Below are 58988 nucleotides of genomic sequence, written 5' to 3'. Positions count from 1 at the left end.
TCAAGGCATTGGGACAAATCGATTAATAAAGTTTGGTAGCATTCAGTCGTCATCGATGGTGGACGACGGGCGGTATCGACCATCAGTGTAGACTACAAGGACTAGTTAAATTTCTAGAGAGAGATCAGAGATTAAAACTTTTGAAACTTGTAAATGTTAATTGATAATTTAGAAATGAGCTTTCAAATTTTAAGCAACGAGACAATTTTTTTAAACTTTGAAGTTATTTGATAATCAAATAAATGAAATGCTCTCTTTTAGAACCAGAGTTATAAAATTTTTGACATATTACAAGATTACATTCCACCTGAAGCCAAAACGTGAAATCCTAGATACGGAAAGACCTAAATAGTGTGTAGTAATCTAACATAAATGAACCGATTTGTTCATACATACGCCAAAAGCCATAAAAAGAACAAAAGGAGACCAATATTTTAATGGAGGTCCATAAGAAACAAAACAAGATAAATTCAACAATTCGGTACACATGATTTCAGAAACAAAATTAACCAAATCTCACAACCAATTTGGAGGTTACATAAAGATTTCAAATCCCAAGGGTAAAGGCATTGAATCTGTATTCTTTTGCTGCTTCAATTAGAGAGCCCTTCTAACAGCATCTGCAAATTGAAGCTTTCCATGCAGCCCTGCAGAATATCACAAGGGTACCAAAAAAGAACAAAAACAAAGAAACACAGAACAAAGCAATGCTCCCCATATAACATGTTTAAGATGCCTAGCCGTGTTGACTCATAAAAGAATGTTTAAAATGTTCCTCTGGATGTTTTTGCAGGAAAGAAACAAGGAGAATGCAACAAAATTTAGGCTCCGAGGGAATCTATAACCTCTTTTGCCGCAAGATAATGTGCATGGTACAAGTTCAACTATACACGTACAAGGTTTTGGCATGTAGCCAAGCTACTACATGGACCAGCATTAACATAAAACCTAGAAAAAGCATACCACTAACATGAAACTCAAACCAAGTTATACAAGCTTAGACGCCAATCTACTAAGATTAACTCCGCAATCTTTTTCTTTGAGTATTGTCCTCAGGATTTCCCTGCAAGTAACGAGAAGAAAAATATAAGACAAAATGAACTAGATATATATATTTACATAACTCAGACCGTCAAGGCATCCTCCCAGCAGCATTTAGAAAAGCAAAGAATACGATGATCAAAACATGTCTATAATTGCAGGAAACAAGAAGCCCTACGTGCAATTATAGTCTTGAGGTATAACTCAAGGTAAATTTTTGTATTCCTGAAAACAAATAAGCCAGATAAAATCTTGTCTCACTTCACCCTACCGATCAAGCTCCCACAATGTAATGCTAAAATATATAAACTATAAGTATCCCACCCATGTTCACTTCTAAAAATGATCATTATTCAATTCCACAACAAATCTTCTTTCCAAGATATACACAAAAATCGCATTTCAGCCTGAACATTGAATATAATGAAATAACAGAAATGATATACTAAAAGATAATATTAGCGAAAGGGAAATAAATATGGCAATGCAATTTAGATGTAAAAATAAAAATACATACCCCATCATATCCTACAAAATCTTCAGGAGGAACCACACTAGATTCTGACCTGCATTTAGCATGCACTATGGGACCTAACTGTGATCTATCAATGCCTTCCACTGATCCATTGGGTGCATTCATGTAGACAGCCCCCCTATACATCCACTCCTCTGTTTCATCACTATAAAAATCATCAAAAGGCTCACCACATAAAGCACATATGCTCTGATCTTCATCAGCAGGAACTGCCAATTCTTCATCATCCTTCTTTTCTACAATGTCCTCAGTAGGGAAAAACCCAGGAACTGAATTAGTTCCCAACGCTTCCGCACCACTAAGCCACATACTACCACTCACAAACCACTTCCGGGAAGGTTTCTGCTTCTGGTTCTTAGACATCCGATTTCTTGTCACATGCCAATCCATATGAGTGCTATGCTCCTCTTGGAACTTGAACCGAAGGCCACATGTTGTGCACTGCCTTGGAAGATCAGCATATAAAGAACTTATAGAAGACTCATGTCGCACCTTGAGGAGGTCTGCATCAAACTCAAGGCCCACAGAATCCTACAAAATAAATTGCTTCACTGAGATTCATTTCATTGACAGGAAAAATATACACCACAGAAGAACCTCATCTAAACAAGTACCTGTACGGGAGTTGGATTCGTCAATGAAATCAAACCTTGAGCCATGAGGGAACTAATCAAACCAGTAAATGCACCACCCTGAGGTTGGTTAGGAAGCAGTGGACCTGCATTTTGAGAGGCAGGCATCATTTGAGATGCCGGAGGACGACCACGAGGGAGAGGTGGCATGGCTCCCCCCTGAAAATGTAACGAGCCAGGGGGCATATTTGGGATCGATAAAGGAGGCTGAGCAACAAGCATTGGGTTAGATGGGACCATACTGATAACAGCACCACGCATTTGGGGAGCGTGACCATGATTCAAGGATGGTGCCAATAAGCGAGGAGGTAAAGGTCCAGTTGCAGATGAAAGGAAACCATCACGAACATCACGAGGAAAGTGTGGGTGCAAAGTACCATGCAATGAGTTTCGTTGTTGTTGCAATGCAGAACGTTGTCCAGGAACTTGTGTTGCCGTTATCAAGCTTTGATCTTTGCTTTCAAGACCATCAAACTGTTCAGGCATATATGGATGTTTGTTTTGACCCTGATTCATGACAGGATTGATAGGATTCGGTGAATCAAAATGACTCCTACCATGCTGCTGCAATGAAGAGTTAGAGTGCACAGTCGGTGGCTGAGATTTATGAACATCTACTGGAGGCCAAACCCCAGTTGTCATTGGTAAAATGGTCGGCTGGGCTCCAACAGTAACAGTGTCAAGGCTAGAAGAAGCAGATCTTGGCACAAGAGCAGGAGAGACAATGCTGTCCCCACGTAAGGAGGATATACCACGAGCTGAAAAGGGCATTTGGAAATCCCTTCCTCTTCCTTTGGCATGAAGGGGATGTGATGACTGGGAAAAAGAGTACGAGGAACTCCAAGCATCCTGAGGACAACGCGAATATTGAATCTGATTTAATCCACGACCAGACTGCAAAAAACATATTAAAATGTGTAAATGTAAAATGGAGTATATCAACCGACTGCATAAGTGTCAAATACATAAGAAAGACACCGCAAATCTATAAATTGATAAAAGAAAACAGTGTCTGGAAATCCAGAATGGACTAAACAACAGAAATGGAAAGCATAGAACACCAAACAGGCTGCACCAGGACACAAATCCTCATGATTTTATTTTCGAATCAACTACAAAAAAAAATTAAGTTAGAGGTCGGTGATAGAAAATATCACCTGCGATGAAAACCAGAATATCCACCAGTCTACATAAGTAGAAAAGAGAGGGAGAGGAAGCAAGCTTTTCTGAGTACATATATATCTTGAGTTGTATTAATACTAAACGAGGATGCTTAACAACAAAAGGAACAGATAAAAGTTGAACTAGCATACACTCAGGGAAGAAACTGCATCTTCAGGAATTGCTGAAGAATCATCAACAAGGGTGCGACTGCTCCTACTATTAGATTCTACTCCGGCAGGTCTTGCTCCAATGCTTCCAAAAGCTGGAACAGATGACACTGAAAATTCATTGCTCCTTCGATCTGCTAATGTTGGGCTCATATCTTCCCAATCAAATTCTTCATCTTCAGTATTCTGCCATGATCTTGGAGCCACCTTATTTCCCAATCCATTTACATCCAGCCGCTCAACCTGTACAGGCTTCTTGTTAGACCTTCCTTGTCCTCTATCATTACCATATGCATCTATTAAAGCCCTGAGTGTTTGGCGCTCATTTCCATTACTAAGCTTGTATGCATTCAAAGAACTTTCGGAAGAATTACGGTAATCTCCATACATGTGCTTCTTCTGCCACTCTCTTGTTTCATCATCTCTGATGGTTCCTCTTCTACATCCAAAATCAAAGCCAGGCCGAGATGGAGATGCTATCTCAGCAAACCTTCTAGGAGAATCATCTGATGGCAGATCATCAACTTCTGATGATATAAGTCTATCAGATCCAGTCGTCGATGATGAGAAGGGTCTTGAAACTCTGGAAGCTGAAGAAAGTTGTGGCTTGTTAGCGCCTATTGCAACAGAAGTACGCCCAACATTTCCAGTTGAGCTCAATCTTTGCACACCAATATGTGAGGATGGAACCTCGGTATGATCAGAATCAAATTCATCGTATCCAATGTTATGTTTTTGACCATACAATTTTTGACTGGAAGACATGCCTCTTACATGCTGAGTATTCTGCGATGATTGAGAACATCACACTTCAGATGCTATTCTGTACAAAGCAAGCACATAAAAATGCATGTACAGTGACAGGACAAACATATTTCCAAAAAGATTTCCCAACATGCTTATCAGTCAAAGCTAACAATCCTAATCAATAGCAAAAAAGCATATAATTCGTGTCAAAAGAAAGATATTTTAAACAAAATTTAACAAGGAAAAGAAGCACAATGCTCAACACAAAGTTGGAAAGGAACAGGAAGGGAAAAGGAAAATTTAATCACCAAAACCATATAAGCACAATGGAAAAGACAATAAACCTTTCCCACCGCATTCCCTCAAAATAAGAATAATAAGTTAATGGCCCAGTTGTTCCAATAGATCTAGATTTTAGATTTGCAAGTTTCTTAAAGTAATTGGACTTATAGATTGCTTGCTCTTCATCTCCATTGTTCTCTTGAAGTTCTAGAACTAAAAAACCTGATATCATGCTACTTACCAACACTGATAATAAAAGGTGTATTTTCACTTGCTGAAGGCATATGTCAAGACTCTCATCTCATAACGATGTTCCAACTAATTCTCAGCAAATAACTTAACAGAAAGAAATTTTAATATATCGATTTCCCTTAACATCCCCGCAACTCTAACCCTCATTCCAGCAGATCCCCAGTGATCAAAATATAATTCATCTTTTACCACTTTCCTTAAGTACCAAAAGCAGTTCTGTCAAGAAGGATCTATAACTGCAAGAAGCATCTAATTCAAAGAAATTTTCAAAAGAAAACATGATTTGCAGTAATATCCTAAATAGTGCATGTGCATACAACTACAGAATAGAGCAATGTGTAAGAATCTAGTCATCTACTAATAAAACAGAGGATAAAAAGAATGGAGTTTTTCATCGCTTACACTATCTGCACCTGACTGTTGTTCCAACTGCCGCAAGTACTTAGGATTAACATGTATGCCATGTGTTGGACGAGGCGATTCGGAAGTCTGCAGGGAAGTTACAGTAGACGATTTTTGGCCTGCCAGTTGAGAAAATTGTAACTGCGTCTCGATTTCACGGAGGACAGAAGGCGGAAACACTGTACACCACGTGCCAAATAAATGACGCATTGCAGGATGCATGTTAGGATTAACTTGCCTGTATGCCTCACAAAATACCTAAGAAAATGAAAACCGAAATAACTAACTAAACATATACTCGACATCAAACTAATGGTAAAGAAATGAACTTTATAAAAAATATTGCCATTGACTCACCTCTGGCAAACGGGAAGAGAAATACCTAACATATTCTCGGCCAATGTTTTTCACAATGCTATCTAATAGATATAAAGAAGGAAGTTTCTGCTCTACTGGAACCTGAAAGCAATAAACTTGAAAATAATTTTTAAATGTCCAAATCACTAAGCAGCTACAACGTAAAACCTAATTTTAACTAACCTCAATAATTCGGGCGCAAATAGCATCGGCAATGCCTTCGCCGTGCTCTCGCTGTTCACCAGCAATGATCGTGAGATCAGTAATTATCGGCTTTGAATTAAAAGTAAGTTCCGATAACACAATCTCGTAAAGCTGAACAATCTCCTCCGTAGTCAGCGTTGCCCCTAAATCGTCATCAGCAACACATCCGGAAACCCTGAGTTCATCTTCCCGTTGCTTCAATAAAGCCTTGAACCGTTCCGATATTGACGGCAGTTGCTTTTGCGCTAGTTCATTGGATATGGCCATGCCGTTTTTGCTACTGTTGTTATTGGTTTAGAGGGAAATGATGAGAAAATTCTAGGGTTTTCTTCGGGAAAGTACGATTTTCTCCGATTCCACACATGCATCAGAGAAAAGATTAGCCGGAATGGCGAAGGGATCAGGAGTTGCGGCACATCGTGAATCGATGAGGATTAAATTAGGGTTTTTGTTGCCAGCATCGAACGAGAAACGGATGCTGTTTTAGGGTGTTACAAATATGAGTCTGGTACTTCTCGTTTTCCTATTCTTTTACTTTTTCTTTTCCTGAGATGAGAGAAGATAATAATATTAATTATTATTATGTAAGAAAAAAAACATCTCTAGATTTGGTTTAATCCACGGTTGAAACAAAAGGAAGTTTCTGGGGAAAAATATGGGGTCCACAAGATATCCTGTGACGTGGAGGTTATTAATTGGCATACAACTGATTTTTTGTGGAGCATGGGTACAGAGAATAATCATAAATCAAAGGGCCCAGAAAACTTGTAATAAGATTACGTAGAAATTAGTTTATAAGTTGACATTTGATAATAAAATTTTTCATAATACTTAGACCGATATAGAATTTTACGTACAAGAGTATGAATTTAAAAATTATAAAATTTATTAAAATAATAATCGAAAATTTTGGGAGAATGATATAGACATTAGGATGAAATGGATAATTTTTTTTATGATCTTGATTTTTTATTTATTTTATTGGTCTGAAATGATTATAAGATAATATCTTATTTAATTTTTTTTAAACAATTCACAACACGTTCAAAACAACATAGTGTTGTGAAACCCGAAACACAAAATGAAAATGAGGATACAACAAAAGTGTTTAATTTGTTTGAGTGCACCCGAGAAAAATGCAAGACCAATACTGCATATCCAATTGAGAGGGTTGCTGCGAATGGGACAGTAAACCATAAGAGCACCATTATCCGATTGAGAGAATTGGTTCAAGTGTGCCCATGGAGGATGCACCATTACCTTGATCGTATCGAACTGCATAGCACAGCGAAGGGAAAATCAACTGCAAACATCACATCATATCCAACTCCTCAAGCAGAAAGGCAACTACGTCCAGCCCATGGTCACGACCCCTTCTAAATCACTCGTGTATGGTAAGAACACCACCAGTAAACTGACATACCAGAGCCATAAAACAACAAATTATAACCCTATACATGTCAAAACAGTTCAAGTTACAGTGCTGCAAATGAAAACCATGACAACATCGAGCATTATTAATGAGAAATTTGTGGTTGCGATGATCATATAAGATTAACCCCTCCTTCTAATTTGAGTAGAGAATCACAGTTAATGATTCGTGAGATGAAGAAAATGATGAAGAGTAAAATAAACTAAATGAACCATCGGAAAGAGAGAGAGATTAGAATCATCAAACATAACATTGTCGAGCAAAAAGCGAGCCCCATCTATGTCGCGAAGCAAATATGGCAATCGTGGAGGACGTGGAGTATGCAAGAACTTAAGGAGGGAGGGCAGCTGAAGGGCAACCCTAAACCAAATATGGAAATCATCAAACTCATTTTCTCCTGATAATCAGGAGAAATCAATGATCATCGTGTGAATCAACCAGACTCACTGTTGCACGGCTTGCAACATGTCCAAAATTATTCACTTAAATGTTAAACAGTGATCCTGTAATGCTTCTGTCTCATCAAATGCTCTAAGAAAATATACTTTAGAGGGGGAAAAACTATTTTCACCTACTATAAATATAACTGGATTGTTTAATAGTGACAACCATCGAAAGAATGTCATACGGTCATAACATTAATGTTTCGAGCATTATTTAGTGATGAAGAAGATGAATAGTGTTGAAATATATTCACCTGTCACATTAACTTTTTTCGACGACAGTAACAGCAAGTAAAGTGATTTAAAAATTTAGTGATGGTGTTATACGTTAAATTATTTAAATTATTAAATCTCCTTCATTTAATTTCATTAATTTATTTTTAAAATTATCATGATGATAATTAATAAAAGAAACTTGCAAGTTTCTCTTTTCTTCTCTTAGAGTCTCTCTTTCCCTCTCCTCTAGGTAAGATTAAGATTAAATTTAGAATTTATCAAAAAAAAGTGTTAATAAAGAACACATCAAACGACCTAAATGGTTAAATGGAGTGTTCCTTAGTGTTATTCTCTCGTGAATAGTAACAGAATAAAAAACTTATTTCTTATTTTTTGGATATAAAATAATCAAATATTAATATTAATTATTATGAGTAAATAAAATAAATATAAATGTTTTTAAGTATATTTTACAAGAATAATATTAACTTTAATAAATGATCTTATAAATAAACTAATAAACGAGGTTGTTTGTGAACATAAACAAACCAAACGCATATTTCTTTTTAAACCTGTTCATTTAATTAAGCAAACATAAAATTTATGTGAGTAAAACTATCTAATTCTGACTCTTAAATGGTTTGAAAAGTAATTAATCATTCAATTGTAATGTAATTTCATTTTTTAATAATTATTTTTTAATAGAAACAACTAATTTTATTAAAAATAGAAAATATCCCTATCAAAATAAAAATTTACAGTCACTCGTAAACTAAACACATAATAATCATATTTTCCTATAATCAATAACACAAGAAACTAGCCACTTAAGATCACACAATGCCTATACAAGAAAAAAAGTTACAAAACCTAACCAAATAAACTTTAGCAAGAGATAGATACGAACAAATCTGAACGCATTAATAAATGAACCATAAAATGAGATCAAGCTATTAAAAGATAATTGACAAACCACAAATCAAAGTCGATTGACGTGAAAAAATTATTTACGAACGTAAACCGCATATCCAAATCTAGTCAGTTAGTCTAAAGAAAGGAATATCAATATAAAAACAAATAAACATCATCTTAATAAATCATGACGATATCAAATCAACTCTAATAAAATAAATAAATGAAAACAACAACCAAACGATTGTAAATGAATCATAAAGACATAAAAAAACATGTCATAAATACATAGTTATTAAAAATTAAAAAATAATTATTTGTCATAATAAAATAAAAATAATAATAAATATCGACGATTGGCGATCATCGTAGATCACAAAGATAAAAAAACAATGGTCAAGGAAAAATAGCAAAACTAAAACTTTTTAATAATTATTATATAATGTCCGAAAATAAAAATTATTTCAAATATCATATTAATTTTTTTAATAATATGTGACAATTGTAAGAGTAGTATTAATTCAAATAGTATTAATTCAAAATCTCTTTTAACTATTTACAATACACACGAACTTATAAATACAATTATATGAATTCATAACTTCAAAAAATAATAACAAATTTTAACAAGACCTCCTCTTCTTATAAAAAAAATAAGAGAAAATAATTTCAGTGACAAAAAATGATTTATAATATACGATTTTAACCAACTTTTTTTGGATTTGCCAAAATGACCAACTAAATCGCAATGCGATCGATAATTCGCAACGCGATCTCCGGTATCGCAAATCAGTTTCCAGATTCGCAACGCGATTCTGACTATCGCATTGCGATTTTCCTAATTCGCAATGCGAATACGTAAATCGCAATGCGAATATGTAAATCGCAATGCGAATACGTAAATCACAATGCGAATACGTAAATCGCAATGCGAATACTGCTAAACTGTTTAGTCTTTAACCCTGTGAAGTTAGTATTTGTCTTTGTTTTGTCTTTTGGTTGAAGTGATGCAATCCATTCAAGTTTCTTTCAATTTTAGTATTTGAAACCGAGAATGACTATCGCAATGTGATTCTGTCGTTGCGATTTTCATTTCGCGTTGCGATTCTTGCATTGCGATAGTCAAATTCGCGTTGCGATAGTCATTTTCGTGTTGCGATTTTCATTTTCGTGTTGCGATTTTAAATTTCAGAAACTATTCTTCTTCTGCAAATTAAAACTTGAATGAATTGCATTACTTCAACAAAAAAACAAAGACAAATACTAAATTCACAGTGTTACAAATTTAAGTTTGAAGAATAAACTACTACTCTTTATGTTTATTGTTCTTGTTATATCTTCACAGTGTAGTTTTTGGTATATCTAACTTGGTATGTTTATTGTTTTTGCAGAACTTTTATTCGGCTCAACTGACCTTAAGAAATAAAGTAAGCCTGGCCAAACAATTGCATCGAAGCTTTCACCTGCACAAAGAAAAATATTTAAGGATACTTGCTTCGGGCCATGGCTGAAAGTACAACATCCGGGTGGAGATGCTATGTTGACCCATCTGTTTCTTCAAACCATGACTAGCGATCTACCAGAGACAACGTCGTGATGAAGAGATATGGTTTGATTTTCCACCGGCGTATACGTGTTTTGGGTGGGAGGAGTTTTGCTTAATCACCGGTCTACGCTTCAGACACGATGATGTAGATCGGTACACTAGACATATTACCCACCTATCATGGTTTTCCCGGGTTTTTCCTGAGCTGTCAACGGAGAAGCCGAATTTACACGTGGAAGACTTGACGAGATTATTGAATAAGATGGTTTTACTCGGATGGATGACGTCGATGTTGTCCGAGTATGCCTTTTAATACTTTTGCAAGCCGGCTTTTTAGGCAGAGAGGCCCGACAACCTATTCCTAATGATCTAATTAAATTGTTAGAGGACCTAAATGCATGAAACCTATTTCCGTGGGGTTCGTATCTATGGAAAGCTACATGGAATAAGTTGTCGTCTGCCTTTGATGATAGAAAAAGTTTGCGTGGCGATGGTTCCAAATACACTTTGTCAGGCTTTATTTGGGCCTTTAAGGTAATAATTTTTATATAATGTTTCCAAAATTATAATTAATTCTTTAACAATTACTAATGTTTGTTATTATATTGTTTGTAGATTTGGATATTTGAGGCCTTTCCCACCATGCAGACATATGCATTAAAAACTTCTAATGATATTCCTAGGGCTATTTCCTGGAAGAGGAAACGGTCCTTGCAGCAATGGGAAGATTTACTACCGTATACTACAATAAATAATGTATGTTAACACAAATACTACCATATGTTTATAAACAAGTTATTACTAGTACACGTTTAACTTTGTTTGAGCTTTTATATTGTTAGGAGGCCAACACTCCATTACAGAGGCTGACACCCACGGAAGCTGAGCTTACCACTGATTGGTGGCAAGCTAGTAAGCGTTTTTTTGATAGCACGGATGATGAGCAGCCACCACTTCGAGAGCCATCACCTGATCGACCCGAATATACACCTCCACAACGAGATTCACCACCTATTCTGTCACATCATCGAGCCTATTCTCCACCATCACCTCATGATAGGCGACCGGCAAAGATGCCACGACGTTTATCTCCCTGTTCTTCACCTCCACCTCCACGGGATGAGTTAGGGGAGTTACGTAATGAGGTCAATGCCTTGCGTGAGGAGGTCGGTACTTTACGCGATGACAATGGTGCATGGCGTGTTGAGGTGTCTACTTTACGTGGTGAGGTAGCAGCTCTACGTGAGATTGTAGCATCGTTGCAGAACGAGGTTCATACTCTACGCAACGAGGTAAGTTTAATATTTTTCATATTTAACTTGATGATAAATTTACTCGTAATTTCACTTAGATTGCTTAGTAAATTCATTCGGTTGCTGCCAATACTGTTTAACTGTTTAACTGTTTATTCTTTAACCATGTGAAGTTAGTATTTGTTTTTGGTTGTCTTTTGGTTGAAGTAATGCAATCCATTCATGTTGCAGAAGAAGAATAGTTTACTATCGCAATGCGAAAATGACTATCGCAACGCGAAAATGACTATCGCAACGAGAGAATCGCAATGCGAAATGAAAATCGCAACAACAAAATCGCAACGCGAAAATGACTATCGCAATGCGAAAATGACTATCGCAATGTGAATTTGACTATCGCAACGAAAGAATCGCAATGCGAAATGAAAATCGCATTGCGATTCTCTCGTTGCAATAGTCAAATTCGCATTGCGATAGTCATTTTCGCATTGCGATAGTCATTTTCGCGTTGCGGTAGTCATTTTCGCGTTGCGATTTTAAGTTTCATATTCTATTCTTCTTCTGCAAATTGAAACTTGAATGAATTTCATTACTTCAACCAAAAGACAAATACTAACTTAACAGTGTTAAAAATTTAAGTTTCAAGAATAAACTACTACTCTTTATGTTGTCATTGAACCTGCACTAAACCTATATGTTGTCCTTTTAAATGTTTATATAAGTGCTTACTTCTGGAATGTTATCTGATGCATTTTGTGAACAATGATATAATAATGACTTGGGTGAATACCGTGCAAGTTTGAAATATATTTGTCTTTGTTTTCACTGTTTAATATCATGTCTGTTTTTTTACTAATTTATATATTAATTTATTTTTAGTGGCCTGCTAAGGTGGATGCTCTACGTCGGATTTTTCTTGTAAGATGGAGTTCACGCATCAGACAGCATGCGCGTGCCATTACGTCTCCGTTCACCCCAATAGTATGAAGAATCCGTAAGAAAAAGCCCGACTCACCTGTCATCATTCAAGAGGCCTCCCCTATCGTTCAAGAGGCCCCTATCATCCCTCAAGAGTCCCCTCCCACCGTTCAAGAGGCCACTGTCATCGTTGAAGAGGTCCCTCCCAACATTCTAGAGCCCGATTCACACGGCGTAATATATCGAATTATTGAGAAGCCCCCTCACGTGCCGGACATGATGGATGAATGTTGGTTTTCGTATAAGTTACCGGCCAGTACCATTCCGGCAGATGAAGTGGAGAGGAAACAACTACCGGAAACAATTCTGGATAATACCCTTTGGGCTAAGACCGCAGTTGATTTTTATCTACATGAGCGGAGCCAAGGGTGTTACGCTGACATATACAAACTCAACGATGATATGCATTTGTTGATTGAACGGTCTTGGTGGGGTGTATTATTAGGGGTTGAAGATAACGGCTATTTCGATGGGGGGTAAGTCTTATATTTCTTCTTATATTTCAGTTTGATTATTTTTTTTTTAAAATTTATGTAATTCACTAATATATGTCTTTTTTTTTGTAAAACAGCATATTGATGCATGGGTGACACGTCTTCTAATTGTAAGGAAATTGAAGAAAAATATTAAAAAAAAACACGATATACAATTATGCCGACGTCTTTTCACGTAGTTCACTTGAAGAATCAACGACATGAATCATATGTGTTGGCTAATGGACAAGCTAAACTTTATCCTGCATGGTGGGAGGTCGATAAGGTTAGTATTTATTTGTTTAAATATTTTAAAGGTGTTCATAAATAAGTGCACAATTTGAATTATTACATTTTGATGCAGGTGTTTATCCCTGTTTTGGAACGTACTCATTGGCTTCTCGTCGAGCTTCAGCTCCCATCCCTAAAGACAATAGTATATGACAGCATGATAAATTACATATCATTATCTGATTTGAGATATATTATTAAGGGATGGAGCTCTCATTTGGCTAAATTCTTGGATACAATTAATTATTGGACTAATTCTGGAAACAAGAAGCCAAAGAAGTTCAATGTTACAGTTATCAGAGACGAGACCGCGCCACAACAAACGAAGGAAGCCAGAGGGGATTGTGGTCCTCTCGTATGCATGTGCTTGGAGCGTTTGACGACAGGAAGTACACAGTTTCTACCTCCCACCGATAGAGATAGAGGTACAGTAGGCTTGTGGTTTCGGCATTTTATGGCTAGAACGATATATGCGAGACGCTGCCTACCTGCATCCGCGTTATGAAAGTGTCCATAAACAATTTGTAAGTCAAATGCAAGTGTTGTTAAACATATACTCTTTTTGGTTTGAAAATGTTTGGTTAAGTAGCTAGAATTCAATAATTTGTTGTTTGTAGGTTTTAGATGTGTAGAAAGTGTTGTTGATTCAATGTTTGGTTTCTGCAGGTTAATCCTGAAGTGAGCTGCGTGAAATGAATGTATGGGTGCAAAAGTTGATTCAATAATTGATGAGGAAATAATTCTTATTATTATTTTTTGATTGTTTAATTGATTTGTAAAAGATGATTTGTAAATGTTGATTTGTTTAATTGATGTGTACATAATTATTATTTGTGCTTGTTTAATTGATTGAAATGTAATAGTTGATTTGTTGATTTTAATCTGCATTATGTTGAATGGAAAACAGACTATCGCAACGCGGAAATGACTATCGCAAAAAGAGAATCGTAATGCGAAATGAAAATCGCAACGAGAGAATCGCAATGCGAAAATGAAAATCGCAACGCGAAACTAAATTCGCGTTACGATTTTCATTTTCGCATTGCGATTCTCTCGTTGCGATTTTCATTTCGCATTGCGATTCTCTCGTTGCGATAGTCATTTTCGCGTTGCGATAGTCATTTCCATGTTGCGATAGTCATATTTGCGTTGCGATTTCCGCGTTGCGATAGTCAAATGAATGTCTAATAAGTGATAATAATTGAACATATCATAGCAATGTTCAAACTCAAGTTACTAATACATGCCTAACTGAAAATGTTAAAAGTTCACACATAATATACACATAATACAACGTTTGCATTTAAAAATCACCTAAGTTAACAGTCACAAAAGGTGAAGCCGATTGTGATTGGGATTTTGATGAGGATCCATATTTTGGTAGAGGAAAAGATGATTGTGATGGCACTGGTGATCCACATGTCAACCTTGTATGACCACTTTCCTTGCAATGACTACATGTCGATCTCTTCTTCTCTTCACCCTTAGGCGGTATACGATCGTGACTTTTTGGTCGGCCAGGTAGCCTTCTGTCCATGGCTGGTGCAAAACTGTTTGTAAGTCATCTGGTATGTCCCACTCAGAAGGATGTGGAATAGGGTAGATAATCTCGACATAAGTCTGTGGATATACTTCTGTAGTGTAGCAATCCATAGCGTATGCGCTTAAATCATCTTGGTTTAGATGAAGATCAACTTTTATAACATGGCCACACGGATAACCCGATGTTTGCCATTTCATACAACTAAACGTTTTTGCATTTAGATCGACAAGCCCATTTAAGTTATTATCCAGTACTTCAAACAAAGTGTTTGAACATGGTTCAACTCTCCATGACGTTGACTTCACAACACGTTTCGTTATCTTTTTTTCAGTCCATGGTGTAACACGATGTTCCAATGTTCCTGTAAATTTAAATAAATAATACTTAGTAAAATATATGATAAGTTACAAATTTAAAGAAATAATACCTGCATGGTTTCTTTTCTTGTAGTACCACTGTTGAATAGAAGGCTAGAAAAAACTCCATTAACATAGTAATGGGTAATTTCCGGGAATGACGACTTAGAGCGTTTATTGATTCTGCACTATTAGATGTCATGAAACCATATCTTTCTCCAAGTTGATGTACTCTTGACCATCTTTCAAACCCGACATCTTCTAGTGTTTGAGCACACTGAGGCAAAACACGTCTTAAACAATTTATATGCTTATTAAAATCCACTTCCCGATAAGCTTTTTACAGCCTTCCAGTATGTCTATTTGTGATTTTTTTATACCAGCAGACCTTGATTTTAGATTTCTATACAAATGAACACCACAAAGTACATGAAAAGCATCTGGGAAACACCTTCTAACAGCGTTGTCAATTGAGTTTGCCCTATCGGATATGATTGTCAGATTGCTAATAGGGCCTATGCAATCCTTAAGATGCCCCATAAACCATGTCCATGAATCAGAGGTTTCAGATTTGCCAACCCCGTAAGCTATTGGCAGTATCTCATTGTTAGCATCCATGGCTACTGCTAATAAGTTTACTCCAAGGTATCGACCTTTTAAATGTGCTCCGTCAACTATAATAACTGGGCGCATGCAAGTAATAAACGAACGAATCTACAAAATTATATATACAAGAAATATAATCATTTAAATGTGAAATGCATGTAACTAACAAAAATGAGTCAACAAAATTATATTGATTTACTAACCGCAGCACCAATGGCGATAAACATCAACTCAAAGCGTCCATCTCTATCTGTTTTGATATGAGTTACCGACCCAGGATTTTTCAGCTTTAAATTGTGACAATAAGCCAGCAGTTGGGCAAACGATGCTTTTGGCGACCCCCTCAACAATTCCAAGGAATAACATTTGGCTCTCCAAGCTTGAGAATATGAGATACTAATCTTGAACCGAGCATTCATGTCAGTCATAATTTCATGTTCCCGATATACCCTGCCATTCAAAAACATTAACTCAGCCAGAAAACCACCCAACACCTTTTTTGTTTGCCTGTCTATGGTGAGGAAAAACTTGGGTTCTTGAACATGTATGTTTATCAATAAAAGTCCTAACTTGAAACATTTCGCAATCTTTTATTCTCTTTGCAATCATATGCCATGTACAGATTTTGTCAATCATACACCTTGTTTCGAAACGATCTTTGCTTGATTTGTTAACTTTTAGTTGATAGCCATCTTCTACACATTTCGTATACAAAGCTATCTTCAAATCTTCCTTTGTATCAAAACAATCATCTTTCTTGATACGAATAATTTTTGTGTAACAATCAACTGCTATCTTTACCAACTCTTCTTCCGGTATCTGAAGTAATTCTGGCATATTCCAATTATACTCTCGTGGCATTTTCTTCGGGGACTTTTCTTTGGGGATTTCTTCTTCTTCTTTTTCTTCTTTAAGGTTATATGAATTACAGAATGGATGTTCAACATGTTTATTTACAGTCCTAACTTCCTCCTCATTATCATCAACAACATCTTCCTCGGCAAAGGTTGTTTCATCATCAAAATTCGGGTATTGACCAACATCAAAATCATTACATGCAGGGTCGGTTTCTTCTTCTGAAAAATCATCAAAATCCGAGTATTGACCAAGATCAAAGTCCGGGTATTGACCAAGATCAAATTTCGAATACTGACTAGTACTCACAATTTTTTCTGTTGGCTCATCATCGTCTAACTAGTCAATACGAAAATCGGAATTTGGTGCTGAAAGTTGATTGGGATTTGAATTAGGGAAAGGTTGTGGGTTTTAAGATTGTGTTTGGTATTGGAAATGTGGTGAAACAATATTTGCTTGGTGATGAAATTGTGGTGGAACCATTAAATTTTGAGCACAATAAACTGGGGTTGAAAAACTTAGTTGATTACTACCTGCTACTGACCAAACTTCACTACTTCTAGGTTCAACAACATACAATGTAACATCATCACTTGAAACACTAATGTAAGCAATGAATCGTTCAACATCTTTATTGTCGGTTAACAAATAAACTTTATCATTTCTTTGATATAATAGCCTAAATCTACTTAGGGGCTCTAAATTCAATTTATTTGCAACACGTAACATTAGAGTTTCATAAGTTAACTTTTTTAATGACAGTTTTAGTTGAAGATTCATGGGTAAAGGCATATATTGTAAAACACCATGAACATTCTCCCATGACCCTCCAAAACACAAATCTATCCAAACATGATCAACATTAGATGATTTCATTATTGTAAATTAATTTACTAAACAAACGAGCTGCGAAACTAAAACCTGTTGCCGGATGGGGAAGGATGTCGTTGGATATAGGAACGGATGTCGCCGGAGAGAGTGATAGATAGAGATGGAATGAGTTGCGATTTAGGGATTTAGGTTATGAGTTACTGCTGCTGCGTAGTTATATACCCAAAACATTTATGTTGCGAAACTAAAACCTGTTGCGAATTCAGAAATCGAGTTACGAATTTGAAATTCAGTATTGCGATAGTCAGAATCTCGTTGCGATAGTCAGAATCTCGTTGCGATAGTCAGAATCGCGTTGCGATAGTCAGATTCACGTTGCGATTTACATATTCGCGTTGCGATTTACGTATTCGCATTGCGATTTACGTATTCGCATTGCGATTTACGTATTCGCATTGCGAATTAGGAAAATCGCAACGTGAATTTGGAAAATCGCAATGCGATAGTCAGAATCGCGTTGCGAATCTGGAAACTGATTTGCGATATCGGATATCGCGTTGCGAATTATCGATCGCATTGCGATTTAGTTGGTCATTTTGGCAAATCCAAAAAAAGTTGGTTAAAATCGTATATTATAAGACATTTTTGGTCACTGAGGTTATTTTCTTAAAAAATAATAACAGTCTCTTCTACCTACAGATTTTCTATTGAAGTAGTTGGCCATGCCTGAGGGTCAAATTTACCATCCCAAAGGACACTGATATGGCTACTTGCAGCCATGAGGGGTTGGTGAATTGTTTTCAGTATCACACGGCCAAAGACCATAAGACATTTCATTGGCTGTTGGGATCGTTTGTCAGCCACAATTATACTGAAACAATCCCACCCTCCCATGGGGTCCAAACGACAACATGTTGAGCCTCACGTGACCATTCCCATGTCAATTTCACACTACACTATTCAATGTTCTCCCAACTGGAACACCATATTTTACATCTTGCACCAGCCGTCTATTTTTTCCACTATTTTAATCTAGTCCCTTAATTATATTCAATTATCATTTTAGTATCCAATTCTTTTTAGATTTTTTTGGGTACCTAAACTATCATTCCTTTCCATTTTACACAAAAAAAAATTAACAACCCTAATGTGAGAATGCTGTCATGGAGGCTGAGAGTGATGAAAGCTAGTGGACCGAGATAACAAATGAAGAATGAGGAAACTTAAAGATAGAGAGATGACAGAATGAAGCTGTTATTGAACATTGAAGAAATACTCTGCATACAACCTAATACAAATATGACTTATATAGCCCAAGTAGCCAACAACCATAACAAACTAATAACACTCTAACATTCACTCTACTTTTCAACCTTTTATTTTTCTTCAAAATGAACTTGCTATCAAAGAGTTGATCAAACAAAGAATTCAAACTTAATAAGCTAGAATTCAACCGTCTTGTAGTCTCGATGAACAATTTACCGAACAAATTCTCTTTCGCCTAAAAACATATTCTTTCTTTAACTTTCCTCAACTTTTCTTCTTCTTCTTCTTCTTTTCAAGAGCTGTTTTTCATCTTCACTGCTCTTCCTCTTCACTTATTGGGACTTTCTTTTTGTTGGAAGCAAGGCGGTTAAGCTACGAGCTCCAAGGTGCAATCTGAAGCCTCTCTTGGGGAAGAAAACATCCTAATTTGTCTGGTTAAGGAAGACAAGGTTGTTAAACTCTTAATCATCCCCAGAGATTTTCTTCTATGGTAACTTATCTGTTAAGCCTCAAAGTTCCATGTCAAAGTTTGGAGAAGAAGTAACAAGTGATGAAAGATACTCTATGAACACCTTAAAGTTGTTGTATGATTGGAGAACCGAACAGAAAAATGCATAACCAGCAAAACAGTAGATGCACCAACTGAACCACTCAATGGTCACCTTAGAATCAAACCATCAACAATTTGTAGCAGAAAAATCACAATACGAACGAATAACACGAGCAATAATGAACCAAAGCACCAAATATTAACTAAAACAACATCTAAAACAAAATAAAAATTGACATCAGCAACAAACTCTATTAAAGCATCCACACCCGACATAGATGAGCTAGAAATTGCACGAGCCAAATGTTGCTTAAACAACAAGAGTGCTGGCGGTTGTAGATTCAAATTTCCAGACAGAAGGAAACTTCTTTGTTTTCTTGTAGTAGCAGGCGAGCCTATGAATCATACTCTCAACAAGGATCAACCTAAACTTGGAATCCTTGTCCTTCTTGTTTCTCTCCAGATATTTGCGGATGACAACGACCCTCTTGATGAAGTGATATAAATCCTCAAGAATTTCAGGGGTAAGACCGTAGGCCTTAAGGATACGCAAGATCTTGCTTCCAATAATGCTCTTAACATAGGCAATACCATGAGAATCACGAAGAATTATACCAATTTAAGATGGGGTCAAGCCCTTCTTTGCGAACTTGCAAATGTTTTCCTCAACATCTTGAGAAGAGATCTTGAGCCAGCTTGGTGGGGTTCTCTTATAAGGCAGAGTTGAGGCAAAAATACCCTTACCGCGACTGTGCGTATGACCCATGGTAACAAAGGATTTTCGATGAAGAAAACAAAAACAATCGGACGGTGAATAACGACGGACGGTGGTTGAGGACTCGTTACTGATCGGTGTTTAGAAAGAGAACAACAACAAACGCAAGCAAAATAAAGATGGCCGCAGGATTATCGGTGAATGATACCATGTGCGAAAGCAGCCATGGAATCAACAAACGTGAAAGGAGGAAATGTAAAGAGATAGAGATGACATAAATTTTCTATTGAATATTGAATAAAACTCTGCTTCAACCTCATACAAAGGTATGGCTTATGTAGCCCAAGTAAGCAACAAATCATAACAAACTAATAACAAACTAAGTCCTAACTAATAACAAATACTAACTAATCTTTATTAACATTCTAATATTCTAATATTCTCCCGATTTCTTCAACCTTCTTGATGAAAAGACGAACACTTGAAACGAAAGTGTGATACAAAATGTTAGAGTGTTATTAGTTTGTTATGGTTTATTATTAGCTTGTTATTAGTTGTTATTAGTTTGTTATGGTTGTTGGTTACTTGGGCTATATAAGTCATACTTGTATTAGGTTGTATGCAGAGTATTTCTTCAATGTTCAATAAAATCTTCATTTTGTCATCTCTCTATCTTTAAGTTTCCTACTTCTTCATTTGTTATCTCAGTCCACCAGCTTTCATCACTCTCAGCCTCCATGGCAGCATTCTCACATGGTATCATTCGCTAAAAGATCCTGGCGTCGTTTTTTCTTCCGCCGTTGCACCGACGATTGAGTTCATTTTCTCATGATCCAAACAACATTCTACCCCTCCAATCCATTCTAATTCCTCGTCGTCTTTCAAAAGAAAAAGGGATCCAACATTCGAACCAAAAGCAGTTTTCAGCCGAAGCAAAAGTTACAACAACATTGCCTCCACCATTAACCACATCAATGTTAACAACAACAATAATGGCATCGACCATAGCCATAAAAGCAAGCTCGCAAGAACCGTTCACAAAGTCATAAACCTAAAGTCCTCGACAAAATTCTCTTCAAACAATAGTATTGGAATCTGCATTTTCCCATCACATAACAAATTCAAGTATTACAATTCAAATCCAGATCAGAAAATTTCTTCTCGTGGAAATCCCAAACAGAAAGTTGTGTTGGAAGCTTTGGTTGCGAAGATTTTCGCTAGTGTTACAACCATCAAAGTTGCTTATGCAGAGCTTCAAATGGCGCAAAACCCGTACAACAATAGCACTGTCCAGGATGCTAATGAAGCCATCGTTGAAGAACTGAGAACACTCTCGGAGCTAAAGCGAAAGTTCTTGAAGAGAGAGCTTGATCTTTCACCTCAAATCACTTTAATGCTTGCAGAAATTCAAGAACAACAAAGCTTGAAGAAGACTTACGAGATCATAATCAAGAAACTAGAATCCGACGTTGAAGTAGAAGGTTCAGAGGTTGATTCACTCCATAAACAGTTCAAAGATCGCCTTGCTTTCAACAAGTCCCTGTAGAAGAAATTAAACACTAGCGGGCCGTTATCGATGTTCGATAATATCAACAAGATTTCAATGCTGAATCCGAGTCATTTTATTCAAGTTTTGCATAAAGTTTTGCGATCGATTCATAGCTTCGTGAAATTGATTATCAAGGAAATGGAGTTAGCGAATTGGGATCTCGATGCAGCGGCTAAAGCCATTGAATCGGGTGTTGTTTTCGTTAAACAAAATCACAGGTGCTTCGCATTTGAATCTTTTTCGTGTAGAACAATGCTTGAAGGCTTCAATCTCCATGATTTTTGCCTCGGCAAAGAACTTAAACCCAGAAAACAGACCCGGGGAAGCATTTCAATGAATTCAAGGCCCTGAGATTAGCAAATTCAAAGCTGTTTTTAGCTCGAAATCCAAATTCTTCTTTCGAGAAATTCATTAGGGCCAAGTATCTCAACCTCGTATAAGAGGATGAAGAAGAAATAAATAAAGGTGAATAAGAAGAACGAAAGAAAACATCAGCACTTCCGATTCAAGTCAAACGGAAGGAAGCATCGACACTTCCGATTCAAGTCGAACGGAATGAGGCATCGACACTTCCGATTCAAGTCGAACGGAATGAGGCATCGACACTTCCGATTCAAGTCGAACGGAATGAGGCATCGACACTTTCGATTCAAGTCGAACGGAAGGAGGCATCAGCACTTTCGATTCAAGTCGAACGGAAGGAGGCATCAGCACTTTCGATTCAAGTCGAACGGAAGGAGGCATCGACACTTCCGATTCAAGTCGAACGGAAAGATGTATCGCACTTTTGTTTCAAGTGTTTGTCTTTTCATCAAGAAGGTTGAAGAAGTCGAGAGAATATTATAATAGTAATAAAGATTAGTTAGTATTTGTTATTAGTTAGGACTTAGTTTGTTATTAGTTTGTTATGATTTGCTGCTTACTTGGGCTATATAAGCCATACCTTTATATGAGGTTGAAGCAGAGTTTTATTCAATATTCAATATAAAATTTCTTTCATCTCTCTCTTTATATTTCCTCCTTTTACGTTTGTTGATTCCATGGCTTCTTTCTCACATTAAACAACAATATCAACCAAATAACAACATGCTCAAGGATGGAGTCATTAAGAAGTAGAAGGGAGTAATATTTTAGGTCATTTTTAATTTAAATATCAGTTAAACAAGATATTTATACATCTTAATTTTTAGATTTAAACACTCAATAGACCATTATTCTTTTAATGTACAGTGATTTAGTTCATTCTAATAATTGATCATAATTACGTCTCTAAAAGTGTTGTGTTTATTTTATGCATGTCATAATATAATGATATGACTTACAATATATTATGTTCTCATTGGTTCAAATTGCCATTTTTTCCCAATATCATTAATTTTTTTGAATAAATTGAGACGAAATAATAGCTCAAATACTAAAGGATGTTAAAAAAATTTAAATACCGAATTAAAAATTGGTTATTATCTCGTAGATTGACGGTGAAAAATATTCCATAAATGAGATTGTACCAATGTCACATGTTCTAGCTAGAATTTAGAGTTTAGAATCATTTAAATAGATGTAAAAATTTGTGGAGTTTAATTTTCAAATCAAATAATTTTATATTAATTCATTTGTTTTAAGAGTGGGGAAATTCTGATCCGTCCAAATGATATAGCATGAAAAATGTTAGAGAAAAAGAAAAACGTGGAGCATAAATATTAACGAACATATGACCAAAACAACGATGAGAAAAGATGCAATTTGACAGGTGCTGATGAGGGTTGTGTCTGTCTTGTTCATTGAGATATTTTCCATTGCTTGGGCACTTGTCTCGACATGTCCAATAATGGGGGAGCTACAACAAAAATTAGCGGTGAGGAATTGAGAGACCTGTTACGTCAACTTCGATGATGGCAGGAACTGCAGTAATTAGTTATTTGGCATGGCCACAGGCAGGAATGGATCTGAGCTGAGTAGTGTAATTATCTCTCTTGAAGTTTCTAAATTTATTTATATTTTAATTTTTTATGTATCTTTATTGATAATTTATTTTTGTTTTTTTTTTAATTTTTAATTTTATTTTTTTATTTTATAATAAATTTATCACTTATAATATAAAATATTAGTAAGAAAAAAAATACATGCACATAGCATATGAAATTGCTCTGATTTTGCAGAAATGGAAATACAAACACGGCCTGCTATGATATTTGTTAGATGAATGATTGTCCTGGTCACGTTGTATGTGCATGGATGAAGAAAAATCAAGAAGGTTCCAGTTAGATTCGTGTGCAAAGGATGCACAGTGCTGCAGAGGATTACAATCCCAGACTGTTAGAGAAGGTTGTTAGGAATAACTCAAGTTGTTAGGAGCAGTTTCATTTGTAATTATGTTGAAGGTTCAACAACTTTAGCAATATAAGCACTGTAAATCGTATCAAGCTGAATGAATGAAAATAATTTAGTTTCCTGAATTACTCCTTTACTGTAAGTTCTTAACATGGTATCTCTCGCTAAGGATCCTGGGGACTTCATTTTCGTTGCTGCTTAGTGTCTTTCTTCTTCAGCATCATGTTTACCAATAAAAAGGTCAATGTGGTGTTGGATGAATCGAATTACCTGCTTTGGAAACAACATGTTCTTCTCACAGTGCGCAGTCTCTTAATGGAACCATGCCTATTCCGCCAGAATTTGTTGTTAATACTGAATGTGCATCTGTTGTTAACGAGGCGTATGAAGATTTCTTGGCACAAGATAATGCCCTTGCTTCATGGCTTCTATCAACGATCAGTGCATCACTGCTGCCTCAATTCGTTGGTGCTGAGTCTGCCTCGGCTGTCTGGAGCACGATTATTCAGTTTTTTGCAAACAAATCAACTACTACAGTGATGAACCTGCACTATAAGCTACAATCGATAAGGAAGGGTGATGATTCCAAGCATGTGTACCTCACTCGCATCAAAGAGGTTTGTGATGCTCTTGCATCCTGTGGAAGTCCGGTTTCGCAAGTTGAACACGTCGTAAGTATTCTCAAAGGGCTGCCAAGAGAATATCAGTCCTTCATGGCCGTTATTACATCAAGTTCTGAGACTCTATCACTCGATCGGGTTTACTCAATGCTGGTTGACGCAGAAACACAGCTGGCTGGTTTTGATGCACAACCTGAGAACCTTCCCATGAGTGCAAGTGTAGCCCAAGGACAGTTACATGGCGGATCTACTAGATTTGTAGATACTCATGACTTCAAACAACAATCCTCAACAATGCGTGGTGGTCGAACTGGTGCTAGAGGTCGCGCACGCCTTCAATTTCAATTGTGTGGTAAAAATGGTCATTCGGTTGATCAGTGCTGGTATAGATCCGATCGTGATTTTGTAGGAGTCCTTGCCACTAGTACTTGATCACAGTATAAGGATGGATTGAGCAGCGTTAATTATGTTAATCTTGATAACGTTGCTTGTACGTGTTGTGCCAACAAGAATGGAGCTGGTGTTGTGTCTACGCAAACGACTGTGGCTCCTGTTGCAGCTCTTAATTCATCTCGTACTCAATGGATTATGAACTCAGGTGCGACGCATCATGTCACTCCTGATGCTACTCATATCAATCATTCAACCGACCTTGATGGACCAAGTAATCTTGTGGTTGGAAATGGCACCTCTCTTGCAGTTAAATCAGTAGGTCAATCTTTTTTAAGGTCATCTTGTCAAACTTTACGCCTTAATGATCTATTGCATGTCCCTAAAATTACTAAACATTTGCTCTCGGTTTCGAAGCTTGCAAGGGATAATCACGTCTATTTTGAATTTCATGCTGATAAATGGAATTACAAACTGATTTTAAAGTGGCAAAAGTTGGATGACCTAATCTCTTATGCCAAAGTTCAAATGAACTACAAGTGTCATGTACTGCATAAGCTTCTGCCTTATTACAACCATTCGACTGACTATCCAAAGTAAATGAGTAAAGACCTCCTGTCTGCCTCCCTCGAAGAATGACTTTTTTTTATATTTATTTTATCACTTCTAATATAAAATATTTGTAAGAAAAAAAATACATGCACATAGCATATGAAATTGCTCTGATTTTGCAGAAATGGAAAACAAACACGGCCTGCTATGATATTAGTGCTGGTGGGGTAGAAGAGATGGAAAACAATATTTTCTGGTTGTTGCATGCTTACACCTGTCCAAGAATTAGGTCAAGATCGAGAAAAAAATTATTTTGATTTAAATTTTATTACGAATAAATCTTGTTTGAAATGTATTTCGGGTTTTAGTCTACAATATAAGGCAATGCCAAATTAATCCATAATATTAAATTTATATAAAATTTATTATCAATTAGTCTAATAATATATTTACAATTCATATTCTTACATTTTAAATAAATTAAATTAAAAAAATAACATTGATAATATTTTTTTAAATAAATCCAAATTAATCAATCATTAAAAATATCAAATGGATATAAAACTTCATACGAAAATAAATAATTCATATAAAATTAGGATTCACTTATATCTAATATAAAACTTTTAGTTTCACATTTTTTTAAAGATCGTTAAATGAATGAAAATAGACGACTGATATTATCTTTTTATTTTTCAGTGAATATATTTTTATTTTTTATTATTAATCTTAATTATTTATTCCACTCATCCAATAATACTATTAATTAAAAAATTAAAAAATTCACACTAGATATAACTATATAAGTAGATCCTGTCCCATTTACATATTTGCTATTGTAGGCATTAAGAACTAGATTTACTCTTTTTTTAATTTAAATACATAATACGTTAGTAAATATAAAACAAAATGTCAATATTAACTATCATAAATAATAAATAAATAAATAAATAAAATGATATAATGAATAATGGCGATAATGGATTTGTTTCAAATATAAATACATTCTTTAAAATGTTGTATTCTCGAAAAAAGAAAATAAAGCTCAATTGGTATTGAATAATGTCGAGTTAAGTTTGATTTTTTTTATTTTAAAAAATCTTACAAAACTAACTACTGAAACTCAAATGGATAAATTAGAATTTTAAAGATTAGAGATATTTAAAAAGGAGAGAGGAAGCCGATTATTATGGAGATTGTCTCATATGGTAAAAATAGTGCTGAATCGGTCGATTAATATGTTACAACAATATTCTATCATCTCTAATAACAATTGTTAACGTTGAGACCTATTTATTATATATTAATAATATTAGTGATCAAATTATTAATTTTAAAATATTTGTGGGAAAAAAAGAAATTTATCCAAACATGACTAACCGAGTAAGAAAAGGTGAAAAAATCTAACCGATTAACCGTGGGGATCAACTCCACAGCCTCACCTTGGAGCCGTCTTCTCCTTCCCTCTGCTCTTCGCCTCCTCCCTCTCTCTTTCCTATAAATTCCCTCTCTTCTTCCCCATTCTTTCCTCCCTAACCCCAACCCAACCCTTTCCTCTCCATTCTTCCCTAACTCAGTTTCCTCCATTATCTCATTCTCTATAGCTAAAGCTCAATTCTCTTAAATTCATCTCTCAAACTCTGTTTTACTGTCCAACTTCCAGATTTTCCGATGAACTTCACATTCCTCTTTGTGTGAAAACCTCACATTCTATTTAAAAAAAAACCATGTTTTCTTCAATAAAACACTCCCCATCTTCTTTCACCTCCAGATTTCTTCCCCAAGAAACGTTCAATCCCCAGACCCCAATTCTCTCCATTACCCATTATCAAGAACCTCCATGTTAACATCACCAACCAGTCTCTATCCTCTCAGAAACCACTCCATGTTTCCTCCATCGAGAATCTCGCGATTTCGAAGAAGACCCAACAACGAAAAACAGAGTGCCAGGCCTATGAAGCCGACAGGTCCAGGCCTCTGGACATAAACATCGAATTACCCGACGAGGAAGCAAGTCTGGAAGCAGCTAAAAAGATAAAGATCGGAATTTACTTTGTTACTTGGTGGGCTTTGAATGTTGTTTTCAATATATATAACAAGAAAGTCCTCAATGCCTTTCCTTTCCCTTGGCTTACCTCTACTCTGTCTCTTGCTGCTGGCTCTATGTTGATGCTCATATCTTGGGCCACTCGAGTTGCTGATGCTCCTAAAACCGACTTTGAATTTTGGAAGACCCTTTTCCCAGTAAGTTCGAAATCGAAGTTGCAGAAAAGAATTTTTAGAACATATAGAGAAATCTATTGAATTGATGTATGGATTATGTGTTTCAGGTTGCAGTGGCACATACTATTGGTCATGTAGCAGCAACCGTGAGCATGTCAAAGGTTGCTGTTTCATTCACACACATCATCAAAAGTGGTGAACCAGCGTTCAGTGTTTTGGTTTCAAGATTTCTACTTGGTGAAGCTTATCCATTGCCGGTTTACTTGTCGCTGTTGCCGATTATAGGTGGTTGTGCGCTTTCAGCTTTCACCGAGCTCAATTTCAACAGGACTGGTAAAAAAGGAAGCTTGATTAACCTCAAATCTATGCTTCAATTTTCCAAATACTGAGGTTTGCAATTGATTGTGTTACATAGGTTTAATGGGGGCCATGATATCGAATTTGGCATTCGTGTTTCGAAACATATTTTCGAAGAAAGGAATGAATGGGAAATCAGTCAGTGGGATGAACTACTATGCATGTTTATCAATGTTATCTCTATTGATTCTTACACCTTTTGCAATCGCTGTTGAGGGTCCTCAGCTTTGGACTGTTGGTTGGCAGAAGGCAGTCTCACAAATTGGACCCAACTTTGTCTGGTAAATTGCCAACCTTTCTTTCTTTTGGATGCTTTTAAGTGATTCAAGTAACCCTTTTTACCTCCTTCAACATGCTGCTTTAAAGCAATTCCAGTAACCCTTTTTTTCTCCTTTGCAGGTGGGTGGTAGCTCAGAGTGTGTTCTATCACTTATATAACCAGGTTTCATACATGTCTCTGGATCAAATATCTCCCTTGACATTCAGCATTGGGAACACGATGAAGAGGATTTCGGTTATAGTCTCGTCTATCATCATCTTCCACACGCCTGTTCAGCCGATCAATGCTCTTGGAGCTGCCATTGCAATCCTTGGAACCTTCCTTTATTCACAAGCGAAGCAGTGAGAAAGGTGCAACGATTTCGAAGATTTTAGTGAACTGACATGATCGATGATAGAAGCTTGTTAGGAAGGAATTCACGATAGTGGAAGGCTTTGATTTGTTGATGCTGAGAATGGACATGGTTTTTGATGCAATGTTTGTGTTTATAGTGAAATAAGACTAGTTTGTTGATGCTTGTTATGTTTTGAGCTATTCAAATTGACAAATACATCTGATCCATGTCTGAATAAGATCATAAACACATTACGATGAAGGATGCACGCCTGGCATAAAAGAAACTTTAATTTTATACTGAAATTCAAGCAGTTCTCTTAAACAAAATTCGAATTCTGACGGTTCTCTATTTCCCGGAAAAGAATTTCACCCAGTGAGCCTTTTGAAACACACCAGTGATATCTAAAACCAGGAATTAATCAAATATTGTGATATCTAATAATGCTGTTCAATTTCATATCAGAGGGGAGATTTGGAAATGTCAATCTAGCCCAAGAGATTCAACCATAAAAGAATTGCAGATTTGGCCATATTTTTTTACAGAGTTCAACCATTTGTAAATTTGATACATATTGATCCTCCCCAAGAGATTGAAGACAGATGGAAGTTGGCTGAGTCTCACAGTAAATAATCTTGTTTTCTTTTTTTTTTCCTTTATTTTTTTTCCAAATGAAATGGTAATTTAGGCTCACTAATGGCTTTTTCTTTTCTTCCATTATTTGCAGTCTGGATTTTGCATATTTTTCAGACATATGCTATAAGTCCTTTGGAGACAGGGTGAAGTATTGGGTCACTTTCAATGAACCCAATTTTCAAGTCTAGTTAGGGTATTGAATAGGGTCTTTCCCACCATCACGATGCTCATTTCCGATAGGAAATTGTAACGATGGTGAACTAGTGATTCAGAGAAGGAGCCTTTCATCGCAGCTTGCAACATCATCTTATCTCATGCAGGCTGCAGTCGCTGTGAATATCTATAGATCCAAGTACCAGGTATGTCAATGGCACTAAAAAAGCTCTAAATGCAACATTGGCTTTAATGTGGACTTGCATATTTAAGGATCATTCCCCCTTTAATCAAAGTCTCTCTATACCCTCGTGAGGGTAGGAAAACAGAACTCCGAGACTAAAACAGCATCGTAAGACACCTTGAGAGCATAATACCTTCTGATTATTGGGGATTTTTTCTGAGCAATCGAGAACCGAGAAATATTTAAAATATTTTGGCTCTAAGTGTAATTTTCAATGCAGGTTCCTAGACCCTGTTGTTTTCGGAGGATATCCTCCTGAAATGCAAAGGATATTAGGATCTATTGTACAGGAATCTTCGACAACCGAGAAGGAAATGCTAAAGAAAGGGTTGGATTTGATCTAAATCAACCATTATTCGAGTCATTATGTCCAGGATTGTATGTTCTCTGAGTGTGAACTGGGGACGGGAACCTCAAGAACTGAAGGGTTACGGGGACAAAGGTCACAGAAAAACAGCATCCCTATAGGAGAACCTGTATGTAACCTTACTCTTTCGCCTGTTGAAATGTCATGATCGACCCACCAACTGGCGACCGAGTACTCCCATCCCCCCCCCCCCACACACACATCTCTTGACGATTGTGTTCTGTGTGCAATTCAGCCTGGGGAAATGAGAGTTCCCGGTCCGTCCGTCGTGACATACTGGCTTAGCATCTTAAACCAGAAGCTAAATCCTTCTGCAATGCAGACTGATGTGGACTGGATATATGTTCACCCTAGAGGAATGAAGATCATAAACTATCTTAAAAGGAGATCCAATAACATCGCAATGATCATTACAGAAAATGCTACGATGAAACCAAAGTGTCATTTGAAGTTCAATTTCATAGCTTGATGTTAGTAAATGGTGAGGTGACCAAACCATATCCACCACTGAGGATTCCTTACAAGACATCAAACGAACCGAGTACATGTCTGGATAATTAGATTCTCTGTCAGCAGCAAACAGGTGAAAAGAAAAAAAAACAAATAAGAAACAAGCGAACATCCATTGCATTGCTTTTTCTTCTCTCCAACTGATATCAGTTTGTGTCTGCCATTGAATGCCAATTAGGAAAGGAGATGATGTTAGGGGCTACTTTGCTTGGTCATTGCTAGTCAACTTCGAAGGGGGAATATGGGTTCACAGGTATATTGCGAATTCACCATGTTGATTATAAGACGCTGAAGATAACGCCCAAGTTTCCTGATAACATATAAGTATAATCGAAGATGATACAAAATATTAAGTGGATTCCGGTTCCGGATGCTCCACCCGATTTATCCGAGACTTACTCTTTCACCGTTGTGATGAAGAACCCTCTCAAGGCTGTGATAGTACCTCGGTAAGAACTAAAATTGAAACCCTAATTAGATATATATAAATACTTTATATATTTTACTTCAATAGTACATTTGGCATGTTTTGTTTATTTGTTTGAATGCTTAATTATGTATTTCAAGAATTTAATTTAGAATTGTGTTTTGATATTATATATTAAATTTTAGTATTTGTTTTTTTAAATTTTTTTATTAATATGAGGTCAGTACAATAAAGTACTGTTCAAATATAGCGTTAAATCATTAACATTGAATCCTTACAACCCCACATTTATAATGCTCGAACCTGATACATTAAAAAATAACAATAATTCTTTTATCATCGAGGTTGCTTGGTTCGTACTTTGTTTTTTCAAGTTAAAAGGACATGAATTCGAGTACGTTAACTTCTGGATTTTCTTCGGCTAACAGTGTGTAAGACACATACTTTTTTTAAGTATTGTATCAAAAATTCTTTCATCAATTATAATAATATCAAGTTCTATCATTTCTAAAAACTTTTATCACTTTTTTCTTGTGACAATGAATACGATCCTATAGCTGTAAATGGGTGACCGAATAATTGAATGTGTAGGAGACTATTGAATTTTGGTTACCATTTACATAGTATTAATGGCAAAGGGCAGGTGAAAGTTAATCAAATGCCAACCTTGGGGTAAAGGTAACATTCAAAGCTAGGACATAACAACTAAAATTGGGGGAGTTGTGGAACAAAGTCAAAAAGCAAATACTTTATCATAAATATTTCACAAGTGGAATTCTTATATTATCATATGACCAGACATATTCAACTGTCCTCTCATCTTTCACATGCATATATTTTATATTTAGTCATATATTAAATAAATGATAAATATTCAATCAGTTCTCATTTTTCACCTTTAACAAATAAAAATCTTGATAGAGTGGTACAAAATTCGTGACCTAGATGATAAATAAATTATTGTTATTCTTTGAGGTTTTGAGTTCGAGCACCAGCAATGCAGGGGTACGAGTGATCAATATCAAATAGTTGAGAGTTATATTTGAATAGATACTACCTTATACTTACCCAAACATTTAGGCTCTAAATAAATAACTTTTAATTATACTCCAGACAGATAGACTAAGTCCTCAAGAGGAGTGAGTATATATCTATCATTTTGAAAAAAAATATTAAATTTAACTTACTGTATCAAAGGTAAAAAGAAAAAAAAATTGCTTACCAATTTTTTAAAAATGAATATTAAAATTTTGAATTTTATTTTTAAATTCTTTAATTTGTCACTGTAATGTCATAAATTTTGATTTTCTAATTAATCTAACAAAGATGTTAAATATGATGTCAATATCTAAAATAGAACTAATAACCGATCAAATATTTATATTTTCTAAATTATCTGAATTTAAAAGACATCTAAATTTTTATCTACATGTATAATATAAATTCAGATAATGAATATCTTGAATGTTTGTTCTCTCACAATATATAATAATTGAAATTAAATATTATCTAATCTACAATATATAAATTTGTAACATATATATTTGAATTCACTATTCAAATCATATCAAAGCACAAATGTGATTCATGCCCGAGGGGTCGCTTTTCGGGGACTCGTTGCATGACTTTCATAGAGGGGTGTCTTTTAACCACGAAATTTGGGTCTTAATTTCGGTTATCAGACATTGTTGAAGCCCAACAATCACAGGTTCCTGTCTCTTTGGACCCAGTGTTGCAAATTCTGTGTCCTTTCTTTGTGAGCCTGTGTCTTACGCTTTTTTATTCAGATGACAGTGCTCTACACGAAGTGTTCAAGCTGTTCGACCTCATCCCCATTCTCACTACCGATCACTCGACCATTATGCAAATCGGCTACTCTTGAAAGATTTGAGCATGTTTTGCTCTCTTGTTTTGCTACTCTTGAAAGATTTTGTAACAAATGAAAGATTAGATACCAAAATTAGACAAAAATAATAGTTTAAATACTAAACATATAATTTACCCTATAATCAATTTCTTACCAAATTAGGCGAGATCAGGTATGTTATTGAGTGAAAACGATTCAATCCATATTCAAAATTTTAAGATCAAATAAGTCTCTAAAAATTAATTATAAAATTTTTAAATAGAGATTCAATGAAAATGTTTCTTAATTTTAAAGGTTTATTTAATTATAAACTTTCAAATGCAAATTTAAATAATATATATCGTTTTTCATGCTATCAAATTGTTTAAATTTTAATAATTTGATGCAAGAATTGAAATCAAATTAAAATTTAGTGTTATAATAAAAAACAATTAAAAATTCAATAATATAAAAAGTACACGACTTATAATTCAATAATATTGTTATATATATATATATACACACACACAAATAAATGTCTAAATTATATATTTTTTGTCATTAAGTTGTCTAAATTATTTTTTGACCAATTCAGATACTTAATGTTACAAATATTACCATTTTAAATATCTAACATTATTAAAAAATTCGTTAAGTGACATATGTCGTATTCATATAATTTAATTTTTTTAAAACATAAGAAAAAACCTAAAAGTATTAGTCATTTAAAATGATTTTTTTAAAAATATTATATTTTAAAAATGATTTTTTAATAAAAAAATTCTTCCCATCGTCCCCTCCATCCCTACCCCCACTTACCTATGCAGTCATTTCCCTTCCAGGCTAGAACTCCCTTTCCCCCCTTCAACTACTCTTTCAATTCCAAGTTCCGTCATTCCCTTTCCTCCTTAACCCCAACTTAATTCTCCCGTCCATTAGAGTTTATATATTTAGATGTAATGCTATCGGCGGATGTCTCCTGCTGCTGCAGTCTTGGGCATGGTATCGATTGCCCTTTTTATGTACTATTGTGAAGAACCCATTCGTATTTCCACTACTTCTGAGGTAATTATAAAACTGATTTTGTATATTAATAATTTTATACAGCATATAACAATTTTTTTTCCTTTAATAGGTGATTTACTGATAGGAAAAATCATCAGGAGCTACCTGATGATTTAGAAAAAATTAGGGTGTTAATCGATCAGAAGGCTGGCACACAGGTATGAAATTTAATGTTTAAAAATCGATTTTAGATTATAGTTAAATAATTAGATTATTATTTTGATAAAAATTATATATTATTTGTTTTAGTTTGAATGAGTGCCATATTCTACTGATGATGTGAGGGCGGTGATCCCACCTGAGTTGAGGGGTCCATCAGATGTTTGGATGGCGATGGTCCCTCTGATCTGTTATGCGACCGTCGAGTGGCACTCCACTGATCGCGTGCTCCGGCAGTTTGGTTGTTTTCAACCAATTCCGGAAGTACCTCGCAATATGGACGAGTTGCATAGCTTAGATATATACGGCAAGACAGATACAGATTGGCTGGTGAGGCATCATGAGTGGGTCGTGTTGTGGGAGGATCGACATCGGTGCCTTCCACGTAGAGAGCCCATTTTTACTGACTTCTTGATGTATGCTGAGGATTATTATGAGTGGTTCAACAGTAACGGGAAACCGTTTCTACTTCCCGAGGATGCACGAGGGCAGACCTTTCCACGACATCGACAGAGACGTTCACCGACACAACACCATCGTCCCCCGACTCGTGGACGGAGAGCAGGTGCTTCCGGTTCATCCTCAGCTGCACCAGCAGGACCTTCCCAACAGCCACCGCAGCCATATATGATGCCGCTATCGCCTTTCCATTACCAGATGCCGTCGTCGCCGCCTTCACTTGGTTTTATGACCCCGCCACCGCCACCGTCATAGATGACCCCTCCTGGAGGCTATTATGGGTATATGTTTGTAGATCCGACTTAGGGTTCATATGCTAGATATTTGGCGGGTTCAGCCTCATCACCCATAGCCGCAGCACAGACACCTCCTGTACAGTTTTCACACTCAGCGATGTCTGGGTTTTCCCAGTTTTCGCAGGCCGGTGGGATAGTCAGTCATACACCTCCAGGGTCCTTATTCTATGGAGGTGCTTCATCGTCATCAGCTCCTCATCAACCTAATGTACCTGCTCAGGACGACGACGACGACGACGACGATGACAGCAAGGAGTCAGAACCAATGATACGAAGAAATCCTCCTCGAGACCAACAACCACCGCCCTGCGGAACATATTCGCGACGCATGCATCAATAGATTTTTTTTATTATATTTGTATTTACTTTATTTTGTTTAATTGTAATTTTTTATTATTTCTCATTTAATACTTACTTTATTTTGTTAAATTTGTTGGATTTTTTTAATATATTTCAGTTAATTTTGTTTATTACCATTTAATATCAGTTATTGTAATTTGGTTATCATTTACCATTTAATTCTTATTGTAAGTTTGTTGTATTTAAATACCAAATTGTTATTAGTTTGATGGTTGCGTCGATGATATCTCCATATGGTCAAAGAAATTTGCAGATGAATGCATTCCCCTTGAACTAGACGCAGTGTTTCCATACGGATTGTTCGTGGACCCACCTCGGTACATATCGTAAGGAGTTGTGGATGAATGTCTCCCCATTATAGCATTAAAATCATTACACATTACTGTAGTCGGGCTGTCAACTTGTTCAGCCAGCCCATAGTGTGAGCTTAAAGATTGACCCCGAACAGTACGCACTTAAACAAAATGTGCATACATCTCAATAGTGGCGTCTGAATAATTACTTTGAACTTCAACCATCATTTGAACATCATCATTGTTCGAAAGTTCAAACGTTGTATAAGTTAATGACAACAATGATGTTGGAAATCTGTACTACAACGACGACATTCTTCTGTTACTTCCAACATGAATCTTCTTCGAAATCTTCGTTATCAGCTCCTCAAGAGTTATGTTTCTCTTGAATGATATTTTAACATGCTCATTTGATACGAAAACAATGTCAATTTCATCTTCTCGAATTTCACCATCATAATAAACAATAGCTGAAAGTCGCACCATTTTTTGAGTTTAAAAGTGCGACAATATTATATCTGCAAAAAAAAAAACTTAAACAAACCTGATTAAATAAATTATATATGAACGAAAATATAACACAAAATTTTTTTTACACATCAACGTAAATAATTTAAATAATATAATTTTATATTATTACCTGCACCGCAAAACTATTTCGACATATGCTCATTCTTTTCAATTTTACAAACATAAAAATTAATTAAAAATAATTAGTATAATATTTTTTTTCAAATAATGATAATAAACAATAGGTATAATTAAAAAATTATAACAAAATTACCTTATAAAGAAAAATCGCACGAACATCTAAATCAAATATAAGAAGATTGCCAGAATTATTACTCGTTGACGGAATTGTTGTATTAATTTATAAGAGATGAGAGATGCGAGGAGAGATGCGAGAACGAGAGGTATTTATAAACATATAAGGTGCGGTACTTGCACCGCGTTATATGTAATTATTATATAACGCGAATCAGGGATCGCGTTAAATATAATTTTGATACGGTGTATAACGCGCGCTATACCCCACATGTAACCCAGTCAGCGTATAGCGCGGTACAGGGGCGCACTATACTTCACGTGGTGCTAAATTAGTATATAACACGGTTCAGGAGCGCACTTTACTACTACGGGTGTTAGATCAAAAAATATAATACGATATATATATCCAATCACGGGGAATAGCCTCTTAATTAGAAGGAAAAAAATGTTAAAAACGAGAATAAAAACGACTCCGACGAACGGGAAAGAATAGACAAAGAAGTGTGCAAAAGAAAGAGCTGGGTGCTTGAATTCCTTCATTCAGTATATTTTCATCTTCAAAGCTGCTTTGCTTTTAATTTCTTTAAAATCTTAAACCTATAAACGAGAATTATTGTTGTTCGTCTCCATTTTCTATATGTGAAGAAAATTCAAACGTGAAACATAGTGTTGACCGTTGGATCGGGATCGGAGTCCTCTCCTCTTTATATTTTGAGCTTCCGATCACAATGTCTTAGGGACTAGGATGGAAACGTCCTTCGGAGATCTTCCGTTTATCTCTAAACTACGGATACGAACAATCCGCGGAAGATCTAAACGATACACAACAGGCGAGTTCGTCTTTGCCTTCACCGGAATCGTCAACGCCGCAAGATCAGAAAGATCTAGGGTTTAGGATCGGTCTAGATTGGGTGACAGGGGATGACGAGGATCAGGTGGCGATAAGGCTGCAATCTAAATTGATGGTGGCGCTTCCAGTGCCGCAAGATACGGTGTCGGTCGAATTGAGAGAGACTGATGGAAATTCAGTTGGAGTTGAGATGAAGGTGGAGAAGAGAAGGGAGCCATTGCGGGCGGTTACGATGGTTAAAGCGGCCGGGTAAGGTCAGCAGAGTGATGGAGTCGGAGTTTTGGTTCGGTTGTTACGGTCGAATTTGGTTCCCTCTGGTGATAGTGGCCTGGTGTCTTGCGGTGACCATTGGAGGAGTATCACTTTGCTTAGCCTTTGCGGTTGTGCTTTAACGGTATTTTCCTTCTTTTGCTGCTTCTTTTCCTTGCCTTTTTGTTTTTTTTATTGGTCAAATGATTTTATTGAGAAATGTGGAACAGTTGATTGCGATGAAGTTTTAGTATGAACCTCTACTAATTTAACTTGGAGTTGATCGTTTTTAATTTAGAAGAAGACATTGGTATGAAAAATAGTGAATGTGTGAAAGTCGAAGAAGAAATCAGTATGAATAGTAGTGAGTGCTTGAAATGAAAGTTTTAGACGAAGGTTAAATTTTTTTGACTGAGATCTATGAAGAAATTAAGCGTGTTCCTTTTTCTCTGCTTCAGTAGTTTGACACTCATTGGTTGCATGCTTTCTGATACAGACATTGCCCGTTGAACTAACTCAATTGCCTATTCTGGAGAAACTATATCTTGATCACAACAAGCTCTCTGTGTTACCACCTGAGCTTGGTGAACTAAAAACCTTAAAAGTACTAAGGGTTGACAACAACATGCTTGTTTCTGTTCCTGGCAAGAATAATCCAGTTTTACATCTAAATCATGTTCCTGATAGTGTAATTACTGTATCAAGGTTGCAATTTTCATATAAAGGGGGAAAAAGGTTATTCTCGTCATTTTGAAAGGTCCAGGCTGTTGCTTTCTCACTTGTCAAAGTTACCTTATTTCTGTTGCTATTTGCTAATTTATGAGCAGCGGAGCTGAGACAGTGCATCGGGTTGGTGGAACTATCATTGGAACATAACAAACTTGTCCGGCCTCTTCTTGACTTCAGGTCACTTTATTGACAACTTATTTCTTTAAGCTCGTGGGTATATAGTTTCCTTCAGTCTAATGTTTTTCTCCAGTTGGATGGCAGGGCTATGGCTAAGTTAGAAATTCTTAGGTTATTTGGTAATCCACTTGAATTCCTTCCTGAAATCTTGCCTTTACACAAGCTACACCATTTGTCCCTTGCAAATACCAGGATTGCGCTGATGAAAATATAAGATCGGTGAATGTGCAAATAGAGGTACAAACTACACACATTAGCAGTTTATACGCTCATGCTTTCACATGAGCATGGACAAATTTATGATTAAAACTGCTTCTCGTGTTGTATTACAGATGGAGAATAGTTCCTATTTCGGTGCATCTAAACACAAGCTGAGTGCCTTTTTCTCTCTCATATTCCGTTTTTCATCTTTTCATCACCCTTTGCTGGCCTCTGCATTGGCGAAGATAATAATGCAAAACCAGGGGAATTGTGTAGTTGTTGGTAAAAATGGGAATGCAGTGAGACAGCTCATAAGTATGATAAGTAGTGACAACCGCCATGTGGTACATTGTACTTTCATGCTATGAATAACATCAGATATATCCATCTTAAGCAGTATTGTTATAATTCTTATCTTGTGTCAGGTTGAACAAGCCTGCTCTGCCCTATCAACTCTTGGTGGAGATGTTTCTGTGGCAATGCAGTTATTGAAATGTGACATCATGCAACCCATTGAAACTGTTTTGAATTCCCCTGACCCAGTAGAACTGGTTTCTGTGCTACAAGTTGTGGTCACATTGGCCATTGGATCTGATACTGTAGCTCAGAAGATGCTAACAAAGGATGTATTGAGATCGTTAAAATTACTTTGTGCACATAAAAACCCAGAGGTAATATCCTGATCTAAATTATTCTTATGTCAAATGTATGTATAATTAAATCTTTATATTTAATCAGGTCCAAAGGCTTGCTTTGTTAGCTGTTGGGAATTTGGCCTTCTGTCTGGAGAATCGCCGCATTCTTGTCACCTCTGAAAGCTTGAAGGAGCTTCTCATGAGACTGACGGTTGCACCCGAACCACGTGTGAATAAAGCTGCAGCTCGTGCTTTGGCTATACTTGGTATATTTCTTCCATTTTCTTTTTAACTTTGTTTGGGAATATTTGGATCTTGGATCATCCAATTATGTTATTTTGCAGGAGAGAATGAAAACTTGAGGCGTGCTATAAGAGGAAGACAGATACCAAAGCAAGGCTTACGCATACTGTCAATGGATGGCGGTGGCATGAAAGGTCTTGCAACTGTGCAGATCCTTAAAGAAATTGAGAAGGGAACTGGAAAGAGAATACATGAGCTATTTGACCTTATATGTGGGACATCAACTGGAGGCATGCTTGCTGTTGCCCTTGGTATTAAGTTAATGACCTTGGACCAATGTGAAGAAATATACAAAAATCTTGGTTAGTATGCCGCCTAAATATTATTTTTAAGAACACTCAATTTAGATTTCAAATTGTTTATCAAATTCTAACTTTTTTTGTAGGAAAACTTGTTTTTGCTGAACCTGTGCCGAAGGATAATGAAGCTGCAAGTTGGAGAGAAAAATTGGATCTGCTTTATAAAAGTTCTTCTCAAAGTTTCCGAGTAGTCGTACATGGATATAAAGTATGAATTTCTCTTTTATGTGAAATTGTGCTTGTTTCTTCAATACTGCTGAGTCGCTTTCATCTTTTCCTTGAAAACTCTGTTTCGGACTCGGGTGTGAGTGTCAGATACGGGCATGGCCAGATTTTATTTGTATGTATATATTTCCATGTACTCAGAGGATCGTTGGTGGATCATATCCTCATACCCATGTGTCGGACACATGAATAAAAACAAAGAATCAGAGCAACATAGTTGAAAATGTATGTCTATGAATGCAGAAAGAGGCATGTAATTAATTGACAAGTATACCTCAAACAAATGAGAACTTTTTTGTATTCCTAAATATATTTTCAGGGTTTTCAGAGGATTTACTAAATCTACTTTAAGGGTTGATCTTTCTATATATTGCCTTTAATCAATAAAACATGGCAATCAATTCTGCTTGTTATATTGTTGTTATTATTATCATTTTCAGAGGTGTTTTGCCATAGTAAAATAGATAATTTAAATGGCCATGTTTGTTTTACCTTTTGAAGTATCCTTATCTTTCAACAAGATGATATAACGTAGAGTATTTCAGCACAGTGCAGATTAGTTTGAGGTTGCTAAAGGAAATGTGTGCCGATGAGGATGGTGACCTACTAATTGAATCTGCTGTAAAAAAAACATTCCTAAAGTTCTTGTTGTGTCGACTTTGGTGAGCGTTATTCCAGCGCAGCAATTTATATTCCGCAATTATCAGGTTTGCGGTCAAAAATTCCTTGTTCTAGTATATAATATGAACTCTAATTGGGTTCAAGTATTATATTACTCATGTAGATATCTGTACAATAATTTATAATCCATTTCGGTAATATTTTGGCAGCTCTAAGAGTTAGTTTATACATTTATATATTTCTTAATGTGCAGTATCCTGTGGGAACGCCAGAGGTGCCTCTTGCAATATCAGAAAGTTCAGGAATTACCATTCTAGGGTCTCCAACTACAGGTGCTCAAGTTGGCTGCAAACGAAGTGCTTTTATGGGAAGTTGTAAACACCACATATGGCAAGCTATAAGAGCTTCTTCCGCTGCCCCATATTATCTTGATGATTTCTCAGATGGTATTTTTCTTCTGCTTGCTTAACTATTTTATCAAAAATGTCTGAACTTTATATTATTTCTTAACCTTTTATGTAGATGTATACCGCTGGCAAGATGGTGCTATAGTGGCAAACAATCCAACTATCTTTTCCATAAGAGAAGCACAACTTTTATGGCCCGATGCAAAAATTGACTGTATAGTTTCAATTGGTTGTGGTTCTGTGCCTACAAAGGTAACTGCTCTATTTTGTATTTTTAATGTCTAGCTTCAACTGGCTGTAAAACTATTCCTAATTCCAAGACTGTTTGAATTGCAAATCCTCATTTTGTAAATTCATGCAAAATAACAGGAAACTGAATAGGTGCTTTTTATACTGTTCCAAGTTTAATATGTTTCTAAGTAGTTCTTATATCTTGACTAATTGGAGAACAAAAATTCTAGAGATTATAATTTTTCTAGTTGCCTTTCATTGCATAACTTCTTTCCATGGATTCATGAGTATCTCTTTTGATGTAGGCACGAAAAGGTGGTTGGCGTTACCTAGATACTGGGCAAGTGCTGATTGAGAGTGCATGCTCTGTGGACCGAACTGAGGAAGCTTTGAGTACATTGATACCTATGCTTCCTGAGATTCAATATTTCCGGTTTAATCCAGGTATTATATCTTTTGGTTCCTTGATGAGTGTTGGAGTTTGCACCCTGGTTGATGGCTCTACTTTCAATCACTTTCTTCAGCAAACCATTTTCTTATAAAAAATCATCTTGGAATTCTTTCATTTGGAATTTCTCTTTAGTGAAATAATTATGGGATCTTCATTTTTTATGGTTTCCCTTGCAGTTGATGAACGTTGTGACATGGAGCTGGATGAGACTGATCCAACAGTTTGGATGAAGTTGGAAGCATGCGTAAAGGACTACATTGAAAACAATTCTGAGGCCTTGAAGAATGCATGTCAAAGACTTCTTCTGCCTTTTGCACATGATGAGAAGTGGACAGAGAATTTGAAATCTCAATATTTTTCCATGGCAAAGGTGCCAAGTGCAGGTATTATGCTTTGTTTTCAATAGTTCTTATATATTCTAACTTTCTGGGTGCTCTGCTGAATCTTTTTAATTTATTTTGTGTTGAGCTATACTAGATGAGAATAGCCCTTCATTAGGTTGGAGGCGAAATGTACTACTTGTTGAAGCTTTGCATAGTCCTGATTCGGGAAGAATTGTGCACCATGCTCGTGCACTCGAGTCATTTTGCGCTCGAACTGGAATTAGATTCTCTCTTTTGCATGACATATCTGGAATTACTGGCAACAACATTTCCAACACCATTTACCTCTCCTCTGATCACTGGAAGTTTTCCTTCAAGCCCACTTTTATTTGGTACTGATGCTGGCATGCAGAGGCTTGGCCGAATTGACACTGTCCCGCCTTTAAGCTTGGATGGATTACAATCTGGAAAGCCAGCTACATCGCCCCCAACTTCTCCTCCTGCCCCCAGGCAGCTCTCTTTACCTGTGCGGTCATTGCATGAGAAGTTACAGAATCTACCACAAGTGGGCATTATACATTTGGCCCTTCAAAATGACTCAGTTGGCTCAGTACTAAGGTCTAAAAGACCCTCTATTTTGTGTAATTACTTTTGAGTGTAGCTTTTGCCCCATCCTAACCTGCTCGATGCTTCTTTTTTCTAGTTGGCAAAATGACTTGTTTGTTGTGGCTGAACCTGGAGAACTGGCTGATAAGTTTCTGCAAAGTGTTAAGCTGAGCATGTTGTCAGTATTGCAGAGCCAGCGTCAGAAGGGTGTGTCGTCTTTTGCCAATATTACAACTATTGCTGATTTGATCCGCTGTAAACCATACTTCCAAGTTGGAAACATTGGCCATAGATATATTGGACTCCAAACCCAATTGTGCATTCATTTCCTATTTGCTTTCAGTGTCTTATTGTTGGTTCTTTGTTATCAAATCTAACGAACTTCTTTTGTGATTTTCTTGACATCTTTTAAAGGTCATGGAAGATGATATTGAAATTGTGGCATACATGTTTCGACGTACAGTCCCTTCTTTGCACATAACACCTGATGATGTTCGTTGGATGGTACAAATATTTCTCTCGCTTGATTATCCCGATATACAGATCAAAACACATGATTCCATATGCCTATCAATGTACTCAAAAACGCTCTAGCCTCCAATAGGAAGCTAAGGTATTGCTGCCTAGGGTTGTAAATGAGACGAGACAGATCGCGAGTTACTCGAGATCGACTCGATGAAGGTTCAATAAATATTCGGATCGAATGAGCTCGGATCGAATGGGCTCGACTTGAGCTCGAGCTTGACTCGAATTCTTAACGAATCGAAACGAGCTACTTGATGTTCGACTTGAAAAGCTCGTGAGCAACTCGAAAATATAATATATTAAGATTTTATTTTTTAAATAAATTATTAATAATATTAACATTTATGTATTGATTTTTTTTTTAAAATACAATAAGATTTTCATGTATTTAAAGTTTATATTTGAGTTTTAGGTTTCAATCGAGTTAAGTTTATTTTTTTTTATTTCGAGCATTTTCGAGCTGCTCACGAGCTTCAGTTCAGGATTTTGAGTTCGAGTTGAGTTTAAAAATTTTAAGCTCGCGAGTTTTCGAGTCAAGTTTCATTTAAAAACTTTCGAGTCGAGCCGAATTTAACAATTTTCGAACTCAATTCGATTCGACTTGATTGTCGAATAAATCCCATAAACAGTACAATGAAAAGGAAAGAGAGGATATAGCATGTGTATGAATAATTACAAAAAAATGTAATAGTTACAAAAAGAAAAAGAAAAAGTGGGGGCCACCATTCGGTTTTAGGGATTATACATAAAGTAAACCATTTGTGGTCAACCATTAATTACTTGAACAAAGTGTAACATTTTTACATTGTTTTTTTTTACTGGGAAGATATAGAAATTTAAATTTCTTGTACTCATTCAAGCCATTCATTACATTTAATTTTTTTGTATAGGATTTGTTTAATTTCTAATTTTTCAGTTGGGTATTTGCGTTTTAATGTAACATTAGAATTTTAATCAGAATACATTTTAAAATTAGTTTATTATTTGAATTAAATAAAAATAACACTATTGGAATTCAAACTAAATAATGTTAGGTCTTGCATGATAAACTTAAAAATTATGTTTTAAAAAATCAAAATGTTGAAAAAGAATTATTTGGTATATTATTATTTTTAAATATTCAATATAATTAGATTGTTTAATAAACATAAGTAGATTGTAAACTTTATAGGAGAATATTTTTTTAAAAAAAATAAAGAAAATATATTACAAATTAAAAAATAGCTAGAATTATAAATTGAAGATTAAGAATTGAACAGTGTCCATGCCTTATTTTAATATATATATATATATATATAATTAACATTAGATTTTGAATTTGATCCCTAAAAATCTCTCTTTTCCCCTTTCGGATTGAATTAATGCAAACTCTCATATTCATTGCATTGATAAAAAAATTCAATGCCCATCCAACTTTGTCATCCTTTATCATAGCTGAATACTATTACCATGTTAACTATAACAGACATTTGTGGGAAACAAAAATGTTTTTTTCTACCCCCTTTTCTTCTTTTTCTTTAATAATTTGATCTTTGGCCATTGATATATATTCCATTAGCCGACTGTAAAGGTGTATAAGCAAGTAGTTCATTGTCTGGCCGGATCAAGGTTTGAACCCAACACACCGAAACTGTTTTGTTAGTCTTTAGATCTTGGATTTGCTTTCCGATTGCTTTTCCAGTTTGTTTTATAATTTAATTATTGGTCGCAGTGTTTTTAGAATAATTATAGATATTTGGTTCATTGATGGATTAATTTCAGTTGGATGCTGTAAAATTTATTATGGGAATATTTCTCTAGATCTAGACTTCTTCATTCGTAAAATATCAGGATTTAAACATTTAACCTAGTTTAGAGTTTTAGTATTTCATCTCACTACACCAAGTGATAATTGATGTATGACTTTTTTATGCATCAAAGGATTTATATCACAAATAAGTATTTAAAATATATCATATTTTTTCATTTAAGCACCTAAAGCATTTGTTGATCAAAGTACCTAAAGTTATCATTTTGGTCAAAATAGATACCTAAAGTATATTATCTTTATCATTTAAGTATCTAAAATATTCTTTAATTAACGTCATGTGTCAACCTTTTAGAACTTAAATGAAAAAAGTATATTTCGATTATTTATTTTGACAAAAAATATTTTGTGTACCTATTTTGACAAAAAAATATATCTTTAAATACTTATTTTGACCACCAAGTACTTAGATGAAAAATATGATATCCTTTTGGTACTTATTTGTGATATAAGCCTATAAGAAAACATTTCACTTTTTGAGCTAATAGCATACGATGTCCCCAAACTATGCTTCAAATCTTAAATTAGTCATTGAACTTTGAAACATTTTAAATTAGTCTCAAATTATCAATATCATTTCAAACATGCTTTTTGTTAGTTTAACAAACTAAATGATCATCACATGCCAACTTAGATATACCGTGAAACATATTTAAAAATGTGTATCAAATTTTAAATATTATGCATGTAACACCCCAATTTAGGGGCTAAAAGTGGTGAATTTAATTGGTATTTTGGAAGAAATTGAGGATTAAATTATAAAATTTCAAAGTTGGCAGACCATTTTAGGAAGTTCAAGAAATTCAATGACATAGTCCTGAATTTAACCATTTTTCTTATATGTTGAAAATATAAGCTCATTTCCCCGATCAGTTTCCAGAAAACGTTCTCATTTCCTCTTCCCCTCAACCCTCATTTAAACTCCGATCTATGTACAATCCGACCATCGTTCGACGAACCGAAACCACCATCGTGTTCGTTGTTGACCGATGAACAAAACCCCTCAAACCTCTTGTTGTGAATCGGCATCATTCGTCGTTAATTTCAATCGGAAGTATCGTCAGTTTTAACTCAATATTCGTTGGTTTTCCATCGATTTGACCACCCGTTTTCGACACCTCCCACACCATCGTGTCCCTTGCATCGTTCCGAGTCCACCGATGACCTTTGCGTCTTCGTCGTTGCCGGTGCGTGAGGGGGTGAGGAAGTCAAAGTTTCCAACATTTCATAATCGAGTTCTCCACTGTTCAAAATTGTGAACCGAGCTTGGTATGTGTCTCAAAATGCATTAAAATATTTTTAGAAATTTTCCAGGATTTTTAGGGGCTTTGGGGACGTCGCACGCGCCCCCACTGCGAGTGGGGGAGGTTCGAAAATAGTTTGGGGCAGATTTTGAACCTGTTTGACCGGTTCGACCCAACCCGACTGCCGACCCGTTGACTGTTGATCGCCTTTAACCAGAACTTTGACCGACCGTTGACCTTTTTCGGGTATACCTATTCAAACGTTTTTTGATGTATTGAGTTTGTTTTTGGGGTCCGTTTCACCAAATTCAAACTCGATAAGCTGTTTTTCACTGATTTATCACCCGACTCAATCCGTTTTTCGGAATTAAGCTCTGTTTTAGATGAAATTTCTATTGTTATGTATTTGAGAAATTATTGGAAGTTGAATTAAAGATCGAGGGCGTTCAAATGAAATTTATATGGTCGATCAGTATGAAATGGAAATCGAGGTAATACATTACTACCTCTTTATGCTTTATGGAACATGTTGATATTGGTAAATACATGAATAAGATAATGTTTGATCTCATTTGTGTAGTTAATTAAGTTCTACACTCGATCTGAATACGGTAAAAATTCAGTAACTGAATGTGGCTCAGATGACTAAGATATGAAATGGGAGGACAATTGTAATTAAATTATAAGTTCTAAGATTAAGCGATAAAGGAATAAGTACCAGACTTGTAATTTATAATTTATCTCATTAAGGGAAATGTCAAAGGTATTTGAATGATAAATTATGAAAATACTTCGATTAGGTAAAATTACAAAATTACCCTTATGTTGGAAAATGACAAGATTTGTCTCTGGAAATTGATTAATAACTTTGAAAAGACATATTGATCTAATAAAACTATAGATGTGCATAAGAAATGCTAGTTTTGCTTAGAAAATTTGGATAACCGGTTTTTAACCCCAAGAGGGTTTGTATAAGATACTAGAAGTTTGATAAAGAATCATTTTAAGTACAGATATTATCCGGGAAAGCAATTAACCCTTAGATCTTCAAATTATATTATCCTTGTTAAGAGTTTAACACCGAAATTATCTGGTTATGAAATTACGAAAATGCCCTTGAGAGGTAAAAATAGTCTAAGTTGACTCTGAATGAGAAAGTAACCGGAGAATTTGTACTTAAATCGATAAATTACTGATTTAATTATTGAGATCCTACTTTTGTATGGAAAATTCCTGATAATTCGTTAGTAACATCTGAAAAGACTTTTAACCTGGAAATCTCCGAGTTATGAGTAAATACCTGAAGAATAATTTATCGAGAGTGCTCTTCTGTCAGAATTGTTCGAATGAAATGGAATGGATGATAAGTCTGAATTAAATAATAAGATCGGACGAAAATGATTGAAATACCTTAGATCTGTAAGATGACCAAAATACCCCTAGAATGGAAATGACCCAAGAATATTACCAAACTCAGGAATGATTGGATACCATCAAGCTATGAAATGAATGGAATAAAACTGAGCACTAAAATGACAAAAATACCCTTATGTCCTAGACTAAGTAAATGTCTTGGATTAATTGAGAAATTCAAATAAACATAGATGTTGTACTGCTCTTAAAAGTTATGGAACACAACTTAAGCCGGTCAACCAATGTTAGTGCTATATCAGTACTTGAATGGCATAGGTACCACTTGAATTCTTGTTCGTCTCCTCAAGTTTGGATTGATGATAATTATGGAAGTACTCAGCTCAGCTCAACGCTAGAGCGCATTCGATATTAAGAAGTGGATATTCGTGAGATAAATCAACCACGAATACCAAAAATGATTTTAGTATATGACCAAAGTGAACTAAACGGAAGTACAACATGTATCCGAAACGCAGAAGCGTCTGAATTACTGGGGAAGAATCTGAAGTAAATGAGATAGATTTGACTACTAAATGAACCAAGTAACCTTAATGACTGAGAATTTAGTAAGTGATTGGATGAGTCTGAGAAATCCAATGATCTTGCATGATGTATGATTCCTATGGGTTATGAACTAAGAATTAAATACGTTGACAATTCGTGATATTGTTGCCATTTGGATAGAAATAAAGATTATTTGGATCCTCTATCGCTTCCTTAAGATATATTCAACGATGATTCTGAAGATGATCTATAGACAAGAATTGTTGGTATTAAAGAGTGAATACCCTGGAAGGGCAATAAATTGACCAGTTGATAAGTTTTGGGAGTTGTTCGATAGCCCGATCGATTGATATGGATGGTAAGTGCCCTGAATCTTCATTTCTCCTTTATCAGTTCAAATTACTCCGGTCATACCTGAACACTTTCCTGATGCATATGAATCATAGAAGGATTCTGAAGTATCAACCTTAAATGTCTAACTAGATCGATTAGTAATTGATTCTCTTCAATAGAACCTCGTTCCTGGAATCTGATCAAATTGCACAAGTTTCATGTTATCCATACTAATAACTATAAAATGCTGCTGAAAAATACTTGGATCCTCTAGTGTGTTCCATATGTACTACATGACGGTTTTATATGTTTTAAAATGAGTTTTAACGAAAGTATTGATTTACTGGTTTATGAACCATGACAACATGGTATATGATCCCCCTTTATGGTTTTCATCAAAAAATATGAACTTTTCCTGTTTTATGGAATCATGGAAACTATTGGTTTATGAACCATGGTTTTATGTTTCACTAGTTATACTCGAACTGTTTTATTGGGATATTATATGGGTAGAATAGAAGTACAGCTCTGATCAAGCTGGAAATTTCTTACGGACTTAAGGTGATCCTTGGGTAGGCTTTCGGGCCCCAAGGCACTCCTTTGGGTTAATCATTTGACTACTTATGGTGTACAGGTGGAAATTTGTTATATGATTATTTCATTATTACGGTTATGACATATTACTGGATCACGATCCATGTATTACAATTTACGGCTAAACTGATTTCTATTGGATTTTTATATGGATATGATTCTGAAGTATGGAGGCACAACTCTGATCCAGCTGGTAAGACCATACGGATCTAAGGATATCCTTAGGTAGGCCCATAGGCCCCAAGGCATATCCTTAGGTTGGTTTCCTTTGCTGTGTGCTTAAGGTAACCCTACGAATCTAAAGATACCCTTGGGTAGGCCCATAGGCCCCAAGGCATATCCTTAGGTTGGTTCCCTTTGCTAGGTGCTCATGGTAACCCTACGGATCTAAGGATACCCTTGGGTAGGCCCATAGGCCCCAAGGAATATCCTTAGGTTGGCTATCTTTTTGCTGTATGCTGAGGCTAAGCCCTACGGATGTAGTTATGGAGAACTGCATAATAGAGTTTGGTTGGAGGGTTCCACTATGGTTTTAAAATATTTATATCTTTTCACTGGTTTTGATTGGAACACACTAGACATCCTATTCGACCTCATGAAAATGTGATACTATGAATGCTTCCTATGAATTGTGATCTTCGTGGCTTCTACTCGATGAACTACTAATGGAACCCCGGATTATCTCGAAAATCGGTATACGTCTGATTCAATAAAGAAATTATACGGCTTACCATTTATCTGTATGTCCTGTAGCATCATCTGGTAGTTATGTATTACTGAGCTTTCCGAAGCTCACTCTATTACTCACCATTGCAGGTTAAAAGAATGGTACCAGTGCAGCTATCGACACCAATAAGGGAGTTCTTCCGACGTTGCTTGCAGAGTATGGTATATGTGATTAGGGGCATGTAGATTGTATTTTATTTTATATCTGATTCTGAAAACCTGTTCTATTTCTGAATATTAATAAATCATTTTATGATTTTACATGTTTTAATAAAAAGTTTTAAATTTTTTGCTATTTTTACGGTGGGTCGCTCTGGTGACCCTAATGTGACACTCCATATCGGATCGGTTATTCGCACCGGTATGAGGGGTTACAATGCATCATTGTATAAATAATGTAGATTTGATGTGTTAAAAATAATCTTATTAAATTTTAATAAAATATATTTTTTACATGATACTAACATTTTTAGTTAATTTTTTATTTGACATAATAGCTAATTTGACTATCAATGTTTAATCATTATCATTTTTAATCTTGATTCCAAAATTTTCAAGGTTAAATTTATTAATTAGTATTTTATAATTAAAACCAAATTGACATAATATATAAGTGTTAATGGTTAAATTTATTATGATGTCAATTATGAGTATATAAAATTGATGAAAGATATTATCGTCGTGACTTGTTCTCCTTAAATTGTTTATTTTTAAAATTGATATAGACTAAATTGCAAATCTTTTGTGAGGGACGGATTTTTTCAATTTTAAAAGTGAGAGTGACCTAATTACAGATGGTCATGGGTCAGGTCGGATTTTTGGCTCATCTGAACCCAATTTGATTATAGCACTCTTCCACATGTCATTTGACCAGACTCGGATCTAAAGAAACTTCACCTTACCCGAAGCTTGACTCAATTTTTAAGATAAAATCTCATACCCGATCATATATATATATATATTCTCATTTTTATTAGATAAAATAAGAATTTAAATAAAAAATATAGATAGAGAGGTATTATAACAATTATTTCTAAATATATAAAGATCAATTATACTATTATTTATAAGTTAGATCGAATATTTTTCACCTTAAATTCGAATCTGATTTGATATTATTTTTCAAAATACTCACCCTGATTTGATATGAATATTAATTTTAAAAAAATAATTTTATAATCAGATTAGATCAAATCAAAATTCGTCGGTTTCAAGTGAAATGTTGATACCTAAACCTAAGAGGATCTTTTATCATTCATTGTTGGTGTAATACACAATAAGTTTGACGCACTTTCACTACTTTTCATAGGCTTGATATTTTAAAAATCTAACTGTTTAATTAATTAACATAATTATAGGTTGAATTATATATATATAAACAAAAGCAAAGGAGAGAAATCATCGGCACTAGAAGCCTACATTATGACCCTTACCTAATAACCTAAAATTGTGTTTAAATAAATAAACAAATTCTAAAGTTTGTTGTTAATCTTATTGAATTGGATGACTAACGTTATTGATTGAGATTGGGACATGATCCATATTTGATATGTTTCAATTTGATTTTATAAAGTTATTCTCTTCAAAGATTTAAGTTTGGGTTGAATCTAGATTTTTGAAGCATAAGATTGAATCAGTTTAAAAAAATAAAAAAATTTGATGACTAAAAAGTATAATTATCTCTTATATATTTAAAGATAATATACTCTCTTTATATTTTTTAATTAATTCCCTATTTTACTTCATAAAAATAAATTATATATATATATCTTTGTGTCATATAAGATCATGTACGAATTTTTACCTAAATTCTGGTAAAATTTTAAATCAGATAAACTCTTCTTAAACTCAAATCAAATAACAGATAAAAAATAAAATACTTGAATCAAGTTCAAATAAATCAAAAAACCTGACTCGTGCCCATTCCTAATTGAGATGATGCTAAGCAATCCGAAAGTGTGGGAATATAGTAATTTTCTGGTAAAGGATAAAGACAGAAAACCATCCGGAAAACATGCATTACAATCTGCATGCTTTTCACTGCAAATCAGAAGCAAGCAAAATGATGATGGTAACCCCATCCAATTATGCAGAAACTCATGCTGTCCACTTTAATAAAGTTATTTACTTTATTAAGGTCAGAGAGATGCTCTCAAATCCAAAAACAAGCAAGGGGCCATCACTTTCTTCACCTAAAAAAACCCTTCAAGAAAGATCAAAATGTTTCATAAATCCAGCTTCAAAGACCCCATCTTTTTCCCAGAGAAAAAAATGGCTGCTGCTGGTTCAGCTCCTATTGCAATAGGCACAAGGGGAACCGTAGGATCGCTGCTCAAGAAGGAAATCGAGTACTTCGCCAAGCTCGAGTTAGAAGCACATGGCGGCGTTGGTGGTAGTAGTAGTAGTGGTAGGTCATGGAAATCACATGTACAAGTGGAAATGGATTGCTCGAATGGTCATTCGAGGTCCGGTTTCTGGTTCTCGATCGTCGGCTGGAAAAGGAAGAAACGAAGAGCAGGCAACGAGAACAACAACGGCGGGTTCTTACCGAGTATGTGTTCTGCAATCGAAGTTGCAGACATGAATAGATTTAACCTATGTTGCACTGATACGGATACGGGGACGGGGACAGGAAACGGCAATTTCTAAAATTACAGGGTACGGAAACGACAAGGATATGAAATATAAAATAATTTTAAAATTATAAATAGATGTAAAAAATTATAAATAAAGTCAAATATCAAGACTCAAATCACAATATTAAGTTTAGAATAATAAAATTCATAAACAAATCACAATATTAAAATATCAAGTCTTAAGATTCAAACCACAATATTAATTCTAGAATAATAAAATTCATAACCAAACATTCATAAATTTCAAGTGGTCCATAACTCTAAAAAGAAAATGATGTAAAATATTCATATTCATATAAAATTCTTTTCGGGTCAAGTTTTGGTGGTCCATAAATTTCACGTTTAGGAAAACATATTTTCCCTTCAATTTTATATTCAACCAAGTATCAACCGTCTGATTAAACAAATCATTAAAACAAAAACACTGACGTAACTAATATGTTAACAATATCTTCATCGATCAACTACACCAATAACTTTTATATATACAAAAAAATTGTCACAATCTGTGCTAATATGTTTTTATTTTATTTTAATTTATTAAATATTATTAATTAAAATAAATTCTAGTGCATATATAAAAATATTCTCTCCTATTTGTCCATATATGTAAATTACATATATCTCCACTACACCTGTAATTCCATTACATACATAAATAACATTATCTCTCAAGGAAAGAGCTCCCACCCAAGCCAAGAACAATTCCGACCATGGCAGAAGAATTTCATGCAGGGATTTGTGGAAGTAAAAGCATGGGACCTTGTAGGAAGGTACTAAAGATCCTGGAAGCAAACGCAACCAGTTTTCATGGATACTTCCGGTGTGTATCCTGGAAGCTCGTCTGCCCATCAACTTGTCATCTTCTTCCTCTTTATATGCCACTCTCTTTCTTTTCCACTCAATTCATCAATGGCTTCTCACGAAGAAACATACGCCTTGGAACTCATCAGGCAACACCTGCTCGCTGATTTTGCTTCCATGGAACCCCAGAAACCGTCATCTTCTCTGAGCCAACGCCGTCACAGCTTACCGATGTTGCACGGGGACGGCAGAGGAAGGGGTTTCAAGTACCCGAAACGTCCCCAACGAGCACCGAAACGTCCCCCGTATCGCCACCGTTGCACGTCCCCAGTACGTACCCCGGCCGTCCCGTACCGTCCCCGTGCCAAGGACGTTTCAGGTACTTGAAACGCCCTTCCTCTGCCGTCCCCGTGCAACATAGGGTTTAACAGGATCCCTGGTTTCAATTACAGGATCCTTAAAAACGATGTCCATAGCTTTCGTGTCTAGTCACCATCTTGTTGCTTGGAAGAGAAGAAAAGTATTTTTTATAATATGTAATCTGGATTTTTAGCTTTTTTTTTTTATATATACTTATTACAAGAATTCAAACATGGTTTTATTTATGTTTCTTCTGATTGTCTATACCATCTACAAAATCACAATCCATGGTTCTTTTTCCTGAGTTGCAAATCCCAGATTCGGATGAACAAAATCATTTAGTTTGAGAAGAAAAGAATGAAGTTCATATCAATGAATGAGCCTATTACAAAGAGCAAAATGAATGATGTCTGCAATTTTCCTATCGTCGAATCAACCGAAAGACGGCTTAGAAATGGTTACGGATTCGAATACACGAAACACAATTGCTACCGGAACCATTACAGCCCCTTAAATTGAATTAGCTAACTGACTGGCAGTAGTTTTCTAGACAAACATCATCCTAGTACTGTTATGAATGACTTGTAGATTTGATGATTCTGGCTCTGGTGTTAGTTGGTTTAGTCCGGCAGGTCGATACTATTGTTTATTTGCGATTCCACATCGATGTTTTCTTTGTCTTTTGGCCTGGCTAGGTACTCGATGGCGGATATGACATCCGCGATAAATGGTCGGGTCTCGGCATCCTCCTGTAGACACATTGCTGCAACCGCCAGAGCTTGACAAAGACCCTTTAAGGGGTAATTCCCTTCGAGCAGGGGATCGGCCATCGATGTGAGCTTCTTTTCTTTAAATAATGGCTCTGCCTGCAAGATTATGTATGATAAACCTAAACTCTAAAGCTATCTAAAGCATGCAAATGTCACAATTAGAACATACCCAAGCAACCAGATTCTGTTCTTCGACCGGTCTTTCGAGATCGATTGCTCTCCTCCCCGAGATTATCTCGAGAAGCACTACACCAAAACTGTATACATCGGATTTCGTTGTCAACTTCCCTGTCATGGCATACTCTGGAGCACAATAACCATAGGTCCCCATCACCCTTGTTGATACATGTTCCTTCCCTTCAGTTGGCCCCAACTTTGCAAGTCCGAAATCGGAGAGTTTCGGGTTAAAGCTCTCGTCTAGTAAGATATTCGACGCTTTAAAGTCACGAAAAATGATCGGCGGGTTGGCAAAGTCGTGTAGGTATTCTAGTCCCTTGGCTGCTCCTACAGCTATTTTCATCCTTGTATGCCAATCCAATGGGTGCTCACCAGGAGCTAAATCTGAACAAACAGATAACATTATCAGAATTCAAGTCCCTGATCGAAAAAACTGATTCCGGTGACATAATGAGAACTAAACAAGAGAAAACATAAGATGTAACATACCTAGTAGATGATTTTCCAAAGATCCATTTGGCATATATTCATAAACTAGAATTCTTTGATCCCCGTCTGCACAATATCCGATCAGGTTGACGAGATTCGGATGTTGAACCAGACTCAACATGAGAACTTCGGAGAAGAATTCTCTACTTCCTTGCATTCCATTTCTATCAAGCTGCTTCACAGCTACAACCTAAGGAAAAAAAAACAAGCATTGAACTTTTAGATTATGTAATAAATCCATCAAATGTCAGTTTCAGACAACAAATGGAGATGTTTATATACATGATCAATGGATTCAATGTATCCTTGGTAAACCCTGCCAAAACCACCTTCGCCGATCAGATAATCGGAATTGAAGTTGTCTGTTGCAACCAGCAGCTCCCGGAACGTGAAGATACGAGCCGAAACTTTTGCTTTTCCGATCTTTTGAATTTCTTCAGCTATTTTCTTGTTGCTGCCATCTGCACATTGATTCACATGGCTAAAATTATAAGTTTTCTAAGGCTAGTAGCATAAAAAGATATCTAGGTTTTCATTCAACTTATGTTACTCGAATTCGGGTGTGAGTATTCTATATCATATTTTCATATCCATGTCTAAATATGAGTCCGTTTTATGTTACTCGATATGTTTCGAATTCTAATGTGAGTATCCAATAGGGATATGATCAAAGGTCATTGGATGTTTATATTTGATACACATTCGAATATAAATCTTCGTATGTTATTCAATTTAGATGTAAATATCCGATACATTTATGATTAAGGATTATATCTCCGTGCTCATATAGTCATATTGTATCCACCATGCATGGACAAGTTTATATTTACCTGCTTCCGAATACTTTCAGAGAGGAATAAATGATTAACAGCAGGAGTTTAGCCCCAAGGAAACTACACACATGCATACATAAACATATGCATATACATACACATTATATCAAATGAACAAGATTCGTATTGCAGAAACGTTCTCTAAGAATCAAAACATGAAAACAAGAATACCTGTTTTGAGAGACAAAGTATTCATGAAAGACCTAAATGATTTCCCATTGTGGGCGACACCACCGCTAATATGTTTCTTCTTACGAGAAACACAGAGGTGATGTTCCTCAGCACCGCAACAAGACAACCAGCTCATCTCTTGTCTTCTTAAAATTTAACCCTTTTCCCAGAATTCTTGCCTTCAAAAAAACAATCCTTTCTTTTTAATGCAAGAACTCTATGGAAACCCTATGTTCCAAAAAAAGAAGTTGAAAACAAAGGAGAAAAGCGTAGTTTGAAATAAAAGATCCAGGGAAACAAATATAGATGAAACTGAAAATTCCCTGTTCATATATATCAATGGTGAAGCATTTTTAAAAATTTAATTTCTATTTATCAACCATTTATCAACTTGGTTAGTAATGTATCTGTTTCAGTTTGCTAAATTTAGTTGTTTTTCTTAGATAGATAAGATCTATTAAACATGAAATAATTTTAAATTTTTCCTAATATCTCATAATTTACTTATTTCAATAAGAAAAAATATGAGATTATTAACAGAAATATGGGTTTCAGAATATCCATTTACTATATATTTTTTTCTTTTTAATTTTTATTCATTGATATTGATTTTTTTATTATGAAAGAAGCTAAATTTTGTAAAGAGGATTAAATACATCTATATTAATAAGTGATAACTTCGCAAAAAGGTCGTATTTTGGAATCTTTTCACTTAAGTTATTAAATGTCTAAGATCTCATTTAGGACCATGTAGATGCATTTAGGAACATATATTTGCATGTGGTGAAATTCGTTTTGCCGCGGCATTTTATTTTGTCATCAATGATGCTTTATAGGAAAGATGTTTGTCTAATGATGTGCAGAAATTGAGAGCAAAGAAAAGAGAAAAGGAAATGCCATGACATTAGGAGACCGTTGAACAGAATGAAAATACCGAGTTGGATTGGCATTTCGAAAACGAGCAAAGTGCGAGAAGATATTTTAGAAGCCAATTGTCCTCCATTTTCACCAAGAGCGAGAAATCCACCTGGATTAACACTGCTCAAGCCATGCTGCACTATGCCGACCATGCTGCAAATGTCAGGTGCTCAGCCAACCACTCAGTATTGGCCATTTTCAGATGCCAATGATGGACCACTGCCTAATCCTCACGAGAATCAAGTAAAGTTGGGGGGAGTAATACTCTCAGTGAGTATAAAATCCATAACTCAAGAATATATAAAGAAACAAAAATGAGTAGCTTGTTACTCAAATCAAATTATCATTTTAAAACTTAATATAATTTTCCCTTTAATCTAGAAAACTATTTCCCCGTTCAAACCAAAACCCACCTTTATTAATGTAGAAACAACAACAACATGCTAAGTTGCATTAAACTTCTTTTTAACAATTTTAAGTTCAAATATGATAAACTTATACTTTAGGGTAAAGTATACAAATGATATTCCGATTATAAAATATTGTTTTATTGAGTCCTCTGACTATTAACATTTACAAAATAGTCTTCCGACTACGAGGTGTTGCTTTGTTGAGTCATTTGACTATTAAAAGTTATAAAATGATCATCTAATTATTCATTATATTCTAAACTCATTATTTTTTGTTAAAAAATTGTCAGCAATCTGAGCTAAACGTTAACATACTGAATGAGATATGATAAAATCTGATCTCATAATCTCAAACGACTATCATATCTTAGTCAGCATGTTAACGTTAAACTCAGATGACTGTTAATTTTTTAACAGAAAATGACGAGTTTAGAACATAATGAATAGTCAGGTGACCATTTTATAATTTTTAATAATTGGGGACTCAACAAAGCAACATCTTATCATCGGGGACCATTTGAATACTTTACCCTATTTTTAAATTTGGTTTGATCTTTCTAATAAGAGTATATAATACTCGTGATTTTATATAATGAAGTGAATTTATAGAATTTTAAAGAATGAACTTATAAAATTTAAAGTAAAAATAACTTATCAATAAAAAATATCTACAATATATGAAAAATATTTAAAAAAAAAAGAACAATCATTCCCGTCAACTATTTTAATTCATATCAATTCCTGATAGTATGAGTATAAATGTAAATGAATAGTATATAAATCTGTTTTAAGTCATTTGTTAAAAGATACCGACATTATTAAGGTGTTTGTTTCACTTTAAATACTTTTAATTATTTTATTTCTATTGGAACGACTATTATTGAGTTTGTTAGTTACTGTGGTTTATTTATTATTCACGTGTTGATTTTAATCTCATAATGTAGTATGATTGAAAGATTCATAGATTAATAATTTGAAAATTGAATTAAGACTTGAATTTAATTGTATTAACTCGAGGGATTTATCTACCATTTAGACGTATGCTTCAACTTAAGTGATGGATAGACTAAGTGAAATCTTAAAGGAGAGATGTAACTGAAAATTCCAACTCATTTCTTAACGATCACTTATACGAAGGATGAAACTCGTGGTGATAATTATTATGTAGATTCGTTAATCGAATGACATTTTAATCATTTCATTGCATTTTTTTCTTTTGAAAGTAAATATTTTATATTGTTTTAGTCGAAAATAACGTCAGTAAAAACAATGTTTGAGAACAAGTTAAGATAATATAAGCAAAATACAACAATGAAGCGCTAAAGGAAGTCTAATAAATTAGACATGTGCAACAACATTGACAATACAACGGATATACAAAATTTTTATGATAGCTTGAATAGACAAAAAAAAAAACAATGTGTCAAAAAAACTATCACCATTCGCTAGAACCGACAAAGAACTGCAGACCGTCATGCACATATGTCAAAGGAGGTAGTCCCCAAACAAGTAGTCAAAGACGCTTACCACTGTGCCAAGACAGACAAAAAAGACGGCACAACCAATGTGGAAAAGAATAACATGGATCACGGTCAAGCATACAAATCACCACATATTATCGTACAAACTCATATAACATACATGCGCCAATATTAATCAAAAGAACGACCCTAGAAATAAACTTAACATCAAACAAACA

General features: G+C 35.3%; 3 protein-coding genes and 4 pseudogenes across 5 annotated transcripts; 4 read left to right on the top strand and 3 right to left on the bottom strand.

Moving 5' to 3' along the window:
• Positions 1 to 763: 763 nt before the first annotated feature.
• Positions 764 to 6318, bottom strand: LOC120217614 (polyadenylation and cleavage factor homolog 4-like). Of its 3 annotated transcripts, none has more exons than XM_039214693.1 (8): positions 5763 to 6318; positions 5580 to 5681; positions 5223 to 5480; positions 3522 to 4325; positions 2827 to 3102; positions 2191 to 2715; positions 1559 to 2107; positions 764 to 1063 (listed from the first exon to the last, which is right to left on the bottom strand). In XM_039214693.1, the coding sequence occupies exons 1-8, from the start codon at positions 6048 to 6050 to the stop codon at positions 1019 to 1021; spliced, it is 2847 nt and encodes a 948-aa protein (XP_039070624.1). In that variant the 5' UTR covers positions 6051 to 6318; the 3' UTR covers positions 764 to 1018. The 3 variants fall into 3 exon arrangements, with proteins under 3 accessions (XP_039070624.1, XP_039070625.1, XP_039070623.1); XM_039214694.1 differs by having other exon boundaries at positions 2839 to 3102; XM_039214692.1 differs by having other exon boundaries at positions 2191 to 3102.
• A 13326-nt stretch (positions 6319 to 19644) lies between these two features.
• On the bottom strand, positions 19645 to 20100 carry LOC120217363 (annotated as a pseudogene).
• Positions 20101 to 20228: 128 nt separating this feature from the next.
• Positions 20229 to 22038, top strand: LOC120217362 (annotated as a pseudogene).
• A 5180-nt stretch (positions 22039 to 27218) lies between these two features.
• Positions 27219 to 28778, top strand: LOC120217613 (annotated as a pseudogene).
• Positions 28779 to 36996: 8218 nt separating this feature from the next.
• Positions 36997 to 43169, top strand: LOC120217361 (annotated as a pseudogene).
• Positions 43170 to 51992: 8823 nt separating this feature from the next.
• Positions 51993 to 52370, top strand: LOC120217360. The gene has a single exon (XM_039214496.1). It carries the CDS (start codon positions 51993 to 51995, stop codon positions 52368 to 52370), a length of 378 nt encoding a protein of 125 aa, XP_039070427.1.
• Positions 52371 to 54063: 1693 nt separating this feature from the next.
• LOC120217358 (probable serine/threonine-protein kinase PBL23) lies at positions 54064 to 56097 on the bottom strand. The gene is made up of 5 exons (XM_039214495.1): positions 55954 to 56097; positions 55240 to 55455; positions 54958 to 55147; positions 54457 to 54852; positions 54064 to 54410 (listed from the first exon to the last, which is right to left on the bottom strand). The coding sequence occupies exons 1-5, from the start codon at positions 56095 to 56097 to the stop codon at positions 54142 to 54144; spliced, it is 1215 nt and encodes a 404-aa protein (XP_039070426.1). The 3' UTR covers positions 54064 to 54141.
• Between the last annotated feature and the right edge of the window lie 2891 nt (positions 56098 to 58988).

This window comes from Hibiscus syriacus, unplaced genomic scaffold, assembly GCF_006381635.1.
Source record: "Hibiscus syriacus cultivar Baekdansim isolate YM2019G1 unplaced genomic scaffold, ASM638163v2 tig00110187_pilon, whole genome shotgun sequence".
In the NCBI taxonomy this organism is placed as follows: Eukaryota; Viridiplantae; Streptophyta; class Magnoliopsida; order Malvales; family Malvaceae; genus Hibiscus; species Hibiscus syriacus.
Note: the sequence above shows the minus strand (reverse complement) of the source record. Positions and strands in the feature narration are given on the sequence as shown.

What these genes read in the sequence shown, in the direction of transcription:
- LOC120217614 (XM_039214692.1), bottom strand. Translation starts at nt 6,050, where the DNA reads ATGGCCATATCCAATGAACTAGCGCAAAAGCAACTGCCGTCAATATCG. An exon ending in TCTCTTCCCGTTTGCCAGAG is followed by an intron (nt 5,481 to 5,579) that starts GTGAGTCAATGG and finishes TCATTTTCTTAG; the next exon opens with GTATTTTGTGAGGCATACAG. An exon ending in ATTTTGTAGGATATGATGGG is followed by an intron (nt 1,064 to 1,558) that starts GTATGTATTTTT and finishes CGTTACTTGCAG; the next exon opens with GGAAATCCTGAGGACAATAC.
- LOC120217360 (XM_039214496.1), top strand. Translation starts at nt 51,993, where the DNA reads ATGGCTGCTGCTGGTTCAGCTCCTATTGCAATAGGCACAAGGGGAACC.
- LOC120217358 (XM_039214495.1), bottom strand. Translation starts at nt 56,097, where the DNA reads ATGAGCTGGTTGTCTTGTTGCGGTGCTGAGGAACATCACCTCTGTGTT. An exon ending in CTCTCAAAACAGGTATTCTT is followed by an intron (nt 55,456 to 55,953) that starts GTTTTCATGTTT and finishes TACTAGCCTTAG; the next exon opens with AAAACTTATAATTTTAGCCA. An exon ending in GAATCTGGTTGCTTGGGTAT is followed by an intron (nt 54,411 to 54,456) that starts GTTCTAATTGTG and finishes TTTAGAGTTTAG; the next exon opens with GTTTATCATACATAATCTTG.